The 68199-nt window shown below is 64.4% G+C and overlaps 2 protein-coding genes across 3 annotated transcripts; one reads left to right on the top strand and one right to left on the bottom strand.

Moving 5' to 3' along the window:
- Positions 1-13571: 13571 nt before the first annotated feature.
- Positions 13572-44688, top strand: SH3BP4 (SH3 domain binding protein 4). Of its 2 annotated transcripts, XR_008627251.1 has the most exons (6): positions 13572-13677; positions 36314-36502; positions 38110-40364; positions 43154-43342; positions 43690-44011; positions 44043-44688. XR_008627251.1 is itself a non-coding variant. In XM_055120539.1 (5 exons), the coding sequence occupies exons 2-5, from the start codon at positions 36385-36387 to the stop codon at positions 43912-43914; spliced, it is 2787 nt and encodes a 928-aa protein (XP_054976514.1). In that variant the 5' UTR covers positions 13572-13677; positions 36314-36384; the 3' UTR covers positions 43915-44688. The 2 variants fall into 2 exon arrangements, 1 of the variants encoding a protein (XP_054976514.1); XM_055120539.1 differs by having other exon boundaries at positions 43690-44688.
- Positions 13758-27314, bottom strand: LOC129399886 (uncharacterized). Its single transcript, XM_055121289.1, has 3 exons — positions 27150-27314; positions 27039-27065; positions 13758-14402 (listed from the first exon to the last, which is right to left on the bottom strand). The coding sequence occupies exons 1-3, from the start codon at positions 27312-27314 to the stop codon at positions 13758-13760; spliced, it is 837 nt and encodes a 278-aa protein (XP_054977264.1).
- Positions 44689-68199: the final 23511 nt, after the last annotated feature.

Below are 68199 nucleotides of genomic sequence, written 5' to 3' on the forward strand. Positions count from 1 at the left end.
GAGCCAGCTTGTCACAGGGCAGCTGTGGGCGGAGAGCCCACTCGCCTCTCAGGGCCCCTGTGGAAAGTTCGATTTCGGGTCCTTGGGCTCAGTCACTCCTGCTCTCTCCGGCCGACTCTGTAAACAGAACTTTGGAAGAGACTTCCACGAGTAAATATTTGGGAGACAGGCTCGCCGATGAAAATGCTCCCTCGCTAAATATTTAGGGAACCGGGAGTGTTTCTGTAAATGGTACCGGGCCGCGAACTTTCATGTCGAGAGCAGAAACACCTTCAGTGAGGAGCAAAGGGCGAGTCTGGTCCTGCTTGTTTATCTGGCGAGTCCAGGCGAACTCCAGCGAGTTCGAGAAAGACCAGGCCCTTGAGTTTGAAAATCCGTTGCCAAAGCGAAGTTTCTGGGGTGCGAAACAACCCCTTCCAGGTTATTCGAAGGCAGGGGGAGAGATTTGGAGAGATGGAGGTGTTCCCGAATGTTCATAGCTTGTGCCGTCGAACATGAAGCTTCACATTAATCTTATTTTATTTTAGGCCCCAGGAGGGCTTACGATTCTGTTGATGGCCAAGTTTCACGCGTACAACATTCCAGCAACGCCCCCTCCCCCAGAGCGTCCACTGCGTCCCCCTCGGCCCCCGCGTCCCCACCCCATCCCACCCCACTGCCATGTCCCCCACTGTGGTCAGTTTGGTCCGGTAGAGCAGTTCTCAGGTGCTGCTGCCTTTGCATGTTTGACGCCACACGTTGGTTTCTCTCCTGCCTCCGATAGACCGTCTGGTGTCTGTCTGTCCCTCGCGTCTTCCTGACGCCGGCATGAGACGCGCCAGACCCATCTGCACAGGCACACATGGCGTGACTGACTCCACCTCTCCTCTGATCTTGGACACTCAGATTGTCCCCAGAGTTTGGCTAGTGGGAGCAGGAGCCCGTTACTCCCCCCTGCTGCGTTTGGGACCATGGGAACATCGCGGGATGGGGGGGGGATATTTGACAGGGGGACTCCAGCTGTCACACCTGCTCCCGCAGCCTGTACTGCCCTGGGCTGGGTCATATCCCCATGGTCATCCACCAGCAGGAAGTGGGCAGAGCCTGCAGGGCAGTGGCGTGGCGGGTAGAGGGGCGGGGAGGAGGGGTGATGCTTCTCTTCTCTGAGAGAGGCGCCCCTTCCTTTTTATTTATTATTTCTTTGCTTGGGGGGGGGCGCATACCTGGCAGTTCTGGGCCTCCCTCCTGGCTCTGTGCTCAGGGATCACTCCTGGCAGGGCTCAGAGGACCACGTGGGGTCCCAGGGCTCAAACCTGGCTCAGCCCCCGCTGTCCTGTGGCTCCAGCCCTGCACCTCACCTTTCCCGGGGCGCCGTCAACACAGGCTTCCTCTTCCGGCCTCTCCCTGAGGTACCTGGAACCGCCTCCTCTCCCCTGGGCCTCGGGCCCTTCCGAAGGGGCGGCCTGGGAAGCTTCTCTTCTCCTTTCACCCAGGAAACTGACCTCTTGGGTCCCAAACTCCCCATTGTAGGAGCCTCAGCTCCTGTTGGCCTCTGGGCTTGCTGCTGGGTGTGGATGAGATTCTCCTTCCCGTTCCCTTCGCCTTTTCATATTGTTTCATCGGGTCTCACTCCGGTGCCCTCCCTCCCGCCTGCTCCCCTGCCAGGCCTCCGGCCTCCCCTGCCAGGCCTCCGGCCACCCCTGCCAGGCCTTCAGCCTCCCCTGCCAAGCCTCCAGCCTCCCCTGCCAGGCCTCCGGCCTCCCCTGCCAGGCCTCCGGCCTCCCCTGCTCTGCCTTTTGCTATAAAGGCCGCCGGGGCAGGTCAGGGCAAATAGCCATTTAGTTCTCTTCCTTGTGACTTCAAAGATCCCGGAAAAGCATCCTTAAGCTCACGAGCACTGAGACACCAGAGTCACAGGGGCGCAGACGCCCCCATGGGCTCGGGGCGAGACGGCGCAGCTATTTTTAAGGCGCTTGGTTCCATCTCACTCAGCCCGACGCTGCTCCAAGCCCGATCACGCCTTGGCTTGTTGCGGGCTGAGATGGGGAACCCCAGGCTCCTTGGCCCGCCTGGGGGCAGACAGCAGAGAGACAGAAGGGGGGTCTCCGTGCCTGACCGCCCCCCAGAGGCGGAGATTAAAGCTCAACGTGGAAACTTTCGGGGGGAGGCATCCGCCCACACCTGACTCCGAAGGACCAAGAGGGGGTCCCTCTGGCTCCGGCCCTCACCCAGTGCTCTAGCCCCTCCCTCAGTTTCCCCCTAGGGTCTGGAGGGGAAAGGGGAAGCCGAGGTGGCCCGAGCACTGCCCACGTCCGCACAGCGCGCCTCTGGGAAGGGGGCCGCCTCCTCCCTGCCTCCCCTGAGCCACTTCCTCACCCGCAGAGAGTGACCAGGGGGCCTCCTGGTCCTGATGCAGAGACAAGGCGCGAGAAACTCTGGGGTCTGCCAAGGTGGGGACGGTGTCAGCCTGCCACGAGAGGCCCCAGGGCCGACTCAGGCTGAGCACCTCCAGGCCGCAGTGGACGCCAGGAAATGGGCTCTCCGGGAGCCGCGGTCAGCGCTGGAGCAGTGACTGAGGGCTGGGTGCCACTCGAGAGCTTCTGAGCCAGGCCAGACCCAGACACGGAGGCGCGCCAGGACGTGGCACGGGTGCGTGGGTCCGGCTCACTCTGGGCTGCGGCATTCCTGTCACGGCACTAGAGAAGCGAAGGGTCCAACAGTGCCTCTCAGCTGCAGTCTCCTCTACACACATGCATGTGCTCACATGTGCATGTATGTACCCGTATCACTGTTTCACGGTATCACTGTCATCCCGTTGTTCGTCGATTTACTTGAGCGGGCACCAGTAATGTCTCTATTCCTCCCAGCTCTGAGACTTTAGCAGCCTCTCCTTACTCGTCTTTCCCAACGATTGGAGGCTCTTTCAGGGTCAGGGGAATGAGACCTATCGTTACTGTGTTTGGCATATCGAATACGCCACGGGGAGCTTGCCAGGCTCTGCCTGTGTGGGCGGGATATTCTCGGTAGCTTGCCAGGCTCTCCAAGAGGTATGTGTATATCTGTTACTGTATTTGGGATGTGAATACACCACGGGAGCTTGCGAGGCTCTCCCGTGTGGGCAATAAACTCTCGGTAGCTTGTCAGGTTCTCCAAGAGGGAGAACTAGACTATTAGATGTCGTATATACACCCATATACATACCCATATGCTCATATGCCCATATACATACATGCCCATATACACATGCCCATACACACATCCATATACACATACCCATATACAGACATGCTCGTGTACACATCCATATGCATACACACACATATACACATGCCCATATGCACACACACCCATCCATATCCATACATCTATGTATACATATACCATATACACATGAACATTTGTGTGTATACAACCCTTATTTATATACACCAATACACAGACACCCATATACAAATGCCCATACACACATTTCTATTTATACACTCACATAGCCATATACGTACATACTCATATAGTATGCATACATTTAGAACACAATACATCTATATATGCACATAGGCCTATATACACATACATATACACACATCCATATACATACACACCCATACACACACTGATATAAATGCATCCATTCACACACATGCCCATACATACACCCATATACATATGCCCATATACACACAAGCCCATGCACACATCCATATACACACTCATACATACATACCCATATACACACATATCCATATACACATGTCTATATCCATACACACACCTTCATATACATACATCATCCTATACACGCACACCAAATTTATACACACACCGCCATCCACACAGCCATGAACACACATGCCTGTCCACACAGCCCCACTCCCCGTGCAGCCTGGCCAACCTCCTGCTGTTTTAGACCCCAGACATGCTCGTACATCCGCCCGTGCCTCTGCTTGCAGTGCCCACAGCCTCTGGTGCCAGCTTGACTCTGCTTGAGCTGCCCACTGCCCACGTCTGCTGCCCAGTGGACACTCCTCAGTTCTGACGAAGGGTGAGACCTTTCTTTTGCAGCGTCACGGGAGGAACTGGAGGTGTAACACTGAGCTCACTCAGACTCTGACCGCAGCACTGAGGCCACCAGAGGTGACAGGAGGGGGCTGGCCACGGTGTGACAACACTTCCCTTAAAACATTTTGGTTGGGGGACATATCTGCCCCAGATCACGATTTCTTACACTTCATCTCTTCTTTGGCCACAGGCAGCCCTCCGGTTTGCTGGGCTGAGCACTCCCTGCATCCCTAATTCGATTTACAAGGCTCTTAAGCCCTGCTTTTCCGCCTAGCCTGCGCATTATTTACCCTAAGCTCTCCGCATTATTTATCCAACCTCTCCCAACCTCTGCAGACTGCCCGCAGGAGCTACCTGCCAGAAGGAAGACGTCCCTTCCCACCACCTTTTCCAGGTGTGCCCAGCTCCCTCGGGGACTCTATAGGAGAAGCCCTCTCTCCCCTGCCCTGTCCACCCCGGGGCAGCCAGCCCACAGCTCTCCCGTAAGAGACGGCCACAGAGAGCGAACGATGCCTGGGAAGGCAGAACAGAGCCAGGGGAAGCCCGGCATCAGCACGGAGCTATGTAGCACCTGCTTCCTTACGTGACCGAGACCCCAGAGCATGCCCCAGCACCCCCAGAGCTGTGACAACTCGGGGGAGGGGCGTTGCCAGCCTCTCTCTCCACCTGCAGACCCCACCGCAGGCCCTGCTTTCCTCAGCCCTGGAGACCGGAAGCACAGGACAAGGTGCGGGTGATCAGGTTCCCTCCCTGGCTTCTCCCTGGGCACTCACAGGACCTCCTGCTGTGTCACGAAGGTGGGGTCCCCTCCCCTTTCGATGCCCACCTGCCCTACTGGATTTGGGCCCCACCTTTATGCACCCCTGGGACCTCAGTGCCATCATTTGGGCCCCATCTCCAAACTCAGCCACTTTAGGTGATGATGGGGCTACAATCCGTGACCCCGGGGGAGACGCAGTCCATCGGTGGCTGCTCCCGGCTTCCGTTGAATAGGTAAACAGCTCCAGAACCTGAGGCTCCCGGGGGCTGCCGAGATGATGGAGCCCACCTGCTCCAGCTGAACTCGGGAGGAAAGCCACCTGAGGGGTCACCAGGGTGACTTGCCGGGCAGCAACAGCGCCCCGAGGGCCGCGTGAGCAGACGCAGGTGACAGGCGGTTGCTCACGAAGCCGTTGTCCTCGGTAGATCTGACTCCGCTTCCTGGGCTGCTTCCCCGGTAGGCCTGTGCGGGCTCCTAAGACAATCGTGTCCCCCTGCACCTGTGATGGACTTTCGGCAGTCGCCCAAGGAGCTAGACCCAAAGGACTTCGCAAAGTGCCCACGCCCAGGCTGGGTGCCACCCTGCAAGGCACGGGGGGTGGGGGGGGGGGGGAGAAAAAACGCTGCAGTTCCAAGGCGGGGCTCTGAGCAGGAGGGCGGGGCCCCGAGCAGGTGGGTGGGGCTCTGAGCAGGTGAGCGGGGGTTCTAAGCAGGTGGGCAGGGACCCTGATCTGGTGGGCGGGGCTCTGAGCAGATGGGCGGGGCTATGAGCAGATGGGCAGAGCTCTAAGCAGGCGGGTGGGGCCCTGAGTAGATGGGCGGGGTTCTGAGCAGGTGGGCGGGTTCTAAGCAGGTGGGCGGGGACCTGGCCTGGTGGGCGGAGCTCCGAGCAGATGGGCGGGGCTATGAGCAGATGGGCAGGGCTCTAAGCAGGTGGGCGGGGCTATGAGCAGATGGGGCGGTTCTAAGCAGATGGGCGGGGCTCTGACTAGGTAGGCAGGGTTCTGAGCAGATGGGCGGGGTTCTGAGCAGGGGGTTGGCAGAAAGCCAGTCATTTGGCACACGAGTCCTTCCAGGAGAGAGGCCGCTGATGTGGACCTGGCCACAGGGTCCTGGTGAGGATGAAGTGCCCCCTAACCGGCATCCTGCTGCTGAGATCCAGACCACGGTTCCCAAGATGTGATGGGGCTAGAAACTGGAGCCAGTATTAGGGGTCCCAATGCAACGGAGAGGGAGAACGACTTTGTATTGACCTCTCAAGTGGAGCTCAGGGGACCCGGGGACCCCACTCGGACACTCTTGGCCAGCAAGGCTGGTGGTTCAGTCCTAGGATGCAGCGTTACTTGGGCCCTTCCCCACAGTGCTCAGGCCTCGGTCCTGACTCTGCTCGGGGGACCTAGTGGTGTCCGGATGAAACCTGGGTCAGCTGTGCACAAGGCAAAGGTGGAAATTCACACCCACCGGCAGCCTAGAGGCTTCGTAAAGGAGAGTCAACACCTGCAGAAATAGAAACTCCAGCAGGAGCGACTGGCAAGGGTCAGTCGCCATTCTCCCCCAACAGCCAACAGCCTGGGGGGGCTTTGCAGACCACCCATAGGACCGGCATCCCACGGAGGGAGCCCGCCCAGCACCCATGCCCAGGGCCCCGCAGGGAATGGCAGGGATGCAGGATCCCCCACGGGGAGTGGGAGCAGCGCAGCCCCCGCACCCGGAAGTCGTGTCTGGGGCCAGGGAAGACGCAGCGTGGACGGCCAGTGTGGAGCCCAGCCTGGGAGGAGGGGCACGAGGGTCAGGCACTCCCTGGCCTTCTGGAAAGTAGAACCAATGGGCATGTGAGCCCCGACGTGTCCCCTCCCACTCGGGATGAGGAGCCCTCTTGTTGGCCACGCCTGGGCACTTGAAGCATTTCCGGCGGCCCTGCTGTCGGGGCCGTGTGGCGCTGGGGCAGGCCAGCCCTGCTGCCCTGCACTGGCCACTGGGCGGGGGACACCTGCCTCAGGCAGGACAGCTGGGGGTGCGGGGGGCATCACGCCCCAGACCGGACCGTGACCAGAGATGCTGTGGCCCCCTTGTCCTGACACACCGGGCAGCTGTGCTCCCAGGATGCGTGTCAGGGACAGTGCAGCTGGGGACCAGCGTGTCCTGATGTCTGGGGAAGCACTGGGGAAGGGGGAGCGTTGGGCAGGAGGGGCTGGGGGCCTTGTGCAGGGGGGCGGGGGCTTGTCTCACATGTGGCCGCCCAGGCTCAGCTCTCAGCACCGCATAGGCTCCCGAGTACCCCACGAGTGATTCCCTAAGCACCTAGAAGTGATTCTGAGCACAGAACCAGGAGCAAGCCCAGAACACTGCCAGGTGTGGCCCAGAAACCCCCCTGGGAGCCCCCCAATATTGCTGCTTATGCCTGCGGGGGTGCCGAGGGGGAGGCTCTGCATGGAGCCCAGTGCACATCTGCGGTGTCCCTGGTGTCACCGGGAAGGGTGTCGGGCACCCTCGGACTGAACATTTGATGCTGGCTGCTAGCTTCTGTCTAGACAGGCTGCGGCAGCCGACACCCGGCCTTGCTGTCCAAGCCTCCCTCCTGTGGGTGGGCGCTGGCTCCGAGGGTCCCGGTTCTCCTCCCAGCCACGTCGCCCGCAGGAACACGGACTGCTGGGCAGAAAGGGGGCAAACTGTGCTCATCCATGCAGCTTTCACAGCCTGCACAGCTTCTGGAACATTCTGTGTACAACTTAAACACGTATGGGGGTGCTCTCAAGCAGTGCTCAGGGGGCCTGGGGACCACTTCCAGCAAGACTCAGCCAAGCACTGTTCAATGCTCGGCTCCGTGACGCAGAGCTGGGGGCCACAGTGGTGGGACTGGAGCCTCCTCGGGCAGGCAGGGCTCCAGCCCTCTGAACCAGCTCCCCAGTCCCCAGGGAAGGCCTGCTCTGACCCTGGGCTGGCACGTTCCTCGGGGGTTGACTAAAGAAGGCAATGCTGGGGAGACGGAGCGGCCGGGCCCGTGCGTGTGTGGCAAACAGCACGGCTAGGAAAGTGCGCTCAGCCCGTCACTGTGGAAAGGGGGCGGGGGCGGGCACTGTGGGAACGGGCCTGGGGGTAGCGGCTGGCCGGCCCGCCCTGCAGTCTCAGGGCAGGATGCCGCTTCCAGACACTCCACAGCAAACCGGCTCCTCTCGGGGTGCTGAGATGCTCCCCACGGGGAGGGGTGTGTGTGTGTGTGTGTGTGTGAGTGTGAGTGTGAGTGTGTGTGTATGTGTGTGAGTATGTGTGAGTGTGTGTGTGTGTGTGTGTGTGTGTGTGTATGTGTAGGGCGTGTGTCTGGCCTTCCAGGGGGTTCAGTGCCAGCCTCCTGGCCCAGGCATGGGCACTGCCTGCCCCGCCCAGGCCTCAGCCTGCCGGGCACTTGCAGGTTCTGCTGGCCAGTGGCCTCCCCTTCCTGCTTCTCAGTCCAAATCAACCTACAGCCTCTGGGCCGGCCTGGCCCGGCATCGGCCCGCCTGGGTGCGGGGCGCTGGGTGCAGGCTGACCCCACTGGCTTCCCTCTGAGGAGGAACGACCTGTTCTCACCCGTGGCGCGTGGCCTGTGCTTCTTAGAAAAACCTCAACTGTTCTGATCTTCCTGCCCAGGCGGGCGGCGCTGGCTTCCAGCACACATTTGCTTCTGAATGAAGAAGTGAATATTCAAAGGAAATGAGCAAGGACATGAATATTTATCGAGTGTATTTCCAGAAGTTTCCTGGAAGCCTCAGTAGGGCTCTCAGCTGATTCTTAGGTGTGCCGGATGGAAGGGCATGTGCCCTGCACCTCCCCCCACCCCATCTGTGTGAATCACTGAGGGAGGGGCCCCAGATGGCACGTTCGGGGTCACACTGTGTGGGGGGCACGTTTTAAGAGGAGCCTTCCCATAACAGCCGACATCACTCCGCAGCTCCCAACAACCCCCCAGACTTCTTGCTGAATCCTTGGTAAAGCAGCTGCCTGGGAGATGTGCATGTGTGTCTGCGTGTGTGTCTGTGTGTGCCTGTGTCTGTGTGTCCATGTCTATGTGTGTGTATGTATGCATGCATGTCTGCCTATGTGTGTCTGTGTCTGCATGTGTTTACATGTGTCTGTGTCTGTGTGTCTGTGTGTGTATCTGTGTGTCTGTGTGTATGCATGTGTCTGCGCGTGCATGTGCATGTGTGTGTCTGCGTGTGTTTGTGTGTGTCTGCATGTGTGCATGTGTATGCATGTGTCTGCGTATGTGTCTGCATGTGTGTCTGTGTGTGTCTGCGTGTCTGCGTATGTGTCTGTGTATATACATGTGTTGTCTGTGTGTGTCTGCTCGTGTGTGTGCATATGTGTGTGTGCCTCCGTGTGTGCCTGTGTGTGCGTGTGTGTCTGTGTGTGTGTGGACGCTGTGACTGCGGCGTGGGGAGGGGGGTGTGAACACGCCCTGATTCTCTCTCTGCAAGCTCACCGGGCATGTGGGGCCCAGGACCCAGCTCTCTCCTGGCATCCTCCCCTTCTCTCCCTACTCCTGTTTAGCCCAGAACTGGACCAGGGATGTTCTGGCTAAATGGGGCCCGTTTCCACACCTGCTGTTGTTTGGGGGGAGGGGTCGTTGGGTCACACCCAGCGGTGCTCAGGGCTTACTCATGGCCCTGTGCTCGGGAATCACTTCTAGGCACTTGAGGGATCAAAGATCACTTTCTTGGACCATGTGGTCATCAGCCCCCTGGGGTCATGTGGTAAACCCTTGATCACTACTGCGGCTTGAAAAAAAAGATGCGCCTATGTACAGCTGATGGAAGACCAGGGCTGTTCTCTTGGGGTTTCTGTGTTCGCACTTGTGTGCACAGTGTAATGACAACATCTCTATGGATAATAATGTACAGCTGTGTGCCCAGTGCTTCCGCTGTGGGGATAGTGGCCCTGCATGATCCTGGTAATCCTGAAAGTAGTGCAGCCATTTGAGAAAGAACCCGGGCTGGGGTTGGGGGTCAGAGGGAGAATGCACCTGTCAGGTCCTGGAGTCCATTCTGGGCATGGAGGGAGCGAAGGAAAAGGAAGGAAGGAACCGAGGGAGGGAGGGAGGGAGGGAGAGAGGCAGGGAGGGAGAGAAGGAGGGAGGGGGAGAGGGAGGGAGGGAGAAGAGAAGGAAAGAAGGAAGGGAGGAAGGAAGGAAGGAAGGAAGGAAGGAAGGAAGGAAGGAAGGAAGGAAGGAAGGAAGGAAGGAAGGAAGGAAGGAAGGAAGGAGGGAAGGAAGGAGGGAAGGAAGGAGGGAAGGAAGGAGGGAAAGGAGGTAGGAAGGAACTGGGGGAGGGAGGTATGTATTTGCACGTGCAGCTATGTTATTGGGAAGAAAAGCGCAATCCCCCAGCCCAGAGACGCTTGAGCCAAGCCCACCGAAACCTCCCCCCACCTAACAGCACCTCCCGCCTCTGTGCACTGGCTGGCCAGGATGGAATTTTCTGGATAGCGCCTATGATATCATATCACCCCCTCCCCAAAGATGAGATAATCAGCCCCAGACCTCTTCCCTCCCCCAGGGGCACATTACCTAAGCCTGAAACTATTCCCGCTCCCCTCCTCTTGCCCCCTCCCTGCCGAGCACCCCGCATTCCATACCCCGCCAGACCGCTCCTTGAGGGTCCCTCTGCCTGCCAAACGCGCTCCCAGCAGATCCTCCACGGAGACACGCAGACGCTGAACACGAACCCATTTGGATGTTTGCTCTGTAACAACCCAGATGACGTGAAAACACACTCTTGCATCCCACACAGATGTCACGCACGTGCACGCTCTCACACGAAGATGCTGAGTGGTTTCTGGGAAAATCCCTAAGAACATGCTATGTACCCCGGAATCTTGGCAGCAGATATGGAATTGGGGGGTCTGATGCCTACCGGTCACTTTCCACATTTCCCTCATCCTCTGGGTTCTGGCCGACCAACGTGCATGCCTTGTGGATTGGCAAACAAGCCGTGGATGAGACAGCTGCTTTCCCCAGAGTCGATATCTGAGTTCTAAAGGACTCTAGTTATTAATTTCCCGTTGTTGTGTTTTTATTTTTGTCTCTGGAAGGTCTGGGGTTCCTAACTGGCCCCGGGAGAATGAATGCCACAGGAACAGGTTGATCAAACGGTCTGCACGCCCACTGCTTTGCTAGCCGCCTGGCTCTTGGGGTGAGAGCTAAGGAACATAGGCCTGGCTTTGGGGGACCCCCGCTCTACACAGCCTAGCTCCGTAAACTCTTCTCCCTGGAGACAGGTTGGTGGCCACCGCACGCCCAGGCGCAGGGTGGAGTCGCCGGGAACAAATCCTTCGTTTATTCTCGATGCAGTGTCCACGCCAGCCAGCTCTGAATCTGAGTGATTCATAGGGACTCTGCCTCTGGTGCTCACCGGCCCCTGCCTTCCCTGTCTGGATTCCAGCCTTCTGGTGGTGCCAAAAGCGGCTGGAGGCTGGAGAGCTTTCCATGTTTTGTGCCACTTGTGGGGTCCCGGGGGAGCACTTTCCCTTCCCCAGCTCCTCTGCCTGCTGGCACGTCCTCCTCCTCTTTGTTTTTTCCAGGTTTGGGCCACGCCCTGCTGCGCTCAGGGCTTCCTCCTGGCTCTGGGGACAGGATCCCCCCTGGCAGTGCCTGGGGGGTATCCTCTGTGGTCCCGGGCATCAAAGCCGAGGTGGCTGTGCAAAGCCAAGTGCCTTCCCAGCTGAGCCATCCCTCTGGCCCTGCAGTGGCTCTAGGGGCATTTAGAAAGAAACCCATTTAGGGGGGCTCGTCATTCGAGTCACGAGGACTTTAGAAGGCCGCTCAAGGCCAGGTCTACTCGCTGCTTTAAGGAGCGCGCTCATTTAAGAAACTGAGTCACAGAGAGCCAGGGGCACACGAGCCCTGCAGGCTGTCTCGGTCAGTGCCCCGAGCATGTCCCCAGTCCACGGGCACTCGGCATCCCAAGCTCGTCTCCGAGGCTCAGGTCTGACTCTAGGCGCGGAACCCGCCTCCTTTGCAGCACCTCGGGACTAATCCCTTCCCGGGAACACGATGTTCCGCACACAGGTGATCCCGGAACCCGAAAGCCAGTCCCTGCTTCCTTCTGAGCCCTAGATCTTTGACTTCCTGTCTCCTGACAATTCATCATGGGCTTCAAACCGAGGGTTAGGGAACCAGCTTAGGAAGCTTTTATTAGACAAACACATGGTCGGTTGGTGACAATGGTACAGAACAGACGCTCTCTAAGGTCACCTAGAAACTAAATGGGAGGTAGAGTCAGATCTGGGCTAGAGAGCACGGGGGGGGGGGGGGGGGGCCCCCGCGGGGGCTAGGCATTTGTCTTGCATGTGGCAGACCCCATTTCAATTCCCACCTAGGAACCCTCAACCTTGCAGGGAGTGATCCCTGAGTACAGAACCAGGAGTTTCCTTGAGCATCGCCAAGGGTGCCCCTCCCCCACCCCCACAAAAACAAAACAAAACAAAACAAACTAGTAACATCTGCCTGGCTAGGTAATAATCAGAGACCCAGGGAGTGGGTAACTGTTACTAATACAGCAAATGTAAAGTTGTCTCCCCTTAAACAATTGTGGTTTCTACCCGTGCTGCATCTCGGCTTTTGAATGCTCGGGTTCCCCAGTCTTGTAAGGAAGGGGTCTCCCACTGGGCAGGGGGCTCCTGGTCAGTACCCAGCAGGTCCTTCAGAGCTGCGTCTCCGCACTGGCCGTCCGTCCGTCTAATTCTGGTTCTACCACTTTCCGGTGCCCGGAGCAGGCGGGTTGCAAGTTTCCGTTTATTCTCCCCGTGAAATGCGCTAAAGAGAGCAGCCAGGCGTAGGATTATGAGGCTTAGGAGCCGGGTCCGCGGAGAGCGCGAGGCACGCAAGCGGGCGCCGCGGTCACTCCTGGTCATTTCCTCGGCGCGTGCGGGCGCTGGGACCCGGCGGGCCGGCTGGAGGCCCCTGACTCCGCAGCCGCGGGCGCCGCGCGGGCCCGGCGGGAAGTTCTCGCTCCGTCCCTGCAACTTTCTGCAGCGTCCAACGGGACGGCCCGTCCCCGCCCGGCGCACCCTACCCGGGAGCTGGCTCCGTGCAGCCCGGCGGGCTCCCGGGCACGCCCCGGTTACACAAAGGGGCCCCCAGGGGGCTCCCGGGCCGAGGCGGATCGAACCTCATCCCCGGGCCCCGCGAGGGAAGGGGCCGGCGGGCAAGGCGCGGGCGGAGGCAGGAACGACCGCGTCCAGGGCCGCGCGGCACCGGAAGCCACGCTCGGGGCGCCGCAGGGCGGCCCGCAGCCCCGACCCGGAGGACGCGCGCGAGCCGGAGACTCCGGGGCGGGATCCCCCGGGGGCGCCGCACCCCGCGCGCGCCGGCCCCGCCCCCGGAGGCCCGTCTCCCCTTGGCAACGCTCGGCCCCGCCCCCTGCGCGCTCGCAGGCCCCGCCCCCCGCCCGTCCGCAACTCCCTACTGGGCGGCCCTGCGGAGACCCCGCCCCCCGTTCTTCTAAACCCCGCCCCCACCCTCTCTTCTCCGCTTCGGCCTCGCCCCTTGCCTCTGAGAGGCCACGGATAGGTCCCGGGCCCGGGCAGGCCCCGCCCCTTCCGCCCCGCCTCTCGCCGCCGCTCGGTCCCGCCCCCTCCCCGTCCCGCTTTTTCCCCCTCGTCTCCGCCCCCGCGCCCCGCCCGCGGCCCCAGACCCCCGCGGCCCGGCCGCCAGCGCCCTCCCGCCGCCCCCCGCGCGCCCCCGCCCGTGGCCGGGACCCGCCCCGCCGCCCCGCCCCGCCCCCGCGCGGGGACCACCCTCCGCCCGCCGCCCGCCGAGGCGGGGGCCGCGCGCTGCTCCGGGCGCCGCCGCTCCGGGCCCCTGTGCGCGCCGCTGCCGCGGGACCGCGGGGCGATGCCGGCCAGGTAAGGGGCGCTCGGGGGGCGGGGGCCGCGGGGCCGGCCAGGTAAGGGGGCGCTCGGAGGCCGGGGGCGCCGGCCGTTGTCTACCAGATAAGGGGGCGATCGGGGAGTCGGGGGGCGCGGTGCCGGGCAGTTACGGGGGCGCGGGGCCGGCCAGGTACGGGGGTGCGGGGCGCGGGGCCGGCCACGTTAATGGGGCGCGGGGCTCGGTGCAGACCAGATGAGGTGGAGTTGGGGGGCTCCGGGGCGCGGCGCCGGCTAGGTGACGCGGAGTTGGGGGGCTCCGGGGCGATGCCGGCCGGGGAAGGCGAGTTGGGGGGCTCCGGGGCGCGGTCCCGGCCAGGTAAGGGGGCGCGGGGCGCGGTGCCGCCCGGGAGAGGCGGAGTTGGGGGGCTCCGGGCGGCGCCGGCCGGCAGAGGCGGCGCGGGGGGCTCCGGGGCGATGCCGGCCGGGGGAGGCGGAGTTGGGGGGCTCCGGGGCTGGGCGGGCGCCTCCTGCCCGGGCCCCGCGGGGCTCCCTCGGCCGCCGGCTCCGGCTGCGGGCAGCGCGCCCGTCGCTCGCGGCTGCTTAAACTTGTTGGTGACGGTGCATATTTCAACTTCTTGGGAGATCCTGCCTTTGTTCCGCGCGTCGGTGGGTCCTGTTTCCCCGAGAGCCCGGCTGGTGGCGGCGCGGCGCGGGGGGCTCCCGCGGGGGGTCCCGGGCCGGCCCGCGGGGCGCACCCGGGGCTGCGGGGCCTCCGGCGCGGGGCGCGCGGCGCGGCGCGAGCTCCGCCGTGTGCAAGTTGGTGCAGCGGGCAGGCGCCGGGTCGGGGACTAAGTTCGCCCAACTTTTGTCCTGACCACCCCCCAGCAGCGTGTGCAGCGGGCAAAAAGGTGGGAACAAAGAAACAGCCTGAGGCAGGCCCCAGCCAGCCCTGACCCCTGGGCCCCCCGCCCGCCTCGGGTGTTTACATTTTTGGGGCCACAGCTGGCCCGGTTCACCTCTAAGGTACAGCCAGAGCCAGCCCAGCCGCCCGCCCCGACCCCAGCGCCCTCCTGCACGCCTGTGAGCGACTTGCTCACTCGGGGACCCCGCCGTGACTCCCCTCCCCAGGGGGCGGCCCTGGGCCTGGCCCCTGCCTTGTGGTTTGGGGATCTTGGCCTCGTAAAAGCCAAGGTAATGGTTCCCAGTGCCGGGTCTGCATCCTCGGCTGCTGTAAAAATTAATGGGTGGTTTGCAGCGCGTTTGGGCTCCCCGTGCGGGCAGCGGCTGTACTTTAGGGGCTCCCCTGCTTTCTGCTCTCCACGTGGCTGCCCGCGGCGCCTCCTGACCAGGAAACAGGCTCCAGGAATGCTCTGTCCTTGCTTGTTGGCCTTTTTCCTTCTCCCCTTTCTCTGGTATGGGGGACTCGCACCCAGGGCCATGCCAGGGGCCAAGTGCTCTGGGGCGGAGTCCCCACGTGCAGACTTGGGGAAGTCTGCAGGACCCCCAAGGCCTCCCTGATCCCCAGCTCTGTGCCCCCCGACCCAGCCCAGGCCCTGTGGGTTTGGGGGTGCCTGCACTGACCCCCTGTGTGCACTGAGGTGGGCTCAGTCCCGGTAGCCGGCCTGCTGGCCGCCCGGCCCGGGGTGTCAGGGTGGCTGTCCTTCCTTCTGGGACAGCGACTGGGAGGAGTGCCAGGGCCTGAAGCCCACTCCCTCCGCCCCCCCTCCAAGTCCCCAGGCCAGCTGCGCGCTCAGGACCCCCACCAGGGGGCAGCCCCCCCTCCCCGTGCTCCTGGCTCCCTCTGTCCCTGGGTAGCCGTCCGCTTGGCCCTGCCTCCCACCCGCACTTTGATCTGCCCGGTCCTGGCAGCCGATCACAGCCTGAGCTGGGGGGGTGGGGGGGAGATGCGGAAGGACCCCCAACGTCAGCCGGACGGCGTTTGGGAGCTGAGGCCGGACCCGGTGGGCTCTGCCCTTTCCTGGCGAGGGGCCGAGGGGGCGGCGGGGGCTTCCCTCCCGCTCTCCAGCCCCCGGCCTGCTGCAGTTGGCCAAGACTTTGTTCTCATTCAGAAGCCGTTTCTGGTCTGGTGCCGAGATGGGCCGAGCCTGAATGCTGACCGGCCTTCGCACCTCAGGGCGGCCGCCCGCCGTGAACCCCCCCTGCCCCTTCAGTCTGGGCGCACAGGACCCCCCTTTCTGAGGAGGGGGCTTGTGACCCCACAGAGTGTCGGCGGGAGGAACGGGGGACCCGCCTGACTCCCCTCCCTGGTGTGGGTCCAGCCTGGGGCTGCGGCTGCCACGTGCCCTCCTTGTGCCCTCCTGGCTGCTCCCAACCCCGCCTGAGCTGTGCCAAGTTGGAGAGTTTTCCTGAGGGTAGGAGTCTGGGTCTGCAGGGGGAGGCCGGGCTGGGGGGGGGGGGCGCAGGTTGCCTGGCCCCCAGGCTTTGGCAGGCTCAGGGAGCAGTTCCCGGGCCTGGAGCCTTCCCAGAGAGCCGCTGGCCAGCAGGGCCACCACGGGCATCTCCCCCTTCCCGCCGTGCCTCTGAGGGTCCCCATAGTGGCCCGCCACCAGCCACATTCTCAGGGTCTTGGCTGCTCCCAGCCGCCCCAGAGGGTTTGTGCCCGGGGAGGGGTTTTGTCCAGGAGGGGGGTCTCTCCAGGGGAGGGGTCTCTGCCCCGAGGGGTCTGTGCCGGGTGTGGGTGCAGGGGTGCTCTCCAGGGGAGGGGCCTGTGCAGGGGGGGTTTGCTCTCCAGGGGAGGGGCTGTGCCGGGGGGGGGGGGGGGGGTTGTGCCCAGCAGGGGTCTCCCAGGGGAGGGGTCAGTGCCCAGCTGTGGGAGCCCAGCAGGAAGGCGTCCCTCCCCCAGTCAGGGAGTGTGGGGGTGTCGGAGGAGTTTCAGTTGAGGGTGAAGCTAGTCCAGGGGTCACAGGCAGGGATCTGTGCGGGGAGGGGGCCCGTGATCTCTCCCTGCACACGAACCCGCAAATCTCCGGAGCCCTGGGGGCGTGGGACCCTGTGTGGTGCTGGGCGTCGAACCCTCAGGTGCCTTCCCCTCTGCCCTGTGGCCACGGGTTCAGGTGACTCCTCCCTCGTGGCCTCCAGCAAATGCTCGAGCTGGGGTATGCGGGGGCTCAAGTTTGGAGACAGCCCCTGACCCCACCGGGCCTCTGGGAGCATTGGGGCAGGATGGATGCGGGGTTGCGGTCTCTGGTCCCTTGCACGAACAGAACAGCTGCCCCGTGAGGCCCGGGGCCTCCCCCTGCCTGCAGGGAAAGCTTCTTTTCTTTTCATTGGGGGGGAGGCGGGGGGAGAGCTGAGACCGGGAGGTGGGGGGCGTGGGGGGGGCTTGTGCTAAGTGCGAGGGACAGCGCCAGCTGGTGAGGTCCTGAGCACAGAGCCAGGAGGGAGTGAGTCCCGAGCACTGCAGGTGTGGCCCCCAAACTGGGGGCCGGGAGCAGAAGAAGAGAAGCTGTCGCTGGTGAGGTCAGCGGAGGCGCGAGCGGCCCTCGCTAATGAGCTCACTCTTATCTGCCGGCTTATCTCCGGGGCTGCAGCCTGCTGGGCCGCCCCGGCAGGAAACGTCCCATAAAGGGACTGAGCCTCCAGGTCCCTCCTCGCCCCGCCCCCCCTTGGAATGTGGAAGCGGGATGCCGAGCTCTCTCCCTCTCCTGGTGTCCGGCTCCGGGTTCCTGGGTGGCCTGTCCACCCACTCGCCGAGGAAAACCAGAAGTTCCGATGGCCAGTGGCCGTCACTGCCCTCGACCCGCTCCCCGTCCTTCCGCACCCAGGGGCAGTGCCAGGTGTCCGCTGTTTGACTTTCCCCGCTACCTTGGTTTTCTTTTCTTTTCTTTCCCGTTTGGGTGTGGGGTGGGTGCCAGCGGCCTGACCCTGCGGCCCCTGTCCCCCCCCCCCGTCCCCCCTCCCCCCCAGCCCAGAGCCGGCTCCACCCTCACAGCTGCTTTCAGAATCCTCTTTACATCTTCAGCACCCCAGAGCTTTGAGTCAAAGACAGTTAAAACCGGGTGCCTTGCCCACCTCAAGCCAGATCCTCAGGGGTGTATGAGAAGGGAGTTGCTGGGTGTGTGTGTGTGTGTGTGTGTGTGTGTGTGTGTGTGTGTGTGTGTGTGTACATGCTGGGGAGGTGTTGGGCTGGATCCTTGCTCTGGGGGAAAGTACACGCGCGCGTGCGCGTGTGTGTGTGCGTGTGTGTGTGCGTGTGTGTGTGTGTGTTTGTGTAGGCAGGTGTCTGGGGCTGGGGGAAAGTGTGCGCGCGTGTGTGTGTGTGTGTGTGTGTGTGTGTAGATGTCTGGGGCAGGAGAGAACAGGGTAGGGGGATGGGATCCAGGCCTCTGCCACCCCGAGGGCTGTGTCCATCATTCCCCAAATGGCCCTTTTGCTCTCCCGGCCTAGGTGGCCGCTGGGTGGTGGCTGATCCGGGCTGTCAGAGCAGAGGGCCGGGCGGGGCGGGGCGGCCTCCCGGGACCACCCAGCTGAGAGCAGTGAAGGTCCCGGGGTCTCGGGCTAGTCCTGTCCCCTGCTTGTAATGGGCTTTGACTTTGTGAAACGGTGGGGGGCTCTTTCCGGTGGCGGGTCCGGGGGTCTCCAGCAGCACCCAGGCCAGCTGGGCGCAGGGGCCTGGGGGTGCAGCGGAAGGGGCCCCATGTCGATGACCCGGGGTCGAGCAAGGGCCCTGTGAGTGCGGCGGCGGGGACATTCCTAGAGGCAGAGTAGAGGGAGCACTCGGAGGGCCTGGCAGAGGAAGGGCCGAGCACTGGGGGCCACCAAGGAGGAGCCCGGGGTGGTCGGATGGGTCGGGCAGGGGGACCCGGGGCGAGGGAAGCAGGTGGGGGGGGGGACAGGGAGCAGGTGGCCCAGAGGCGCGGGGGCCTGGGGCGTTGGCCCACCCGCGGCAGCCCGCTCCCCCTGCGTGTCCAGGAGGGGTGCCGGGTGGGCTCGGGAGAGCGCGGCGACTTCCTGGGTGTGACCATGGCCGTGCAGGCCAGGCGTGGTGCCCACGCACGCCCCTCAGTGACGCCTGTCCGTCCCTGGCACACGTACCTTGCGAGCTGGAGAAGTTCAAGTTTCAGGTCTTGTGGCTTCTTTGAAAAAATCAGGACCAGCCCCGGTGTGGCCGGGGTGACTCCCGGCCCTGTGCTCAGAGGCTGCGCGGTGTCCCGGGCTGGAGGAGGGTCCACGGCCTCCTGCCCGGAGTGTGCGCGGCCCACCGAGATCTCCCAGCCCAGCGTTGGCATCTGGGCGCCGGCGCCTCAGCGTGGTGCTGTGAGGGGACACGCGGGAGCCTCACGCGGAACCTCTCGGGTCACTCGGAAGGCTCTCGGGTTGGGGGGCCACACCCGGTGGTGCTCCTGCCTCTGCACCCCAGGGTCGCTCCAGGTGATGTTGGAAGACACCGGGGGGCACCGGGGACAGGACCAGCGTCTGCAGCGTGCAAGGCCCGCCCGAGCTTTACCCACTGTGCTTTCTCTCCGGCCCCCGCGTCCTTTTCCATTTTCCCCGAGTGCGGTGCTCTCTTTCCAGTCCCGTGTGTACCGTGGAACTTCTGAAGTGCCGCCAAAATTGTGGGCGTGGTCTGTGGCCACCTGGGCACCTGTGTCTCGAGGACCGGCCCTGAGGAGGTTGTGCAGACAGGCCCCGGCCTCAGTGCCTCGGACCCTGGCCTCACCTTTCCGGGCACTGAAGGGCACGTGTAGAGCCTGCGGTTGTCCCAAACTGGGGAGTCCTGGGCCGCTGCTGGCGGGGGGTCTGTGCCTCAAGCCGCCCTCCCTGGCTCCTTCGGGCTCCGGGCCTGTGCCCGTGGCTGCCCCAGGAGCAGCTTTCTGGGACTCGACCGTGCCCCTCAGAGGGGCTGACATCGGGCGGCCCCACCTGGACCCCTGAGCACGCTGGGGCATCTGGGGTGTTGCTGCACGGAGCAGCGGGGTGGCGGGGGTCTCCGCCCTGAGGGCCGGGAGGGGGTGGGGAGGGCTCAGGCCAGGCCCAGCCCTGAGGAGAAGCCGCTCCTGGCTGGGTGCTCCCAGCAGCAGTGCTGGGACTCGAACCCTGGGCCTCGCTCAGGCCAGACAGGGGCCCACTGGCTCTGGGCCGAGTTCCCGGGGTCCCTGCGCCCGGTGCCCAGTCTTCAGGTTGCCCTGATGCCCTGGTGGAGCCCGGGAAGGCGGGGGTGGGAGGGGCCCGGCCAGGTCTGCTGATCCCGGGGGACAGTCCCGGGGCCCCTGCAGGTGTCCAGGTGCCCGAGGAGGGACGGGCCCCGCGCAGCCCTGGGGGGGCGCCCACCACTGAGTGGGCCAGCAGCCGGGGGCTCCCGGGGCCGGGCGGACAGTGTGCGGGCGAGCCCAGGGGCCCGGCACCCTCGGGCGTCCTGCCCACGGCAGGAGGCCGCGGGTCCTGCACTGCAACCCGAGCCGGGATCTCGGGCGCAGAAGTCCTGGGAAGGGGCTTCCAGAACATTCCCCCGGAAAGCCAGCTCGTGTGGAGCGAAATCCCTTTTCTGTGCAGGAAGGAAGGGGGTGCGGGGTGGGAGGCGGCAGGGGAGACCCCCCCCCAGCCAGGGGGTCCCAGAGCGACCTTCTGGGTCACTGAGCGACCTCGCCGTCCTTGGAGGTGTCCAGCCGTCCGGGCCAGGGGGGCTCCTGGGGGTTGCGGGCTTGGTTGGATTTCCGTGTGACCTGCACCGACCCCACTAATCCCACTGCTTGGGGGGGGGAGGGGAGGCGTCTGGAGAGGCACCTGGCAGGGACGCCCAGCTGTCCGCCCTGGTTCAAGGTCGAAGGGACCGAGAGGCCTGAGCGGCGCCGCCCACACCGCCTCACCTGGAGGTGTCCGGCGCCCTGCTGGCCCCAGGGAGCCCGGCCCGGCACTGCAGGCAGGCCTGGGCGTGGGGCCCGTGCCAGCAGCTGCCCGAGTTGGTCTGTTGCCTGCCCGTGGCGCGGTGTGGAGGGCACTGGGGGCGGGGGCGGGGCGGGGCACGGGGTGTCGGTGGTTTGCCGTGGGGATGAATCCCCAGCGTGGGGTGGTCACCTGCTGCCCCCCTCCCCACCGTCCTTCACCTGAACTCAGCAAAGGGCATTTCAGTGTCCAGAGGGAGGGGAGGGGAGGGGAGGGAAGTGGGGGCAGTGTGCATTTGCTGGTGCCCACGTGAAGCCCCAGCACCGGGGTCCGCGAGGCTCCAGCCGCTGCCCCACCGGGACTCGGGGGCCACTGAGCGGCTGTACCCCCGGGGTGCGCGGGGCACGCTGGCCGGGTGGTGCGTGTCCTGCAGCGCTGCTGATTCCCGCTCTCCTGACCTCCCGCTTGGTGCAAGCTCAGCGCCCGGCTGTGCTCCCAGCTGTGCCAGAGTGCTCGGGTGTGCCAGAGTGCTCCAGGTGTGCCAGAGTGCTCCGGGTGTGTTGTGAGTGCTCCAGGAGTGCTGGGAGTGCTCCAGGTGTGCCCATGTGCTCCAGGAGTCCTGGGAGTACTCCAGGTGTGCCCAAGTGCTCCAGGTGTGTTGTGAGTGCTCCAGCTGTGCCGCCTGCCCTGGGGCTGTGTGGGCCCCTCCTGCCGGCTCCCAGCTGGGCAGCCCAGGGTTCCGGCAGGGCACGAGTCCCAGGGTGCTCGCAGCACCTCCTCCTGGGCCCGCTTTCTCTGCTCCATTTCCTGTGCGCCCCCGGGCCTCCCTGGGGTGCCTCCTGCGCCCCAGCCCTCCCCGAGACAGTCCCCGTGTCCCATGGCGGCTCCGTGCCGGGCGGGGTGCACTCTGCCTTTGCGAGGCCCGCCCCTCCCGCCTCCTCGCGCCTGCCCTGGGCCTTCCTGGGGATGTGCTGCCCGTAGCCCCCTTTCTCCCTGCCCCGGTTCCGGCACCTTTGGCACCTGGCAGTGGCCTGGCCTCATCCTGGCTTCCCGGTGTGGCTTCCCGGTGTCGCTCACATCAGAATCACACGTGAGAGCCGGAGGGAGAGCACCGTGGGGAGAGCACTGGCCTCGCATGTGCCCCGCGAGGAGGGAGCCCTGAGCACTGCCAGGAACGGCCACCTGCCCAAAACAACAAAAACTCAGTGAAAACAAGACTCCCATGTGGGGCCACACCTCCCCCTCCCACGAAATAAAGCGCTGGGGGTGGCCGGGCACGGCGAGTGTCTGCGCTTGCTCCAGCCCCCCCATCCTCGCCCGGTGCTCAGGGTCGCAGGGTCGCGGCTCCGGCCTGCCCCTCCCCGGGACTCTCCTCTCCCTGGGCGGCTCCTCCCTCCCGACAGCTCACCTGAGGCTGAGAGAAAGTGCTTTTGTTGGGCCCAGCTGGCTGGGCTGGCCGAGGAGCCAAACAGGATGTGGGCTGGGCCCCTCCCCGCAGCCCGGGGCCCCGCGTGTCGCCCAGAGGGACAGAGCCCCCAGCCCCCAGTGCCCGTGACCTCATAGTCCTCCAGCACCCGAGGCCTCAGGCCCCTGCCCCCCTGCCCCCTGGCCCACAGCCCCCGCCCTGTTGGTCACCAGGGCACATCTGAGCACCCGAGTCCGTCTATCCGTCCGTCCGTCCGGGAGGAGCCCCCGGCTGGGCTGAGACACAGACCGGGCTCCGCCTGCCTGGGAGCTGGTGTTTGTCTGCTGGGGGAGGCCCGTGGCCCCCGGGGGACAAGCCCGAGCTCCTAACCCCTGCCTGGGCTCGGGTGATGAGCGGCTTTGGGGACAGCCCGCTCTCGTCCCTGCCGAGGAATAGAAGGGCCCCACTGGCCTTCCTGGGGCCCGTCCCTCTCGCCGTGTGTTTGGCCCAGCAGACGCGGCCTTGCACTCGGGGGACCCCACGCCTGCGTGTCCTCTGGCTGCTGGGGCGCCCGCGAGTCTCGGGTCCCGAGACCCTGAACCGGTCACTGCCCCGGCAGACCCCGTCTCTGTGGAAATGGGGCCGTGCACGTGCCCCGTGCATGACCCCCAGCCCCCCGGGACCCTGTGCCAACCCCCCCACGTGGCCGCCTGCTCCCAGGCCTCCCGAGGGCAGCGCCCAGCCAGGCCTGCTTCCCTGGCATCGGGGCTTTCGAGGCAGCCCGGGATGAATGTGGGGGGAGGGGCCCTCAGTCCCCGCGGTGCCACCCGAGGTGCCACCCGGCATAGTAGCACACGCCCCCCGCCTGCCGGTGGCTCCCGTCTGCTTTCCCGCGGGTGGGGCCGGGGTAGCCGGGGGCCGGCGAGGGGCCCCGCCTGCAGGCAGCTCTATCTGGGTCAGCCTGCTGTCCTCGCGTCTGGCCGGGCACTGTCCGAGGAGGTCCGGGCTCCCGCGGCCCCTCTCAGCCCGGAGGGTCAGTTCCTGGGGGAGGGGTGTGTGCGTACAGCCTGGCCGTGCCACGCCCGCTCCGTCCCCGATTCCCCGGCAGTCGGGGGCTCTCCTGGGGGCCTGGCGGGGGCAGCGGTCACTGCTGCCCTTTCCTGCCGTCCACCCCCGCCTCCTGCTGGCCTTCGCACGGGAGCCCCTGATTGTGGCCGCTGCCCATTTTCCGGCTGGTCAAATTATAGGCGTACTTGGGATTTCTTTGAAAAAAAAAAAAAGAAATTGGGCTGGTGTGGTAGGGGCAGAGGCGGGAGGATCGTACAGGGCCTGAGCCCCGGGTTCGAGTCCCCCAGCACGGCCAGGGCCGTGACCCTGAGAAGCGTGTGCATAGTCTGGGAGCGCCACCGGGTATGGCCCAGGTGCCAGGGGAAAGCGAATAAATAAATGCCCATTCCTGGCCCAGCGCTGGGCCGGGCGTGTTCTGGGCCCGCCTGAGCCGTCCCGGGGTGGGGGTCCCTGCCACGAGCCCCCCTTTCCTGTTGGTCTCAGCACAGTTCGGAGAACGGGGCGGGTGCTCTGGGAGGGTCCCACCGCCCTGTCCCCCGCCCCCGCTGACCGCGTGGAAGGAACCCGGGTCCGGGTCGGGCGGGCCGGCCGGCGCATTCCTGGAGAGAGTTAAAATTAGACCTCGGCCGGTTTCCTGCCATTCAGCGGAGCCGGGCTCGTGTTTGTTTGCACAAGGATTCTTCTGGAACTCTGGGGCTCGGACGTGGGGTCTGGCCGCCAGGGGGCCCACCTGTGTCCATGCCAGCCTTGTCCCAGCCTTGTCCGGGCGCGCCAGCCCCCGGGAGGGCACGTGGGCATGCGTGAGGGACGCAGACAGACCCTGCTCTGTCCCCCTGGGGGCCCCTGGCCCCGCCTGGCTCGTGTTCCCCCCACCCCGCCCCCGTGCCCGAGGCTGGGACTTCCCGACGCAGGTGCAGCTGTGGCCAGAGGTCACTCACCTCTCGGCCAGGGCTGTGAGTGGCCCTGGGGTGTCGGGTGGGCCTGGCCCCTGGTCTGGCCCCTGCCTGGGGGTACATGTGGCCACACCTGGGGGCCACTGCCTGGGTGACCCCTTGGCCCCAGGGTCAGGGGCCGAGCTGGAAGCGAGTCCTCTGCGCGTTCCCGCCCCCTCCGAGCCCCGGGGTGACCTCACTGTCCCAAGGCCTCCCTTCCGTGGGGGCGGGGGTCCCCAGCCTCCGAGCTTTGGGGCGGGACTGAAGGAGGCCGGAGGAGGGGGGAGCACAGTGAGCTGGGGGCGCATTCTGAGTGGGGCACAGCCCCCGTGGGGACCCCTGAGGGGAGGCAGCAAGGTGCTGGCCCTCCTGCTCCCTGCCTGGACAGCGGGTTTCCGGGGCTCCTCAGAGACGCGCCCAGCCCCCCAGAACAGCCGGGAGCCCCCTGGGAACCTGCTCCGTCTCCTCCGGGCCGGCTGCTCAGGGGCGGGTGCTGAGGGCGGTGCTGGCAGGGGCCCCCAGGGGCCTCCAGGGAGGCCCTGTGGCTGTGAGCTGTGGCCGGCTACATCCGCCGTCACTGTCCCCTACAGAGCCCGACGGCAGAGGAGGGAGGGCCGCCAGCGGGGGCGGAGCAGGGCCCGGATCCTGGGGGTCTCAGGGGCCACAGTGGGAGCCTCCGCCGGCCCCAGGAGCTCCCGGACAGGCCCCAGGTTGGCAGCAGTTCTGAATGCACAGTGGGGGGGTGTCGGCATATGCCCTGGGGCATGGGGGTTGTCAGCACAGGCCCTGGGGTATGGCGGGGGCGGGGGGGGGGGGGTCAGCACAGGCCCTGGGGCATGGGGGGTGGGGGGGTGTCAGCACAGGCCCTGGGGCATGGGGGGTGGGGGGGGTGTCAGCACAGGCCCTGGGGCATGGGGGGTGGGGGGGTGTCAGCACAGGCCCTGGGACATGGGGGGTTGGGGGGTGTCAGCACAGGCCCTGGGGCATGGGGCATGGGGGGGTGTCAGCACAGGCCCTGGGAGCGGGCGCCTGGCCCTGGCACCGCGGGTCCGGGCTGCAGACAGTGGCAGCTCGCGCCCGCCTGGCCGGGCGCCAGGAGATGGTCTATTTTTAAGGAGCAAATGCCATGGCCGTCGGGGGGCCCTTTGCCGGGCCTGGATTTAGCAGAGGCTGAACGTGTCTGGTGAGTGGAACCGAGTCGCTTCCAGGCCTTGCTCCAGGGCTCGCTCCCCCGGCGGCCCCCCACGCCTTCCCGCACGCAGCCTTCAGCTCAGTGGGCCCCACCTGAGGCCACGGCGCAGTCTGGGCAGGGGGTGGGCCCAGAGCAGGAGCGGGGGTGGGGGTGCAGCGGAATGGTGAGCCGCAGCTATGTGTGCGCACCTGTGTGTGTACACGTGTGCTCACGGTCTCTGTGATGAGGATGTCCGTACATGTCTGTGTACACGCATGCTCATGGTCACTGTGGTGGGGATGTGTGTGCATGCCTGTGTGTACACGTGTGCTCATGGTCTCTGATGAGGACATGTGTGTGTGCCTGTGTGTATTCACGTGTGCTCATGGTCACTGGTGGGACGTATGTGCACGCCTGTGTGATGAGGGCATGTACATCCCTGTGTGTACACGTGTGCTCATGGTCACTGTGTGCATGCACATATTCTCCTGGTCACTGTGCCAGGAGATGTGTGTGATGTGTGCCTGTGTGTTGGTGTGTGTACATCTGTGTGAACAGGCCTGTTCACATTACCTATGTGCATGCATACATCTGTGTGTACATGTATGTACCTGTGTCTTCATGTGTGCATGTGTGTGTGAGTGCCGGGGCTGTCACCCCAGGGTGTCCCCATGGGAGGAGCAGGGCCTGGCTGAGGAATTGGGGTCCTATGGGGGGCTGCTGACTGGTGTGAGGGGACTTGCTGCGGCGCCCTTGCAGCCCCCGTCCTGACTGCACGCAGAGGTGAGGGCAGGGCCGCCCAATCTCGAGGCCTGGGGCCCGGGGAGGGGGCGGGGGCTGGCGCCGCTGCTGGGCCTGGTGCCCTGCGGGCATCCGTGCTGCCCACCACCACGGCGCCCAGGGGGGCCCCTTGGGGCTCTTTGCTCCGTGCTGCGTGTGTCTGGGGCCTGGAGGACACCGGCCGTCATGCACCCGCACGTCGTGCTGACCGTGGCGGGGCTGGGGTGGCGTGATCCCAGGGTGGCCGTGATCCGGGGACAGCTGTGATCGCAGGGTGGGGACCACGGTCTGGAGGGACTGTGATCTCAGTGGCCGTGATCACCAGGGCGGCTGTGTGTGGTCTCAGGACCGGCGAGGGTCTGTGGAACTGCTGGTGGTGAGTCTCAGCGCGGCCCCCTGCGGGCTGAGCTCGGGGGTCAGAAGCTCTGGCCCACCTTCCTCCTGCTTCCAGTGTCCAGGGGCTGCAGGCCACTGGGCTTCCCGGGCGGTTCCTCCCCCCCGAGGGCCCTCCCAGTGTCGGCGGGATGACGCCAGGCCCCGGCAGGCCTCCAGGCGAGCTCACCCCGGGGGAGACCAGCGCCCACCGTGGGGCGCCCCCATTCCTGTGCAGTCCAGTGTGGCGCCTGGCTGGCCGGCCCAGCCCGGGGACGGGCGTGAGGACCCTGTCCTGGGTGAAGGTCCTTGCTGGCACCATGGCTCCAGGCCACTTCCTGAGTGACCAGCTGGCAGAGGTGGGGTGGGGGGCACCTCGCTGCCCCCTCCCTCCCGTGATGGGCGTGACACGTCCAGACCCCAGGGTCGGGTCCTCTAAAGCACCCCTGACCCGGCCCTGTGCAGACTGCTGAGGGTGCTGGGGGTGGGGAAGGGCCCGAGGGGCGGGATGGAGGGTCCAGGCCCCCTGTGCCCTGCGGGCGGGCACGGCCGTGGGAGGCCTCAGGGAAGCAGGGCCCGTGCTGAGTCGCAGCCTCTGCCCGGCTCCCTGTGGGGACACGCGGCCCGGGCTCTGCCGAGGCCGGCAGCTGGTGGCCGCGGTGGGCGAGCCTGAGGCCGGGCCTGGGACACGACCTTGGCCCTGCCGAGCTGCTTCCAGAAGCTTCCTGATGTTTCCCAGACAGCAGCGGCTTCCCTGGGCCTGGGGTCTGCTCCCTCCTCCTGGGCGCCCCTCCCAGCCCGGCCCGCCCACCCAGGCCCCGCCCACCTGGGCCTGAGCCTGCACCCCGGCCACCTGCGGAGACGTCCCGAAACCAGCCAGGCAGCGGCTGTCCCTGGCCGGGGCGGACCCGCCTCCCCACAAAGGGGTGATTCTTACCTGCCAACAAAGGCGCCGGGAGGAGCTGGTGCCGGCCCTCTGGGCAGCCTCGTCTGTGGGCTGCCTGGCCCCGGCAGGAGGCACGTCCCCTGTGTCCCCTCCGGCGAGGCCGCGGGTGGCGTCCACGCCGTCCTCCTGTGCAGCCGGCGTGAGTGCAGGGGCCATGCGCTGGCCAGAGTGGGGCTGGCCCTGGAGAGGGACATGGGCCCTAGGGCTCTGGAGCTGCGGCATGGACACAGGCAGGCGGGGAGGAGGGTCCCGGGGAGGGGGCAGCATGCTAGGGGGGGTGGGGGGGGCGCTGACCTCGCTCACCTGGGGCCCAGAGGGGAAGAGCTGCACAGTTCCAGCGCACGGAAAGGGAGAAAGACAGCCAGGGACTGCCCCGGCCACACACGGGCCCGATACACTGACCACACACACACACACACACACACACACGCACGCGCGCGCGCGTGCACACATGGGTGTGACATGCTGACCAGCCACACACGGGCCCGATACACTGGCCACACACACACACGGGTGTGACATGCTGACCGGCTACACACGGGCCCGACACGCTAATCACACACATGAGTGTGATACGCTGACCACACACATGAGTGTGATACGCTGACCACACACACACAGGTGTGACACGCTGACCGGCCACACACACGAGGCCCACATGCTGACCACACACACGGGGCCCGATGCGCTGACCGCACACACAGGTTGAGACGCAGGCCGACCAGTGTCCAGTCACCCTCCCTCCCTCCCTCCCTGCCCGGCGCCCTGGGCGGGGGCTCGGGCGTGTGCTCCCCGTCTCCCGCCCGGCCGGCGCTACAGAGCACCCACATTCCTCACATGCCGGGGCCGGCCCAGCCCCTTAGTAGCGGACCCCACGGTGGGGCCCGTCCAGCACGGGCCCGAGTGGCCCTGAGTGGCGTGGGCCGGGTGGGAGCCCGGAGCTCCTGGGCCTGGCACAGGGGCGCCCTCGGGGGAGTCCCTGCTGAAGGCCGCGGGGGGGCCGGCTCTGACCCAGAAACAGTTCGCTCAGGCCCGAGTGCGGGCCAGGTGGACACGCACACCTGCCGCACCTGGCACCCGGGAGGCACGTGAGCCTGGTCTGTGCCCCCCCCCCGCCGCACTGGCCGCCAAGGACAGGCTCGCGCCCCGGCAGGGGCCACGTGGCGGCTGGACGAGCCTCTGGGGCCCTCTGAGCCCACCGCGGGGCCAGCTGCAGGGCCCCGCCCCCACCCACCCCGCAGGGCTCCGCCCACCGGCCGCTGCCTCCCGGGTCAGCAGCCAGCAGTGGACCCCAGACCCCAGCTGGCCCCCAGCTGTCAGGGGGCCAGAGGCCGGTGGGCGCCGGGAGAAATAGTTCACATACTTGTGCAGAGATGAAAGGACGGGCGGGGCCGGAGACTCCTCCTCTGTCCCGCAGAGCGCCCCCTGCCGGACACACCTCAGAACCCTCTGGCCCCTCCGGCCCCGCCCTCCCTCCCTCCCTCCCGTCCCGAGGCCCTGGGGTGCCCTGACCCGCTCCCCTCTCCCCTGCAGCCCCACAAGCTCACCTCTGCAGCCTGTCAGCAGCTTCTCAGATGAGACGAGTCACTGGTGCACCCCAACGGGGCGAAAAACGGGGGCTCCTCTGGGAGCACCGCAGGGTGGGGCGTGCCGGCACTGGGGGGCTGCGGCGTCTCTGCCCCCTCCGCTCCGCCCTCCCTCTGGCCGGGGTCCTCCCCTTCCCTGCGTCTCTGTTGAGGCCCCCACTGATGCTGCACCTCGGGGTCCCCAAGGCACACATGGGACCCCCCAGCCTCTGCTTCCCTTCCTGCCCCCAGACCTGAGCGGTGCTGACCGGGGCCGGGGGACCCACCCCTGCCACCCCCACCGCAGCCCCCCCTCCAGCCCAGGACTTTGCCCGGTCAATGGCCTGGCTGACCAGGCCTGACGCGTGTGCCAGAGGCCGGGAGGGTGGGGCTCCGGGGAATTAATCACCGGGCTCCCCGTTATCACCCGAGCATTCCAGGGGGCTCAGTCTGGGCCCGGACGCGGACAGAGGAGCACAGGAAGGACACAGGTGGGAAGGGGCGGGGGTCCTCGGGAGCAGGGCCCCCCAGGGGCCTTGCACACCTGGCCGCCCCTGCCCGAGAGAAACGGCCGCAGCGGGTTCCCGGGGTTTCCGTGCCCTGGACACGGAGCCCTGGCTGGCGGGAATGGCGAGAGCCCCCCAGGATAAGATAATCGGGGTGGGGTCTCCCCGACATGGCCCAGTTGGAGCGTGGAGAGCCAGAATGAACCGCGTGTGTGTGCGCTTGCGTGCGTGTGTGTGTGTGTGTACATGTACATGTGAGCATCTGACTTTGGGGCTTTCGTGACTCCGTGGTGCAGGTGATGGGGCTCGAGGGCCGTGCTCAGCGCTTACATGGCCCCGGGGAGGGCCTGGAGGGTGGGGGGTCCCCTCATTAGCACCCTGGTCGCAGAGACCCCGGACCCGGGAGGGGTGAGGGGAGGCAGGTGATGGGCGGCCTGTCTGCTGGCTGGGAGCAGCCCCGGGAAGTCACCTGCCCCAGGGCCGTGCCCCAGGGCCCCTGTGTCCCGCGGGGCTGGGCTGCTCTCCTGGGCCAGGGGCCTCATCCCCCGCGTGCTGCCCTTGGGGCTGAGATGGGGGCGCCTTCACGGACAGGGTCCCTGCCCCAGGTGGGGGGCCGGGCAAGCCCCGCCCACTTGCCGCCTTCCCCTTCGCCTCCTGCTGGCCGTGCAAAACTTGTTGTTTTTAATGGATCGTGGCCTGCAGCTCGCAGCACTGCCAGTTAACGGTGGTTGCCTGTGTCTGGAATTCTGACATCACCCCAACGTGCCCCTCAGGACCCCAGCAACCCTGCCCCTCCACCCCAAAACCTCCCCTCCCCCCACACCAGCACCTCTCCTCCCCCCCAGAACCCCAGCACCTCCCCTTCCTCCCAGGACCCCAGCACCTCCCCTTCCCCCCACCCTAGCACCTCCCCTCCCCCAGAACCCGCTGTTGCCGCCTGGCCCTCGGTGTAGCCTCTCGGGCGCCTTCAGGTCACAGATGAGATGGTTCTGTCCCTTCCTCCAGCGGGTGAGGGGCGGCGCTGGCTCCCTGTGGGGTCCCAGCGTGTCTCAGGGTCGTCCTGCATCAGCCCTGGGGAGCTCATGGTTTTAGTTTGGGGGACAGGGGCTGAGACGGGGTCACTGGGTGGGGCCCTGTTCCTATTCGGGGGGGGGGGGATCAGAGAGGCTGAAGCAGTGGGGGGGGGGCTGGTCTCTCGCCCCCACCCCCCGCTGGCTCCGGGCTGTGGACGGAGTAGAAGGAGCTCTCCTGGTGCTCGATGGTATCTCACTGCTGTGATTTGCATTTCCCTGAGCTCACCTCCCCCTCCTCCTCCTCTTCCTCCTGGGACCTTCCGGACCTTCCCCTCCCGCTGCTGGGGGTGGGGCAGGTGCCAAACCTCCTGGGTCTCAGGAGAACTGGGGGAGGGGGGCATCAAGCCGGTGTCTGTCTGTCTGTCTGTCTGTCTCTCTCTCTCTCTCTCTCTCTCTCTCTCTCTCTCTCTCTCTCTCTCTCTCGGGTTCGTTGTGTTGTGCCTCCCTCCCGGGGGTGCTGGGGGACCCTGGGGTGCGGGCTGGGGGCCGGGGCGTTGTGTGCGGAGCTGCCCCTGCCGTCTCCCCAGAGGGCAGCCCTGGGTGAGGGGGGACCCCCAGGGTTCTCAGAGTTGGCGGGCCTGGGGGCGCCTGCACACTCACAGGCGTGTGTGCAGGGGGAGGCGGGGGGGGGGCAGAGCTGACCCTCCTGCTGGCCTCCTGGTGGAACTTCCAGTGGGCCGGGCAGAGCCCCGCGTTCTCGAACCCTCCATGAGTCCTGGCCGGAGGCCTCCCCTCCCCCCCTCGCGTCAGCCCTCAGGCACAGGCACTCGGGCCACCAAGGCTCCGCCGGGCCCAGACCGTTGGACCAGACGGGAAACAGTCCTCGAGAAAGGAAACGCCGTGGGCCTGGGTTCTAGAACCTTCTGCGAGCACCTTCCCTGGGCTCGGGACCAATCATAATCACAGCGTGCTGCTGGGCCTGGCGTTGGGGCATCAGTGGGCCTCCAGCTCGGGGCCGGGCGGTGATGGCCCCTGGCCTCGGAGTGGCCTTGAGTGACTGCCCCATTCGCCTGGTGCCCACCCACGGGGGCACACGGAGAACAGGGGCGGGGGGTTCGGCCACTGTCCCCACGAGGTGGGACCAGTGCCCCGACCAGGCGCCGAGGCGCGGGGTGACCCGGCAGGAATCTACACACTACACACACACACACACACACACACACACACACACACCCTCATTCCCGCTGAGGTGCCGCCACACGCCACGGCCTGCACACACACACACACACACACACACACACACACACACACACACACACCCCCACACCCACACCCACACACCCTCATTCCCGCTGAGGTGCCGCCCCGCGCCACGGCCTGCTCACGGCCCAGGAATGCGGCCTCCGAGGGTCCCGGGAAGGAATGTCTCAGAAGCGGGGAGGGGGGGCAAGAATGCATCTGGAGATAGCGGCCATGCGTGACCGCCCGGGTGGGGAGCCGGCGGGCAGGGGAGGACGAGCCCTGGACAGCCCGGCCCCAGGCACTGCCCCCCCCCTGAGGCCGGGCCGGGGACCCCAGGTATCCGCCCTCCGGTTCTGGAGAAGGGGGGCCCGCGTCGTGTCCCATGTGTGCCACCGTGTCCCCCCTTGACCCTGCGGGCGCCCCGGCCCCTGGCAAGGCAGCAGGTGACAGCCAACGGGGGCGGGGCTTGGGGGTGATTTGTGGCCAGAGAGGCTGACGCCGCCCGCGCAGAAAGACCGTTAGCAGCGTCCCCGCAGCCCGAGTGGGCGCCCAGGCCGGGGAGGCAGAAGGGTGCATGCCCGGGTTCCGGGCGTGGGCACCGGCCAGGCTCCCGCCCTGCCCCTGTGTCCACACACGGGCCCCACAGCCCAGGTCCTTTCCTGGGCCAGGGGCACCGCATGGGGGTGGCTGCTCCGAACCCCGGGCCCAGGCACCGGTGCCGGCCAGGTGGAGCCAGGTGGGGGTGTCTCCCCATGCAGGGCCCAGGGTGGGGGCCCGAGGGTGCAGGAGAGGCGGCCTCCGTGTCCCCAGGCCCCGAGGCCCCCGGGGAATGGCCTAGAGCGTTCTGGGGGGTGTCCAGGAGCCCTGGGAGAAGCCGCCTGCCCTTCCGAGGGCTGGTGACAAACGCCCTGGGACCTCTGCGTCACCCCCACCCCAGACCGGGCCGGAACCCACATGAGAGCAGAGCGTGGGGCCTGAGGGGTCTCAGGGCTGGTGCCCCCTGCCCGGAGGTCCAGCCCGATCTGGGACAGTCGAGTAAAGGAGCGTTAGTGGGGGGTCTCGCCCCCCGGCGCTGCTGTCTTCTCTGCCGCCCTGGGGCAGGTGTGACTGAGCGGGTGGCTCTGTCGTGGGCTGGGCTGTGGTTGGGGGGTGTGTGCGTGGTGGGGGCCCCATTGCTGTGTGACAGGCCGTGTGCGTCCTGTATGGACATTCACGCAGGCTTGTCGTGCAGCCGGTGTGTGATGTGATCGCTTCATGTGTCATTGGGGTGTGATGGGTGTGTTGGTGGTGTGTGGTTGATGTGTGACTCGTGTGTGAGTGGGTGAGTGACGGGCGTGTGGCGGGTATGTGGTTGGTGGGTGTGGGTATGGTTGTGATTTGTGGGCGCCTAGTGTGGTGTGTGTTGTTGCTCTGTGGTTCGGGTGGGTGTGCGGGGGGGGGGTTGTGTGGGTGTGTGGTTGGTGTGTGGCTGGCGGGGTGTGCGGGGGTGTGGGTGTGTGGTTGGTGTGTGGCTGATGGGGTGTGGGGGTGGGGTGGGGTGTGGTTGATGGTGGGGGAGGACGGTGGTTGTGTGGTCGGTGTGTGATTCTGTGTCTTCATCAACGCTTCCTGGACACAGTGACCCCTGGGGGTCCGGGCAAGCCCTGGGCTCTGTCTCACCGGGGAAACAGCCCCTGGGACAGTCCACATGGCATCAAGCCCTGCAGCTGCTGCCCTTGCGTGTCTACATCCCACATTAGGTGGTTTCTTGGTGTTGGGGCCGCACGGGCGGTGTCAGGGCTTTCCCGGCTGTGCTCGGGACCGCTCCTGGCGGTGCCGGGGTTGGAGCCTGCGTCGTCCACGTGCAGACGAGCACCTCGCCCCGTCCCAGCCCTGGACGCGGCTCCCCCCCGCCCCCTGACCCTCTCGGGGCGCCCGGCCTCAGTCTGCCGGGCGGGAATGTGCCTCCCTGACAGGGTCCAGAGCACTGTCCACCCATCTGTCAGTCCTTCCCTGCATCAGGGCACAGGCGACCCCTGTGAGCGCAGAGGCCACCCCAGCTGGGGAGGGGGCTGCCCACGCAGAATTCCAGAACCTTCCATGTTTGGGCTAAGGGGGGCGGGAATTCTGGCCCTCGGGCCCCGCTGCAGGTTTAGGGCCACACCTGCATCTCGCCCGGCCCCCCAGGCCCCCGCCCGGCTGTCCTGGTGGTCGAGGGCCATCGGGTCTGAGTCCAGGGAACGGACCTCGGCCCGGGAATCACAGGGAAGCCGCGTCGGCGGAGGGTCCTCCCGGCAGTCCCAAGACCCGTGTCCACCAGCCGCTCCGTGTGGCCCCGGCCCTGGGCAGCAGTGAGGCCCCCCCAGGACCCGCCTGTTCCCACACGGACACCCCAGGGAGTGAGTGTCCGGGGGAGCGGGGAGGAGGGCGCGCACGCCCACTTGGCGGGCCCCTCTCGCAGCACTGTCTGGGGAGCATCGGCACCGCCAGCTGTCCTCGCGCAGCCGCCCCGCTCTGTCGGGCTCCCAGGAAAGTGCTCAGGAACGGCCAGGTGCCCCCCCTGCACAAGAGCTGCCTCGGCCGGGGGTCCCAGTACTGCGTGGCCGAGCGTGAGGCAGCCGGAAGCTGGCTCAGACGTAGCGGGGTCACTGGCGTGTCCGGACCGGGGCCCGGGAGACTCCGCCTGCGGGGACGGGCGCGGTGGGACGGGCACTGCTGGCCGGGGCGGGGACTGGGCTCCCCGCCTTGCCTCTCGCTGACCGGGGCAGCCCCCTCCGCGGCCCTGTCCGTGGCACAGGGAGGCCGACACGCGAGCACGGCGGGTCCCCACAGCCCCGGGAGCCCCTGGGGGCCACGTGGGGGTCGCCGGCTTTGGACCGGGAAGGGGCCCGATGAGCCGGTTCCGCCGGGGGCTGCGCTGGCATCTCCACCCTCCACTCTCCGCCCCCTCCTGGGGTCCCGGCCCCCAGGTCTCCCGTGGCCGCCCCCAGACAGGAGGGACACGGGCCCGGCGGGGAGGGCCTGGCACTGCTGCCCCCCATGGTCCCGCGAAGGGCCCTGTCCCTGGCGGGTCTCCCCGGCCCCTCAGCTGGTGGTGCCCACAGGAAGCCCCTGAGGCTCAGAGACTGAGGGGCCGTGTCAGCCTGTGAGGGTGTGTGCATGTATGAGGTCACGGGAGTGTGTGTGCATTGCACAGACATGCATGTGAGGGTGTTGTATATATGAGGTCACAGAAGTGTGTGTGCATTGCATGGACATGCGTGTGAGGGTGTGTGCATGTATGAGGTCACAGGAGTGTGTGTACACTGCACGGACATGTGTGTGAGGGTGTGTGCATGTATGAGTTCACGGGAGTGTGTGTGTCCATATGCATGAACATGCGTATGAGGGTGTGTGCGTGTATGAGTTCACGGGAGTGTGTGTGCATTGCACGAACATGCGTGTGAGGGTGTGTGCATGTATGAGATGCCTGGGGGTGTGCTCCCGGCTCGGAGACAGAGGGAAGAGGCAGGGGTGTGTGAGGGGGGCACGGGCGAGGGCTGGGGGGACCTGCCTGTCCAGTCTGCCCAGCACACGGCCACAGTCTCTGGTCGGGCAAGGAGGTGGCTCCCCCCGGCAGCGCTGGGTAGGGGGTCCTGCTCCTTACTCGGGGTCACTTCTGCGGTGCCCGAGGGCCATGCCTGGGGCAGGGCTGGACGTCCCGCGTGTAAAGCCCGTGCGCTGTGCCCTTGTTGCTCCGTGCCGCCTCCCCTGTCCAGGTCTGGGGGGCGGGAGACGTTTGCTGAAAAGTAAACAACACAGAAGGTCCCGACAGAGCAAAGGGCTTCTGTAAAACCAGAGAGACGGAGCGTCTCCGTGGGAACCATTTGTCTCCTGACTTCCTGTGCCCACATCGGAGAGAAGGTGTGCGTGCACGTGTATGGTTCATGGGAGTGTGTGTATGCATATGTATGAACACGTGTGAGGGTGTGTGCGTGCATGTATGGTTCATGGAAGTGTGCATGCTTGTACATGAACACATGGGAGGGTGTGCATGTCTGAGTTCATGGAGTGTGTGCGTGCATATGCATAAACGTGTGTGGGGATGTGTGCGTGTGTATGGTTCATGGGAGTATGTTCGTGCATAAGCATGTGTGCATGCATGGTTCATGGGAACATGTGTGTGCATATGCGTGAACACGTGTGTGAGGGTGTATGTGTGCATGCATGGTTCATGGAAGTGGACATGCTTATGCATGAGCACATGTGTGGGGGATGTGTGTATGGCTCATGGGAGTATGTGTGCTTATGCGTGAACACGTTTGTGGGGTGTGTGCATGTGTGTATGGTTCATGGAATTGTGTGCGTGAGTGTATGAGTTCATGGGAGTATGTGTGCGTGTATGAGTTCACAGGAATGTGTGCGTTGCGTGTGTGCATATGCATGAACATGTGTGTGAGTGTGTGTGTGTGTGTGTGTGTGTGCGTGCAGGTGAGCATGGGTAGAGGACATGGGCAGGCTGTCAGCTCGCAGGAGGCCCCTGAGAGGTGCCGGGCGCCGGGTGGGCGGGATCTGTAGGGAACGTCGCTGGGTGAGCGAGTGGCAGGTGTCGGGGGCTGGGGTGGCCCCTGCTGTCTTGCTGCGGCCCCCGCCCAGAGTGAAGGTTGTGGGTGAGGAGCCTCCAGCCCGTGGTTCCCGGGGCGGGAGGTGGGGGCACAGGCCAGGGTGGCAGCTGGGGCCTGGCTTCCGCAGGAAGGAGGCGGCCTGGGTTCGAGGCCCAGGCCCGAGGACAGCAGCGAGACGCCCCGGCCTGTGTGGACAGGGGCGCGTCGGGCTCCGTCGCCTGTGCTCACTGTGTCCCCGCCCCACAGGAGGGAGCCGCGGGCGCTGCGTGGCCTCGGGACAGACATGCAGGCCTAGTGTGGCCGGCAGAGCCGCCGAGATGGCCGCCCAGCGCATCCGCGCGGCCACCGCCAACGGGCTCCCCCGCTGCAAGTCCGAGGGGACCCTGATCGACGTGAGCGAAGGGCTCTCGGAGAGCAGCTTCGAGGATGTCAAAGGTGAGTGGGGGCCCTGGCGGGGCCGCCCTGCCCGTCCGGACTGTCACCTGCTGTCACCGGCATCCCCGTCGCTGTCACTGTGACCCTTTGCCACCCCCTCACACTCACTGTCACCGGCACATCACCACCACCATTACTCCCGGTACCACCCGCACCGTCACCGCTGTCACCGTCACCACTGTCGCCTTCACCGTCATCACTGCCTCACCAGCTGCCACCATCACCGCCATCACCGTCACTAGCGAGTCACCCCACCACCATTACCATAACCACCATCCCTACCATCACCACCGCCATCACTGTCACCACCACCCCGTCTCCATCCCTGTCCCGGTCGCCCTCTCACCCGCCTTATGGGCGCCCCACCCCGTCCCGGCCCTGCCCACGGCCCGCCCCAGCTGGCCGTCAGTGCTGGGGGCCCGGGGGAGCCCCGCGAGTCCGGCAGAGGCCCCAGGTGCTGTGAGCAGCCCGGGGTGGCACGTGCAGGGGCGTTGCTCCTCACTGCACCCCAGTCGAAGGACTGAGTCAGGCCCTGCCCTCCTGTCACGCCGTGGGCTGTGATTTGGGTGGGTCCCGCGCAGCCCCGGGGGTGCTGAGCCCCCAACCCCAACTCTGAAGTGAGACGGGAGTCCCCAGCCCCCGGGGATGCCGGGGACCGTGGGCTCTGGAAGGGGCTCTGCCCCCGTCCACGCCCAGGGTGCACCCCTGAGCAAGCGCCCTCCCCACCCTCCTAAGCGAGACCCTTGAGTGGAAAGTCCTGGAATCTGGGGAAAGCCAGAGTGACAGTCGGTGTCACCGGAACGTCCCTTGGGCTGTGAGAGTTGCTTTAGGAACCGTCCCGGCGGGGGCTCTGAGGGGGCGTCCTGGGCCCGGCAGCTCCCCGCTGCCGTGACGCCTGGTGACATTGAGGACGGGCCTGGCCGAGGGGAGCTGGGGACCCAGAAGCCACATGAGGGACTCTGCCCTGACCCCCACTGACCCCTGACCCCAGCCTGCCCTGCGGTCAGCGATCCCTGGAGCAGGGTCAGCAGGGAGGGCACCCAGGTCCCCACGCGGCTCACCCACTCCCGAGACACCAAAGCCCGCCCGGAGTGCTCGGCACAGCCCTGCAGGGGTCAGCGTCGAGGACACAGGGTGTTGGCCAGGCGCATCCCAGTGGTCGTGCCACCCTCCCTTGAGTCTCCCGTGCCTTCCCAGCCCTCACCCCCACACCCCTCCCTTCCCCCAGTGCCTTCCCAGCCCTCACCCCTGCACCCCTCCCTGAGTCCCCCAGTGCCTTCCCAGTCCTCATCCCCGCACCCCTCCCTTCCCCCAGTGCCTTCCCAACCCTCATCCCCACACCCCTCCCTTCCCTCAGTGCCTTCCCAGTCCTCACCCCTGCACCCCTCCCTGAGTCCCCTAGTGCCTTCCCAGCCCTCACCCCCACACCCCTCCTTCCCCCATGCCTTCCCAGCCCTCACCCCGCACCCCTCCCTTCCCCCCGTGCCTTCCCAGCCCTCACCGCTCACCTTCCGTGTCCCCCCGTGCCTTCCCAACCCTCACCCCCACACCCCTCCCTTCCCCCAGTGCCTTCCCAGCCCTCACCGCTCACCTTCTGTGTCCTCCAGTGCCTTCCCCCAGTGCCTTGCTCGCCGACAGCCCCACGCCCTTCGGCAACGCCAAGGAGGTGGTGGCCATCCGCGACTACTGCCCCACCAACTTCACCACGCTCAAGTTCTCCAAGGGCGACCACCTGTACGTGCTGGATGCGTCAGGCGGAGAGTGGTGGTACGCGCACAACACCACCGAGATGGGCTACATCCCCGCGGCCTACGTGCAGCCCCTGGACCCCCGCCTCTCCACGCTGAGCGACAGCGGCGTCATCGACCCCGCAGCCGACAGCCCCGACGAGGCGGCGCGGGAGCTGGAGCCGCCGGGGGGCTGGCCCGAGGAGCGGGGCCGCAGCCGGCCCGCCAGCAACAACCCCTTCTGGCCCGGGCTGCAGACCAACCCCTTCCTCAACGGCCACGGCCCGGCCGCGCCCGCCAGCGCGGGGGACCTGCTGCTCTTCGAGCCGGGCGAGGCGGCGGGCCGGCCCGACAACCCCTTCTTCCGCAGCAAGCGCTCGTACAGCCTGTCGGAGCTCTCGGTGCTGCAGGCGCGCGCCGACGCGCCCGCCGCTGCGGGGGGCCTGTCCGCGGGGCTGCAGTCGCCCGCGCCCGAGCAGTTCCAGAGCCGCGAGGACTTCCGCGCCGCCTGGCTGAGCCACCGCAAGCTGGCGCGCTCCTGTCACGACCTGGACCTGCTGGGCCAGAGCCCGGGCTGGGGGCAGACGCAGGCGGTGGACACGGGCGTGGTGTGCAGGCTGGGCAGCGGCGGCGGCGCTGTGCGGCTGCCCGACACGGGCATCAGCCTGCACGTGCCCGAGGGCCACGTGGGCCCCGGCGAGACGCAGCAGGTGTCCCTGCGGGTGCTGCCCGACCCCCCGCTCGAGCTCAACAGCGACCGCTGCAGCAGCGTCAGCCCCGTGGTGGAGCTGCGGCTGGGCACGCTGGCCGTGCGCACGGGGCTGGTGCTGGAGCTGCGCGGCTCGGCCGAGGTTAAGGCCGACGCCTTCAGCCAGAGCGCCGTGGGCCTGCGCTGCCTGCGCAGCGCCGCCAAGGACGGGCCCTACGCGCCCGCGCCCCTCAGCTGCAGCCGCGGCGACACGGTACAGGTGCAGCTGGACCAGCTGGAGCCCTGCATGTACCTGGCGTTGGTGGCCCACGGCCCCGACATCCTCTACCCGGCCACCGTGTGGGACTTCATCCACAAGAAGGTGACGGTGGGCGTGTACGGGCCCAAGCACATCCACCCGTCCTTCAAGACCGTGGTGACGCTCTTCGGGCACGACTGCGCCCCCAAGACGCTGCTGGTGGGCGAGGCGGCGCGCCCGGCGCCCGGCCCCGCGCCCGTGGCCCTGCAGCTCTGGGGCAAGCACCAGTTCGCGCTGGCGCGGCCGCAGGACCTGCAGGTGTGCGTCTTCCCCAGCGTGAGCAGCTATGAGGTGCAGGCGGCGGCGGGCGCGCCAGCGCGCGTGGTGCGCGGCTTCCAGCTGAAGCTGGGCAAGGCCAGCCGGCTGCTCTTCCCCATCGCCTGCCGTGGCGCGGCCGAGCCCGCCGACTTCACGCTGTGCGTGCAGATCAAGGACGAGCGCGAGGCCGTGCTGGCGCAGTTCTGCGTGCGGACGCCGCCGCCCCCGCCCAAGAGCGCCGTGCGGCCCGCCGGCCCGCGCCGCTTCCTCAAGAAGAACGAGGTGGGCAAGCTGGTGCTGTCGCCCCTGGCCGCCGCCGCCCGCTACCCCACCTTCCAGGACCGGCCCGTGGGCAGCCTCAAGCTGGGCAAGCTGCTGAAGACGGTGACGCGGCAGAGCAAGAGCCACTACCTGCTGGAGTACCGGCGCGGCGAGGTGGTGGCCCTGCTGAGCGAGGAGCGCGTGCGCCTGCGCGGGCAGCTGTGGACCAAGGAGTGGTACATCGCGTACCACCAGGGCCGCGTGGGGCTGGTGCACGCCAAGAACGTGCTGCTGCTGGGCCGCGCGCGCCCCGCGCTGCTGCCGGGCCCCGAGCTGCGCACGGCGCTGCTGCTCGAGCAGCTGCTGCGGCCCTGCAAGTTCCTCACCTACATCTACGCGTCGGTGCGCACGCGCCTCATGGAGAGCGTGGGCAGCTGGCGCGCCTTCGCCGACGCGCTGGGCTACGCGCACCTGCCGCTCACCGCCTTCTGCCGCGCCGAGCTGGACAGCGAGCCCGAGCGCGTGGCCTCCGTGCTCGAGAAGCTCAAGGAGGACTGCAACAGCGCCGAGAACCGCGAGCGCAAGTCCTTCCAGAAGGAGCTCATCATGGTGAGTGCCCGCCCGCGCCCCCGGGAGACGGCCCCGCCTCCCACCCCCCCAGACGACCCCGCCCCACCCCCCCGGAGACGACCCTGCACGGGGAGCCGAGCCGGGTCCTGGGGACCGCGCCCTCCCGGGAGTGAGAGGGTGGCGGGGACCAGTACAGCTGGGGGAGGGGGCGCCGCGGCCCCTCCTCTTCCCCCGTCCTCGGCCTTCCTGGCCCCCTGCACCTCGGGGTGTTCCGCAGAGACCGGGTACGCGCAGGGCAGGCCCCCCAAAGTGGGCAGTGCCGCCTGGTGGGGAGCGGGGTGCTCGTGGCCCAGGGTGGGAGGTAGGTGGGTGGGCTTCTTGTGAGGTGCACGGGCACCAGATTGCAGGGAGGCAGCCCCCCTCCTCGCGGCTCACGCAGGTGACCCCGGCCACCAAGGGGCGCTCCCTCCACCGGGGTCTAAGCGGGACCCCCGGAGCAACCTTGCCCTATGAGGTTCCCTGGGCGCACCGTGGGGGCGGCAGGGTCGGGGTGAGGGGGCTGCGGGCATGGGGGGGCCCTTTCCTGCCCACCCTGTGTTCCCAGCCTCCAGGAGCAGGTGGGAACGGAGTTTGACCTTGGGGACCAGCTGGGGTCCCTGAACACGGGGAACAGGCTCTGCAGCGCGTCCTCCCCGCGCTGTGCTCCCCGCGGCAGCCCCAGGTGTTGTGTTTCCCTGAATCGGGTGTCACCGGGCCGATCCGGTTTCTGCAGCCTCGGCCTGGCCACTGCCCGCCCCGCCCCACCCCCAATGCTGGCGCTCCCTGAGCGGGTTGTGATTTTTCACAGTTGCTCAGTCCTGCTGCTTCACCCCTGCAGTGCGCTCCATGGAGCCCACCCCCACGCCAGGACCCACCCACAGCGCCTGCAGGGTCACGGGGGCTGCTCCCACACCCCAGTGACATCAGCTGGTGTTTGTCCTTCGCGCGCTTCCCGTACCGTGACCCCCCCCCCCCGCCCCCGCCCCCGCCAAGGCAGAGGGCCCCTCCCTCTCTGCTCATGGCTGACCGCTGAGCCCTGGCCCCTTGTGGCCGGGGACCACGGTCCTGCCCCCGCTCCTGTCCCCGGCCGCTGGGTGGTCTCCGGGTCGTGGCTGCTGTGACTCTGCCCTTTCTGGGAGTGCCTGTGCGTGGGGGGTCCCCAGGAAACTCCGTCCCCCCAGCAGGCAGAGCCGGGCTGGGCGGAGCTCCCACTACTGCCTCCGTGGCTCTCAGGGGGAAGGGTGCGCAGGACGCCTGCAGGGAAAGGACGGAGGGGGACCGAGTGCCCGCCTCATCACCGCCAGTACCGGGGTCCAGGCCCCTGCACTGCCCACACCCAGGGGTCCCCCCCACGCCCACGTTCTCTCGGAATCCCCCCACTCAAAGCTGACCTGCTCAGGGTCCAGGGTTGCTCCTCTGCCTGGACCCAGCCCCCCCCCCCCGATTCCGTGCAGCTGGCGTGATCCCATGGCCAGCTCAGATGTCACCTTGCCCGAGACACCTTCCCCGTGTCCTCGGTCACTGGGCCTTGTCACCCTGGTTTGATCCTTCCAGCGCTTTCTCGAGTCAGAAATGGTCACATTCACGTGCTTCCTTGGTTCTCACCTGCTTGGACGTCAGCTCCCCGGGAGAAAGGCTCTGAGCCCGACGCTCAGGGCTGAGGGCGGGAGGAAGGGGGGACACGGGAGGGAGAGCTAGTGACCAGCGTGTCAGCGGCCGGGTGGGTGATGAGCCATGGGTAGGGGTGTGGGTGGGTGCATGGATGGTCAGTGGGTGAGTGGACAGATGGTGTATGGATGGGTGGAGAGGTGGGTGGGTAGTTGGAGCACTGTAGCACTGTCCTCCCCTTGCTCGTCGATTTGCTCCAGTGGACACCAGTCACGTCTCCATTGTGAGACTTGTTGTTACTGTTTTTGGCATATCGAATATGCCACGGGTAGCTTGCCAGGCTCTGCCGTGCGGGCGGGATACTCTCGGTAGCTTGCCGGGCTCTCTCAGAGGGGCGGAGGAATCGAACCCTAGTCGGCCTCGTGCAAGGCAAACGCCCTACCTGCTGTGCTATCGCTAGTTGGATGGGAGAATAAATGATGGGTGTGTGGATGGATGAATTTATGAAATGGGTGGGTGGAGGGGTGGGGGACGGGTGGGTAGTGGTGCGGGTGGATAGGTGGTGGGTGGATGAAGGGCGGACAGGTGGGTGGGTGGGGAGACGGGGTGTGGGTGATGAGGCACGAGCACAGGCCGTCGGGCCTGAGATCTGCGCGGGGCGGCCTCTCTCCGCTCTTGGCTTTCGTCCCCTGGGCCCCTCATGACAGCGTGAGCCGCCCGCGCAGCTGTGCTGTGTTGAAGCTGCAAACAGGAGTGGGGCCAGCAGGGGCCTGCGAGCACTTGGGTGGCCCGTGGGTGCCTGGCCAAGGGCCCCTCCCAGAGCGTGGCTCAGCCCGCGGGGGCCCCAGGGCTTCTGGGGAGGGGCCAGGGTGTCCTTTTTCCCATGCAGCAAAGCGTCCCTGTCCCCTGCTCCCCGACCCAGGGCCGGATCCTGCCACTGCCCGTCTGGTCGGTGGGCCTGTCTTCCCTCCACCCGCCTGGGGCAGCAGGAAGGACTCCGCACCCAGCACCCAGGCTCGTCTCTGCCTGACACCCTTTCCCCACAAGGCTGCTTCCATCTCAGGGGGCCTCCATGGAGTCCCTGCTTCCCAGGGCCCAGGGGGACGAGTTGGGGTGCGGGGGGCATAGACCCCGGCTGTCCCGTGGAGCCTGCATGCTCTGCTGACGCCCCCCTCCCACAGGCCCTGCTGAAGATGGACTGCCAGGGCCTGGTGGTCAGGCTCATCCAGGATTTCGTGCTGCTGACCACGGCCGTGGAGGTGGCGCAGCGCTGGAGGGAGCTGGCCGAGAAGCTGGCCAAGGTGTCCAAGCAGCAGATGGATGCCTACGAGTCCCCGCACCGGGACCGGAACGGGGTGGTGGACAGTGAGGTGAGAGCCACGTCCACGGGCCAGAGCTGGGGGTGGGCAGTGGGCCGAGGCTGGGCTCTTGTCCAGGGGGCCGAGGGGCAGGACTGGGCAGCTCCTTGCCTGGGGCTCTGAACCTGGCGACCTTGTGAGGGTGCGAGCAGGACGGGGCTGGGTTACCTCCCGGCGCCTGGAGGTTTCTCCCTCCGAGATTCTCTGCCCTTGCTTTGGAGCCCGGGAGCTCCCGGAGAGACAGGTCTGGGCGCGGGGGCGAGCCCACCAGGAAGGGCGGGTCCCAGGACAGGGGGCTGGGGAGCGTGCAGATCCGTGCCCACCAGCGCCCCTCTCACGGCGCCCTCCCCCTGCCACAGGCCATGTGGAAGCCCGCCTACGACTTTCTCCTCACCTGGAGCCACCAGATTGGGGACAGCTACCGGGATGTCATCCAGGAGTTGCACCTGGGCCTGGACAAGATGAAAAACCCCATCACCAAGCGCTGGAAGCACCTCACGGGAACACTGATCCTGGTGAACTCCCTGGACGTGCTGCGCGCGGCCGCCTTCAGCCCGGCTGACCAGGACGACTTCGTCATCTGAAAGGCCACGCCTCCTGGTCGGCCACGCCGGCCGGGCCACGGCTCCGTTGGGTTAAGCCCACCCAGGCCCTGCCTCCTGGTTGGCCATGCCCGCCCAGGCCACGCCTCTGTTGGGTTGTGTCCCCCCAGGCCACGCCTCCTGGTCAGCCTTGCCCACCCAGGCCACACCTGCTGTCAGGCCCCGCCTACTCAGGCCCCATCTCCTTTGGGCCACGCCCATCCAGGCGCCGCCCGTCTAGGCCACACCTCCGGGTTGGGTCACGCCCAACCAGGCCTTCCTCCTGGTGGTTGGCCATGCCTATCAAGGCCACGCCTACTCAGGCCCATCTCCTTCAGGCCGTGCCCATCCAGGTCCTGCCCCTGGTTGGCCCCGCCTCCCGGGCCCTGCCCACTCGGGCCCCGCCTTCGTGCTGTCTCCGCGGGGAGGCTCTGCTGCAGATACTGGGTGTTGTGGGCTATGGACCCGGAGGGTGGGCTGCCCAGGCAGAGTCGGGGTTCCCCCAGCTTGGGCCAACCCTGGGGACCAAGCACACCCTTGCTCCCCACCTTCTCTCCAGGGAGACCAGAAGGGACCCTCTCCCACAGGGCGGTGCCAATCCGAATAGCTTTCTGTTTGTTAATTGCAGTCCCTTTTTTTAAGTATGGGGCGGCGACCTATCAGATTGGTACCTAATTTTTTAATGGACCGTAGAAGTTGGGAGGGAAAAAAACACACCCCACTTCAGAGGGGCGGAGGCTGTTGAGGTTTTTATGTTATATAAAAAGCCTTTTTAAATTATGTTGCAGATGTACATATGTATGTAGAGGTCGGGGGGCGTTTCTGGTTCTCGCCGGACGTTGCATTCCAGCCTAGGAGGACCCGCCTGTCCAGTGCGGGACCTCCTCACGCCTGTTCCGAAAGAAGCCCGTAGGCAAGGGCTTTTCCATCGCCCAGCACAGCCCGCAGGGAGGCGGCGGGTGGCCAGAGGCAGGGCACTGGCCTTGTGCCCAAGGAGAAGGGGGCTCGTGGGGGAGGGAGCCCCGCAGCCTCAGACACCTCCCGAGCGGCCTGTGCGGCTCGGAGGAAACGTCCCTAAGAGGTGCAGAAATCTGGCTGCCAAGTGCCAAACTGTCCGCCTCGTGTCCTCTGCAAAGTGCCCGGCCCCGTCCCGGCATGAGCACGTGGCCTAGGAAACAGACGGCACTGGGGAATCCATAGTTTGGTGCAACCTCTATAAAGGTCGGTGAGTGGGACAAAGCTCTTCCGAAAGTGAAGGTGCCTCCCCTACAGTTCAGGGACCTGGCAGGGCGGCACGGCCCAGCGCCACCCTGGAACCCTTCCCGGCCACCCTGCACCGTGGCCGTGGGCGGGGTCTCAGAAGGTGGGGCGGTGCCGGGCACTGGCTGCGCCAATCCCAGGAGACAGGGGCGGAGCCGGTGCTTGCTGCGCCAATCCCATGAGATGGGGCGGGGCCTGGCGCTCCCTGCGCCAATCCCATGAGATGGGGCGGGACCAATCCCGTGAGCGCATTGCCACCCTGGCCCTAGGTCCACTTTCCCAAAACTGCCCATGACTCGGTGGGCTTTGTGGCACGGTCTCCTGTACCTGTCGTCTCCGGCGCCAGCTAGACAACAACAGCACTATTTTATGCTGCAGAAACCCGGGCCCATGGCTCCCTGACCTCCCGCTCCCGCCCCCACGCCCACCTTCCAGCCAGGGACCATCTCTCACCTTCCCCCCCAAAGAAGAAACCAAACCAATCGCACCTTAAACCATGGAGATGTTTTTCCTCAGGGGCTTGAAATCGTTTCCTATGCAACCTGTCTTGTAGCACAAATTAAATTCTACGAAAGTTGCAGTAAATTTTATGTGGCTATTTTAACCTGTCGCTGCGTGCGCCTGCGCGCCTCTGTACCGCCACCCCACACGAGCCGGGAAGACAACCGAAATAACAGCATCCGCCTCGAACAGTGACCGCTGGCCGGCAGTGTGGGTAGCGTGGGCCTTGTGTGGCCCTCACTGTTCGTGGGAAGGAGATACGCCCTGACTCGTGGGCTTGAGCGGGGCTGTCCCGAGCTCAGGCCATTCCAGACCCAGGATGTCCACTTGGCCCAGGATGTCCCTTTGCCCCCCGGGCTGCCCCAGTGCCAGCCAGTAGAACTCGTTCGTCCCACCCTACGCCCACGCAAGCTGGATAGGAGGTGAGGGAGACCAGCTCCTCCTGTGGGTAAGAGGGGTTCCTGTAGGATCCCCTGGGGACAGTGACCTCACCTGGAAGGTCTTGGGAGCAGGACCCCCCCCAACAGGCCCCGCCCTACCTGCCCGGCCCCTCCCACCCATAATGCACTCGGGGAAACGGTTCCCGAGTTCACAGATTCACAGGAGTGGGGGTCTCCAGGCAGCACTGTCCTCACAAAAGGGCCAAGCCTGGAGTCACTGAAAATTGGTCCATCCCACCATGCTGGGCAGTGAAAGGCCAAGCGCAGGTGCCGGGCGTGGGTCCCCTGACCACTGGGCCGTCTCTCAGCCCCAGGAAGTCACTCATAAGCAGCCACGGCTGCCCGACCCCAGCTGCCTGAGCTCTGGCGAGCCTGGCCTGTAGAACCTTCTGGGCCCACAGGTTCATGAGCAGGGCAGACTCCATCCGGGGAGGAAGCCAGGCCGCAGGAACCGGGGGCCTGTCCAGTGCTGTCTGCACGGTGTCCAGGTGACGACTGGCGGGCCGCCCAGCCTGGGGGCCCTGTAGTCCCACTCTCCTCATGAGAGGGCAGAGGGGCTTTCTGTGAAGGGAACCCCACCCCGGGTCCTCCTCGGCCTGTACACCCAGATGGTGCTTACATTTCGCCGTCTTTCCTCTGGTCCCACCCACAGACTCAGGGCAGACGCCCGTCCGTGGTCACTGTGGGTTTTGTGACGTTAACAAGACTGTCACAGTGTTAGGACCCGACCTTCCCAGGGCTGGGGGAAAGGGCCCTTCGTCAGCTCCTGCAACAGCTTCCACAGAGCCTCCCGGGCTGGCGGGAGCAGGGAGAAGGGAAACTTCAAACCACAAGCCCGGCCACGGCCAGCACTGCCTCTGCTTCTGGTCTCCAAGTTCCTCTTTTGGGGGTCCCCCTAAGAACTGGTCCAAACTGGTTAGCAGTGGGGGTTCCCTGGGGTCTCTCCTGACTCCAGGGACATGCCGGACTCATTATAGGGTCATTAGAATAAATTTGCATCTCATTCCCGATGTGGTTTTCGGCCCCCCCCCACGTGCAGTCCGAGGGAATTGTGGGGACGAGCAGGCCCAGAAACAAGGTGCGAAGTTGTGCAAAACTTCACTTTTCCCCAGACACATTGCCCAGCGGCAGGGTGGGGGAGGGGCCGCTACCAAGCTGAATAGTATATAAAAGGGGAGACAGATGGGCCGGAGTGGGGGTGGGGGGGCAGGCTCCGGCCCCAGCTGCCTGCCCCAGAGGCCTGGCAGGCCCCCCAGCACCCAGGCCTGAGAAGGAAGGAAACTCCCGCCAGAGGGACGTGATTGGGGACTTTAGGGCAGCAGGGAGGGCACTGGCCTTCCGTGTGACCCATCTGGGTTCAGTCCCCAGCACCCGTAGGCTCCTCCAGAGGGATCCCCGAGCACTGCTGGGGCGGCCCAGAATCAAACACAAAACTCACCAGTTTCCCAAGAAAAGGCCTGATCCATCCTCGAGGGCTCCCTGCTTCCGTCGTCACCCGGACAACAGCCACTATCTCAACTGTGCCACATGTGACTTGCCCTGCCCACCCAGAGCCGCTGAAGCCCAGCAGGATCCTGGAACCGAGTGCACCCCTCCCCCAACACACACATACCCACACACACACACAATCGGACCCACTGCCCAGAACACTGGTCTTGCCGTCTCCATTCATCCAACACCTCCCCAAACCCACCACCCTCCCCGGGGTCCCTTGGTCTAATCCCCAGGACGTGGGTGAGGCTTAGAGACCCTCCTGCGTCCTGCCTAACCCCCAAGTCAGCAGCAGCATAGCCTGTTTCCCACGAGCCCCCCGCTTGCCCCGCAGCTCTGCGCCCCGGGCGTCCAGTGCAGTGAGTGTACTGGAGACAGAGACCGACGTGGCCCAGCCAGTGCGATCAGCAGGCAGGGGCCAGTCCAGCGTGGAGTAAGTCGTGACCAGTCGTCCTCATCAGCCCTGTCCAAAAGGAGGTCCCAGCAGGGGGGGGACCCAGCGCCATGCTCCCCTAAAGCCATTCCATTGCTTAATGATGCGTTTCCTGGCGCGGGAGAGTGTCCGCCTGGCCGTGATTCAGTGCCGAAATAAAACTGGTGTTTACGTGACAGTCAGAGGGAGTGCCCCTAGACAGAAGTGGACGGAGGTGCAGCGTGGGTGGGGGGATGTGCCCAGCCCTCGTGCAGCACCTGGAGGGGTCTCCGGGAGAATTGTCCTGTTTGACCTTCAGGATGACTAGGTTTCTGAGATGAGGAAGCAGGGACCCAAGTGTCAATACAACGGGCAGGCGCTGGCCTTGCACGTGGCCGGCCTGGGTTTGATCTCTGACATCTCCCGTGGTCCCCTGAGCCCTGCCAGGAGAGATCCCAGGACACAGAGCCAGAAGTGGGTCCTGAGCATCACCGGGTGTGGCCCCCCCAAATAAAATCAAAGGTATGAAACTGAGGGTCTGGTTTCATACCTTTGATTTTGATGAAATCAGATGGCCAGGGAAGCCGAGGGCCCAGACACCAGTGCTGTGGCTAGCCCCCGTCTCTGAAACGTGGGTGCCTATTTTCCTACCATCCTAGGGATTTTTTCTTTTTGGCACACCCAGCGGTGCTCGGGCTGACTCCTGGCTCTGCACCCAGGAGTCACTTCTCCGTGATACATGGAGGACCGTATGGGATGCTGGAGATTGAACTCAGGTCGGCTGTGTGCAGACCCTCCAACTTACTCTCTGTGAGTTCTTGGATGCTGGTTGATGGCATGAGCAACCCCAGGCCTGGCTGCTGGGGTGTCCGGGCAGGGGACAGCTAGGAATGCCGTGGCAGCTGCTTATATCATTACAATGACAGGGATTCGGGGTGGAGGCAGGGAAGATCCCTTTCTTTGCTGCTGAACCTTTTTTGATTTTCTAGAAAGTTCTCTCTGGTTTCAGTCCACTGCCCTTTTCCTGCTCTCACGAGCCTTCGCGGGGGCCGGGAGCTCACACCTGGGAGCCGGGGCGCTGGGTTAATTTTTCCCAGAGTCTCATGTTGTTCCTCACTCCAGGTGCAAAGTCAGTTCTCGCTGGGTGTTGATGATGACATCTAGGTGGGAGCCTGGGGCCGGCTCACTGCAGCTCGGGGGAGGGGGCCCCCTCAACAGTGACCCTGACCCCTGAGCATATCCAGGACCCCTGAGCATACCCTGCAGCGCCAGAATGTTCAGGGAGGAAGAGGAAGGAGCTGGAGGATGGAGTCACTTGTTTGCACCCGTGAGAATCAAGAGGCATTTATGGCAAACGCACCTGGAAGCCCCCCCCACACCCCCCAGGGTGCAGAAATGCATCGGGGGGTTGAATTCCTGAGAACACAGTGCCAGGTCCGGAATCTCGGCTCAGCAGCGCCCAGCTCTCGGGGGCATTCCGCGGCACACCTCTCTCGGTTCCTAATTATCACATCTTCCATGTGATAGATGAGAAATGAAAGGCAGGGAGGCGGCGAGTGTGCGCCGAGGGACGCGGGGCGCCTGACCCACTTAGACATCGCCGGAACAGACCCTGGAGATGGGCGGCTTCTCCCCAGGGACGAAACCCTCATTTCTCAAAATACCAGGTTTGGGCGAAACGGGGGCTGGTGTCGCAGGGGCCAGCCGGGAGGGCCGAGGCGTCAGAACGAGAATGATCCTGTCTTCACCGAGAGCTTCAGCCCCCAAACCAAGCCGCTCCGTTCTCCGCGGGTGACCTGTGGGAGTCTAAGCCCCGGGGCCAGCGACAGCGAGCGGCTGTGCCAGCTGGTGCCTCTCCCCAGGGAGCGGCGGTCGCTACTAACAGGCAATTGTTTCTCACGCCCCGGCTCAGCCCGGGAATCATGACTCTCAGAGTCTTCCAAACTGCATTTTGCATTACTCAGACGTCACAGTCCCATGCTGGGGGCTCAGCCTGACCGTTACTCGGGTCCTGTGCAGCTCTGGGGGGACGTCCGTGAAAGGGGTACAGCCTCGACATCTGGAGGAAAGGAAAGTATTCCATGACTTCGGGCCTTTTTTATTTCTGCAACCAAACAGCAGGGACCATGTGCCTGATTAGAGACACCCCGCGCAGGAGCCCGCGTGGACCAGGGTCCCCCTGACGCTCAGGCGCCCTGACCCACGGCCCGAGAAGAGGGCCCTGCCCGGGCTGTGGGTGGGGTGCGCGTGCGCAGACAAGCTCACCTGCTGGGCAGCCGAAACCCCAGCGACGCCTCCAGGGCCCCAGGTGCGCCGGGAGGAGGATGCGGGTGCCTAGCAACGGCGCCCTCCCGCCCCCGCTCCGCTCCTGGCCTTCCTATTGGCCAGCAGCAGAGATGGACAGCGCGCCTCAGCCCCCGGCCAGTCTGGGCTGGGGCCCCCGGGGGGGGGGGACAGGAGGGCTGCGTGCAGCAGAGACAGCGTCCCCCGCCACGGAACGTGCTAGTCCCTCCCGCACCCTGGGCAGGCTGCGTAGGCGAGGGCGTCCCCTCCACCCTAGAGTCACTCGGCGTTGGAGAGGCTCCCTCCTGGGGCCACGCACCGCCACAGAAGCTTCAGCCCAAGCCTCTCGGCCTGGCCCTTCTTAGCAGCCCGGTGCCTGTCGCCCTTCCAGGAACTGCTCCTCCCTCCAGTTCCACGCCTCTCCAGGGCGCACTTCCAGAGACGCAGAGAAGTTTGGTCACGAGCCCGAGGTCACACAGCCAGGAAGTGTGGTGCTGAGATTGACACGCAGACAGCCTCGCTCCACCGCAGACCTGGGGACAATCCCTTTCTGCCCACCCCGGGCGAGGCTCTGCGGCGACACAGGGTTTTCTGGCGTTGGAGCACTGTGGGTGGAGGTACCGTTAAGGGGTGGAGCAGGTAGGATGGGTCTGCGTCCTTCCCACCCTCCCACAGGGGCCCAGCCCCATCCCGCTGCCCCTCTAGGCTGCTCCCCACCACCTCCAGCAGGGAACAAATCAGTGACATGAAATTGACTGCAGCCTCAGTGCCCGACAGGCGGCGGGCACCAGGGCTCCGCCCGGCCGGCACAGTGGGTGTGAAAACCATAAGGAAAAACCTGTGCGGGAAAGTAACAGTGGGCCTGAGAGAGGGGGTGCAGCGAGGAGGGCGTTCGCCTTGCAGGAGACCAACCTGGGTGCATGTCTGGACCGTGCCAGGCACGATCCTGGGCACAGACCTGGGAGTCAGCCCTGAGGAGTGCCAGGCTGGCACCGGGAGCTCGGTAAGGAAATAGGGAACCAGCGGGGCGAAACGTTCCCTTTGTATTGAGGGGAACATGTACAGGGCACCACGGAACGTGTCTCTGGGGGATCCCCGGGCTCTGAGCTGCGGGGGTCCGCGGCGCCGGCTGGGGGTCGGGGTGCCTTCACCTGCGCCCCTCTCTTCCCCGGCGGCTTGATTGCTTCCTCCGTCCCCGCGATATTTTCATCATGCTGTATATTTTTATTACAGATAATGATTTGTGAGATGAGAGCAATTTAGAATTGGCAGCAAGTACCCAGGGAACAGAACACACACGCCAATTTGCAAAATTAAAAACCAAACAAGGCCCTCGTTTCCATCCCGCTCATCAGCCAAGTGGGCGGTGTACGCAGACCCTCAGGGGGAAGTGGGGGAGGGGCACACGGGCCCAGGGGCGGGGCTGTGAGCTGAGCTGGGTGGGGGACCGGCAGGAGAATGGAGCCAGACTTTTGGTTTGGGGACAACACAGCGGAGCTCGGGGTTTACTCCGGGTAGGCTCGGGGGACCGTGTGTGGTGCTGGAATCCAACCCGGGTGGGCTGCGCACAGGGCGAGCCCCTTGCCGCTGGCCTGTGGCGTCTGCCCTCTCTCCGGAGCACGCTCGGTTGGGGGGTCCCTCCCGCACGGGGGGCTGCAGCCGGGTTCTCGCAGGCAAAGCATCCACCCCCGCCCCGGTGTTGGGACAGCTCAGACTCTCACCCAGCCTGGTGACCCGCGCGCGTGCCACAACTCCAAGTGTCGAATTGAGGAAAAAAAAAAAAACAAAAGATGTAGTCGGCCTCAGGGGCCAGACTCGGGAGCACAAAGGGGGGCTCGGAGCAGAGGACTGAGAGAGAGCAGCAAAGGCGCGGGAGGAGCCGGCGCTCAGCTGAGCGCGCCACGCACCTGCGCACAGCACCCGCGCACAGCACCCGCGCACGCACCCGCGCACGCACTCACGCACCCGTCCACAGCCCCGCGCACCTGCACACGCGCACCTGCACACACACCCGCGCACCTGCACACACACCCGAGCGCGCCCACGCCACCGCACACGCCCCCGCCCACCCACGGCCCCGCGCCCGCCCCCGCGCACCTGCACCACGCATGCACGGCACCCGGTCCACTCACCCGCACACGCACCGACCCCCACACTGGTGCAGGCGCGCCCACGCCCCCGCCCCCGGGCTGTCGCGGTAAGCCCACTGAGCCACCCTGCCCTGCTGCCCGCAGGGACTGCGTTTGGCTGAAGGCAGGAGACTGGACAGCTGCTCCCTGCCGCGCTCTGACCCAGGGACCGGCCTCCGGCAGCTGGACACCGCTGAGTCCGGGTCCACTGTCCAGGGAGCAGGAAGGGAAGAGGACAGAGCCTGTGTGCCACACGCCCGCTGGCAGCCCCCCTGCGTCTCACGGGCCTGGACACGGGCTCCCCCACATTGCCGGCCTGAAGGGGCCTGAGCGGCCAGCGGGGAGTCCACTGGCTGCAGCCAGCTAAAGACCTTGTCTGACGGAGGAATTGGGGGTGTTGGGGGAGGCCCTGTAAGTGGGAGTGGGCTGGGCAGGTGGGGTCCCGGGGCTCCCCGACAGTGCTCAGGGAACCAGCTGGGGATGAAACCCGCGTCGGCCACCTGCAGACAGGCACCGAGGCCTCAGCCCCGGGACTGGCTTCTGGTCCTCCCCGTGCTCCTGGACCTGAACCCGAGTTGTTTCCCCGGCCAGCACCCGCCCCCACGCCATGTGCCAGCCCACAGCCCGCACCCACCACACTGCCAGCAAATTCCTGGCTGCGGCCCTTGGCTTGCCACAGTTCTGACGCTGTTGGCTTAGAAATTTCGGCCAGGTGGTGTTTCTCCCACGGGGAATGTTTCTGGTTGCCAGAACGCGTGCTTCTAACCTGGGCGTGGCTTTGACCCTAGAAGTGTCCACTCCCTTGGAACGCTTCCTTCTTTACACAACCGCCCGAAGCCTCTGTTCGGAAACCCTATATTTGCATGAGCTGCCACTGAGGTGGCCGTAAAAGCCCCCTCCGGCTTCTCACGACACTGCTGGTCCTGGTAGCGGTAGATGGGTCGGAGCGAGGTAGCATGTGCAGGAAAGACAGACAGCTGCATCCCTGCAGGAATACCCACCCCTCGAGAGAGAAAGATGAACATGGCCGGGCCTGCAGCAATAGCACAGCGGGGAGGGCGTTTACCTTGCATGTGGCCGATCCGGGTTCGATTCCCAGCATCCCATAGGGTCCCCCGAGCACTGACAGGAGTGATTCCTGAGTGCATGAGCCAGGAGTGACTTCGGTGCATCGCTGGGTACGGCCCAAAAAGCAAAAAAAAAAAAAAAAGAGATGGTCTTAGTTTTCAAAAGAGAAACCTCGGGGCGAGTGAGTGAGCGCCAACACGGCTTCGAAGGGTGTTTCTGGGGAGGGAATGTGCCTCGCCTTCGTGGGTACACAGGCGGAGTGTCTACAACCACCCAGAGTTCCTGGCTTAGGAGTGCCCCAGGGGAATAACTGTCGGGTGGGGGCAGGGCTGTCACGGGGCCAACCCCAGCGCTTGCTTCCCGAGTCTCAGGGCCCACGCCCGCCGTGCTCCTTCCACGGCGTCTGTGTATCTCGGCTCCGAGCTGCTCTTCAAAGCTCTGTTTTAGCCCCCGGAGCCCTCGGAGTGCTTGAGAGGCTCCGTGACGGACGGCAGACCTGAGCACCGTTCCCCGAGGAGCTGCTTTCAGAAGGGCACATGGGCCCAGCAGCGGGAGTGGAGAGGGGCCCTGTGGGCGCTGGCCCTGGGCTTCAGGGGTGAAGCAGGCAGGGCCACCCCCAGGCACCGCCCCCAGAGGAGAGTCCCCATTAGCGGAGAGCCTGGGGGAGAGGCGGGGGGGGGGGGGGGGCGGTCGGTGACTAATGAAATGATCCGTATCTGGGGTTTGTTTTATTTGCTTTTGTTTGGATTTTATTCCCAGGTCACACTCGGGTGCTCGGGGATCACTCTGATACTCTGATGGTTCTGGGGGGACCCTACAGGGTTCGAGGAGCCACCAGTGCCCTACCCTCTGCCCTATCCTTCCCACCCTGGGGTTTATTTGAAATGTTTCAGAAAAAAAGAAAAATCATTGGTGGCAGCTGGGGTCGGAGGAACGTAACTAGTCAAGATGTGGCCCGGGGCCCGTGCCGCTCACCTGGGGCACATTTGCCACGTCTCATGCAGACGACGGGCGCCCCTCCCTCCAGCACGGGCCAGGTGGGCTGCCCAGAGCTGCGCATGGGGGACACGGTGGGAGTGAAGGCGGCACAGGGGGGTCCCTGCCAGACCCCCGGGCTCATGAGACATGACACTGCAGCAGCCGGGGGGCCCAGCGGGTCTCGGGTCCCGAGTCCTCCTCAGCAAACCCCGCCGGAGGTTAGAGCTGGGGTGGGGGTCAGAAGGGCGCTTGGGGTCTCCATCAGCATCTCGACCCCAGCCCCCCGGCAGCGTTTCCCGGGGTTTGTTCTCGGGCGCTGTGTCCCCGCCCTCGGCCGGGTGGGCTCTGGGGCGCCCGTGGGGGCTCCTGACTGCCCAGCTGGGCCTGGGGCTCAGGCTGGAGGGTCTCGGCTGGGGCGTGGCCGGGAGCCGGGCCAGGGGAGGCCAGTGTGGGGGCCACGGCCGGCTGGTCAGCAGGCGTGTTCCCGGGGTGGCCTCCGGGGAGGGCCGCTCTCACACCACTCGAGGTGCCCCGCCCCGTGCGGCCCCGCTCACGTCAGGAGCCCTGTGGAAACAGCCACGCGCAGCTCCTGGAACGCGACCCCGAGGGACCCCCGGGGACCCACTCACGGGTCAAGCCGTTGACCCCCAGCGTGATTTTAGGCATCTGATGGGAACGGGCAGGGGTGAGTGTGAGCGGGGGGGAAACTGAGGCTGGGGAGTTCCTGCAGGTGTTGGCTGGGCCTTGGGCACAGCCAGGGCCCCTGAAGGGCATGAAGGCACAGGAGTGGTGGCCTGTGTTACCCACTCCCGGAAAAGCAGGGGTGTCTGTGTGTGCGCATCATGTGTATGAATGTGTGTGCATGTGTGCATGTGTGTGTGCATGTGTATGTATGTGCATGTGTGTGAATGCATGTGCATGTGTGCATGTGTGTGGGCGCATGTGTGTACGTGTGTGCATGTGCATGTTGCGTGAGCATGCTGTGTGTGTGCATGTGTCGTGTATGTGCATGTGTGTGCACAACTGTATATGTACTTGTGTGTGCATGTGTGTATGTGTGCGTGTGCTCGTGTGTGCATATGCGTGTTGCGTGAGCATGCTGTGTGTGTGCATGTGTCGTGTATATGCATGTGTGTGCACAACTGTATATGTACTTGTGTGTCCATGTGTGTATGTGTGCGTGTGCTCGTGTGTGCATATGCGTGTATGTGTGTGCACGCTCGTGTGTGTGTGTGTGTGTGTGTGTGCTGAATCATCTGTGTGTGTGGAAGAGAGAGACAGACGGGGCCGAGAGCTGGCCCCTCGGGAAGCTCACGGCCGCCTGCAGGCCTGGGCCCTCATGAATCAGCCCTCGGGCTCTGCCGCAATGAGGGGCCGTCATAGACCAGGACAGGGAGGTCACAGCCGGCAGGGCCCGATGGCACCCGCCCTGGGGGACAGGTCAGTGTCAGCCTTTGTCTGGGGGTCTTGGCCACGAGACTGCCGGACACGGGAAGCCAATGTGGGTGGCAGCGGGGGAGGGAGGGAGGGCAGCCTGGGCACGGCCGGGAGGCTGCGGGGTCCCCAGGACCCAGGACAGAGTGAGACCGGGGGTCACCGCTGTGCCTCCCCACTCGCTTTCCTGGGACTCTGGCCTCGGATGCTGAGTCCGCCCGGCCCCCGCCTTGGTCTCCTTACAGCCCCCGACGTGCTCCCTTGCCCCATCCCCAGTACCCTGAAGTCCTGCATTGTGACCAGGCCAGGGCAAGAGGTCGCTCTGGGGGACGCTGCTCTTTCTGCTCCTGGCTCAGTGGGGCCAGAGCTGGACAGAAAGGAACCACAGTCCAGCGCGCACCCTGTGCAGACCTACCAGCTGCCGCCGCCTCTGAGCTGCCCTCCTGGATTCTTTCCCACAGCAGGAGCAGAGGGTGGGCCCAGCTGTGGCACTTGCTTCCCCTTGGCTAGCAGCTGCAGCAGGAAGCCAGGAAGAGGGACCCCCCCCCCCCAGGATGTGCCTGCACATTTCCAGAAGCTTCCATTTCCAGTGGTGCCCATGGAGTGAGAGTCGGCGGGGGGGGGGGGGGGGCGGGTTGCAGACAGTGTCCCTGCTCCGCTCTGGGGGGTCACAGATGCGCAGGGTGGGGCTGGGAGCAGCGGGGAGCCCCTCGCGCAGGGCTTCACGCCTGGCCTGGGAAAGCCGTCCCTGCCTTCCACTGGGGGCCCAAATAAAAGCCCGTTTCCAGGGCAACCAGGAAGCCTCGCCAGAGCCAGCGTATTGTTTGGAAGCGGTTTGAAATCTTATCAATGGTTGCCAGGGAAACCGGGACGGACCCAGGCCTCGAGGTGACTTGGAGAAGAGGCAGCCGGAGCAGATTTGAATTCCGGGAATGCGCGGGAGCAGAAAAGGGCGTTGCTTCCTCTCGCACCGCTGGGCCCCGTCCCAGGCACGGCCCCCTGGCTGGTGGCGTCAGAACATGCACCCGGAAAGCCTCGAGGCTCGGAGACGCCACCAGAGACCAGGTTGCTTGTTCCTCTAGGCTGTACTCAGGGCTTCCTCCTGGCGGGGCTCAGGCGACCTTATGGGACTCAAACCCAGCCGCGAGCAAGGCAAGCGCCCTACCCACTGGACCATCTCTCCGGCCCCTATACTATCTATCGCTCTGGCCCCAGGAGCCAAATTTGTAATGACTATGTTGTATTCCATGTTGGGAAAAAAGATTTGAAGGGGTAGCTGAGCCCCCAGATCAGGCCTGCGGTGACCACAGGGGAAATGGTGACATGGCAGATCAGCTGGGTGAAGAGTGACTCAAACGCCTGACGTCTCACCAGCCCGAGGGCCGAGCACCTCCAGGGTACTCTGAGCCCCCAGGGAGTGTGCTCCGGAGACAACTTACCCCCCAAAATATGAATCTCAAGTGGCCAGGCACGCGGCGGAACCAACCTTTCAAAGTGACTTTAATTAGTGATCCCTTTTCTATGTGGTTTTCTATGTGAGCATCATTCTTTTCTGTGTGGATACCTTTGTGTCTGTGGGATATTATTTTTTTCTGTGAGGATACCACCCGTTTCTGTGGGACATTAATATTTTCTGTGAGGATACCACCTGTTTCTGTGGGACATTATTATTTTCTGTGAGGATACCACCCGTTCTGTGGGACATTATTATTTTCTGTGAGGATAACACCCGTTTCTGTGGGATATTATTTTTTTCTGTGATGATATCATCCGTTTCTGTGGGATATTATTATTTTCTATGTGGGTATCATTATCCCTGGGTTCATCTGTTTCTACCTCACAAATTGTGTCTGACTCCAAATACGAAAGCCAGGGGAAGCGCAAGACGGTCTCCTTCTAGACCCGCGTGAAAGCAGCCTTTAGCACAGGGACAATGAACAGACCTACCCAGGAAATTAAAAATGCAAATCGCGGCTTCACGGACCCCCACGGCACAGCTGTCCCTTTATTTCTTATTTATGGGTCTGTCTGGGCCTCCCTGCCTCGCTCTGGAGCCCGGGGCTCCCTGGGGCCCATCAAGGGAACCTGGGGTGGGGGCCCAGTGGTACTGGGGTTCTAATGGGCCGGGCGTGAGCAAGTGCACACCTGAATCCTATGTGCTGTCTCTCTGGCACCTAATGCCAGGGCTTGATGCCCAGGCACACACCTCCATGCCAGGCAGCCGTGTGGGAGCCCAGTGTCAGGCTGCCTCCCCCGGGAAGGCCTCCTGGGTTTGCAGGTCCTGGCTGGTTTCCATAAAGGCTCTCTCGGGACTGGCTAAGGCTCTCCTTTCCCCTCCGTGGGCCTCCTTCCATGCTTTCTGCTCTGCTTCCTGTTTGGTTTGGGGCTGGGCGTATGCTCTGGGCACTTCCCGTGCACAGCTCCAAGCTTGCGCCCTCAGTGCAGGGGCCTGGACCTGGGGAGGCCGCAGTCCAGCCCAGAGCTTCTGCCCAGGCCACTCCTCATCCTTCAGACCCCAGGCCCTGTGGCGAGAGTCCACCAGGGGGCGCCACGCTGGCCGGCTGGAAGCCGACCCAGGCCCTTCCGGCCCCTCCCCTGGGGGCTTGTGTGGTGCCTGGTGACAGCCCCGCTTCTTCCCAGCCTGCTGACCTCCCCGCGGCCACGCCACCCCCACAGGGCCCGTCAGCCCGGCACGGCTTCCAGGGGAGGGTTGCTGGGGGCAAGGGAGTGTCCGGCCTGGCCAGCGTGACGGCCCATGCCAGGGTGGACACACAGAGCACATCTGGGCACACGTGTGCACGTGCTTCACGTGCGAGGTCACTTCGTACACAGACACATGTGTGCTACACATCACATACACGGACACACATCAGCACAACATGCATACGTGGATGTGCATACAGAACACAAAAATAGTATGCACCCATGTACATGCAGGTACACGTACACACATCTACATGCATGTGTGCGCACACCCAGAGCACACAGATGCTCTGTAGCAGGATGTGATGTGGGCACACACGGACGCGTACACACACACACACACACACACACACACACACACACACACACGAGGCTCCCCAGGCTCCCCGTGGACTCTCCTCTAGGTCCCTGTAAACCTGACGTCAGTCTAGAGCTCCAGGGAGAGCGGGAGCTCGGTCTTAGTTTGGGGCACCCCTGGGGTGTGGGGGTTTGGGGGCGCTCTCTGTGGCCTGGACATGGGTTGAGAGGGGAGACCCAGAGGGGAGGGGGCTTCCAGATGGCCCAGGGTCTCCGGGCCCCTGCTGGGCGCGGGGTCTCCGGGTCCCTCCTGGGCGCGGGGTCTTCCCGCCCCTGCTGGGCGCGGGGTCTCGGGCCCCTGCTGGGCGCGGGGTCTCCGGGCCCCCCTGGAGATGCGTGCAGCTGACCTCTGAGGGCTGCGGTCGGAAGTGTCCAGCCTAGTGGGCGGGGTCCAGTCAGGCAGGGAGACGGCACAGACCACCCAGCCCCGAGCCACTGCCGTGCTGTCTGGCCCTGGGGACACGGACAGTGACCTGCGCCCTGCCGGGGCCAGGGGCATGCGGGGTCCCGCGGAGGGGCGTGATGGGGCCGTCCGGGGAGGCCTCGGGCAGGCGTTGCGTGGATGTTGCTCCCTCGGGGCACAAACGCCGTTTCCGGGTGATTAGGAACTGCGGGTGATCCGGCCCGTTGGGAGCCAGAGAGGGACCCACCCAGAGGGGCTGTCTGCGAGCTGCGGGACCCCGGGCCACCCCCCCCCCGGGATGCACAGACAGCCTGGCCCCGCAGCCCACCACACGCCCACCACGGCTGTCCTGTCCCCGGACTTGCGATTCCAGGCAATGTGACTGCGTCCACTGCTATTTCAAACTGAGGCAGAGGCTGCAGGACACCAAAGAAGGAAAGAAAGCAGAAAGAGGGGCCGGGGAGGGCCCAGAAGTGCAGCACATGCCTTTCATGCGTGAGGCCCTGGGTTTGATCCCCAGCACCACAGAAAAGTTGGTGGGGGGGAGAAGGAAATTAGTAGTATAAAAAAATGAAATGCAGGGGCCAGAAAGATAGCCCAGTGGTTAGGGATGTGTGTGTATTCTCAGTGTGGTCCAGCATCATATCCCCCCTTCCCGGGCACGCCTGGGGTATCCTTGGTGGCCACAGCTCCCCTAGGTGCCAGTAGCACCACCTGATGACTCCAGGGTCTGGGAGCCAGTGTCCCTTTAGGACACTGTGACCACAGCCTGCTGGAGGCAGCTTACCCTGAAGGCCGGGAGGAGACGCCCCGTGCTGAGGGCAGAGGCCGTGGGGTCTCAGAGAGGCTGAGCTGTCCAGGAGTTGGGGGCACCTACTCTAGGGGGTGTCACCTTGATCTTTAGCTTTTCACTTGAGCTTTTCTGGGCACACACTGCCCTTTCACTTGGGGTACAGGAGGGGGTGAATCTGCCGGGTTCCGGGGTACAGCTGCAGACAGGAGGCAGACCTCTCGCCTGCCCGGACACTGAAGTGCCCTTCAGGCCTCCTGGGCCAGTGCGGGGCGGTGGCAGGGCCACTTTGAGCTGGGCGACACCTCGAAATGCCCGGACCCCCCAGTTTCCGGCCCCCCCAGCCCAGTGAGCGCTCTGGAGAAAGCCACGTGACCTCCTCACCTTAAGCAAAAGAGTCGGGGTGGGGGTGGGCCTCTCTGGGTTTCAACTGCTGACTTACAAAAATAGTCTTAATAACAGGAGCGGAAACCTGAGGAGCTTCGTGCAACCAGAAAACTACATTAACCCGAGCCTGAAAGCTCCCGGCCTGCCGAGCACCGGGGCTCAGGCTGTTATAGACGCAGACGGAGACAGGCCCGGGGCAGGGGGTTCATGTGGCCTTCCTGCCCCCAAACCAGCTCAGACTGTCACTTACAATCCCGCCAACAGAACCCTGTGGAGCCGTCACGGGTCGAATAACCCGCCCCCTCACCCACGCCAAGTCACTGCCACTGTCATCCCGTTGATCTTTGATTTGCTCGAGCGGGCACCAGTAACATCTCCATGGTGAGACTTGCTGTGACTGTTTTTGGCATATTGAATATGCCATGGGGAGCTTGCCAGGCTCTACCGTGCGGGTGGGATACTCTCGGTAGCTTGCCGGGCTCCCCGAGAGGGGCGGAGGAATCAAACCGGGTCGTCCGAGTGCAAGGCAAACGCCATCCCCTCTGTGCTATTGCTCCAGCCCCCGCACCGAGTCTGCTCCTATATTCCAAGCCCACAGGGGGCAAATCTGACCTATTTCTCCGTCACGGAGAAATTCACATTTGAAGAATAAAGTGTTTTGTGGGGTGAGGGGGGGATTCCCAAGCTGCTCCGGACCTGGGGCCCCGCCTGTGATTCTCAGCCCGCCGGGTTGGGGTTCAACGCAAGGACCCCGCAGAGCCGGGGTTACCCGCCTCTCCCAGGGAAGCTGCGGTCAGCGTGGGGAGACAGCCGGAGAGGGCGAGCCTGGGCAGCAGGGGCCCGGGGACCCACATCTGTCTGGCCCTGTGCGGGTCTGGTTGCCTCCACCTCATTGGACGGGGCAGACAGGGACTGCGGGCTCAGCTGGCAGTGCTCAGGGGCTTCCAGAACTACAACCTAAATCCCCAGTGACCCCCCCCCCAGGGCGAGGCATCTGCTGGGTGCCCCCAGCCCTGCATCGTTTCCCGCCAGCATCGGGCCCCTGATGCCATCAGGTTCCCAGCGTCCCGGCTGGATGGAAGTGGCTGCAGATGCACCCCCAGGAGAGATCAGGGCCCCGCCCCGGGTGGGGCTGCACCCCGGTTTCCAGAGCTTGCCGCCTCCCTAGTGCTCTCGGGCAGGGGCTGGGATGTGGGATGTGGGAGGCCACGGGTGAGAATCGCATCAAGGAGACACAGGTCTGGACTCGGGGCCAGCTGCGGAGGGGTGTCGGGTGGGGACTTGGGGGACATGCTCAGGGAGCACCAGCTCGGGCCCGAGGGGTCTCCGGGAGGCACACTCTCCCCGGTCACGCGCCCACCCCCCCACGCCGCTCAGTCCTGCTGCAGCGTGAGCGGCTGGACCCACCCGATGCGGCAGAGATGGACGTCAAGTATCCGCCGTGGCGCCAATGGCCACCTGTCCCTTGGCGCCGACACTCGGAGGCACCGTCGGTGCCCGCGAGTTTCTGTGCCTTAAGGACTGTGTAACGCTTCTTCAGACGTGCTTCTTTTTTTCTTACTGGGTCACACCTGGCGATGCTCAGGGGTGACTCCGGCTCTGTGCTCAGGAATTACTCCTGGCGGTGCTCGGGGGTACCCTATGGGATGCTGGGAATCGAACCCGGGTCGGCCGCGGACAAGGCAGACGCCCTCCCCACGGTGCTGTGGCTCCAGCCCTAGACGTGATTCTTTCAAAGGAAACAGCCAGGAAGCCGCAGAGAGCCGGGACCGCGGTGCTGGTCGGGGTTGTACTACGGGCTGCGAATCACAGGAAACCGTCCGCGGCACCCAGCCAGGGTCTCTCTGAAAGGGCCCTAAGGTGGTAACAAGGGGGGGGCTGAGCTGTGGGTCACACTCAGCGTCACCCCCCAGGGACACTTGGGCACCACAGGGACAAGCCGGCGTCTGATATTGGAGCAACTTCCAGCTTTTCCCAACCCCCCACATGGCCTGTTTCCCAGGACGGAGGGGATGTGGCCTGGCCTCGGTCCCTGACCGGCCACCTTGCGGGGGCAGCCCAGGCAAGTGGGTGTCCCGGGGCGTCCCTGGGAACCAGAGTTCTCAAGCTTTCTCCTTTTTGTTTTGAGTTTTTGGGGGTCACGTTTGGTGCTGCTCAGGGCTTCCTCCTGATGGGCCTGGGGCCGTCTGGGGTCAAATCTGGGTTGACTACCTCAAGGCAAACGCACTGCCCACTGAGCCATCTCTCTGGCCCTCTTCTCTGGGCAGAAACGTGATGGCCTGAGCCATCACAGACGTGCTCGGGCTCTCGGGGGCCAAAGGTGGGGTTTCGTCCCTGCCCCCAACAGCCCCGGGGGCTGGCTTTGTGGAGAAACATCCCTCCTAGGTATGAGTTTGGAGCCACTGACGCTAAGAGAACCGAGACCCATTCATTGACTCCACACCTCAGACGGAGGTCACTCCCCCTCAGACGGAGAGCGGGTGGGGCCACCCGGGCCGAGGTCACTGCATATTGTTGCCAGCAGCTGGGCGGCTGGAGGAGCCCACGCACCCTCCACAGAGAATGGGCCTGGCCACACCGTGGACTGTCCCTCAGCCCCACGAGGGAGGGGGCCTCTGACAGGGCCACCGAGCTGGGCCCCGAGGTCATGGGAAGTGAAAGAGTGGGTTCTCCCTCTCCTGGACTAGTCCGGCTTCTAGCAGAGAAGGGGGGGGGGTGGTGGCTGGGTGCCAGGGCCAGGCCGGGCAGCTTTGCAGAGTCCCGGGCTGGTGATGGAAACGGCCATTCAGGGACAGGAGCACACTTAGTGCCCTGGCCGCCCCCTGGACCCACTGCCTCCGGAAGCTTTCCTGTTCTGGGCATTTTCTCACCATTGACACCACTGACGTCATCTGTCCAGGGGGCCGGAGGGACAGTAAGTGACTTAGGCCCTGGTCTCGCATGCAGACAGCCGGGGTTCAATTCCCAGGACCACTGTGGTCTCCTGAGCCCCACCCAGGAGTCAGCCCTGAGCACAGAGCCGGGAGCCAGTCCTGAGCACAGAGCCAGGAGTCAGCCCTGAGCACAGAGCCAGGAGTCAGCCCTGAGCACAGAGCTGGGAGTCAGCCCTGAGCACAGAGCCGGGAGTCAGCCCTGAGCATGGCCGGGTGTGGCTCCCAAACTACAAACAAACAAAACCAAATGAAAGCCCCGCCTCTGTTTGGGGGCCGGGTGGCCAGCTTGGTGGCGCATTTGCCTTGTATGTGTCCTGAGTCCCGTCACTGCCAGGGCAAAAAGAAAATCTGCCGGCGACTAACTCACAGGCTGAGTCTCTCGCACCTCCGAGCTGCTTTTGCGGGACGTGCGGAGGGCCTGGGGTCGGGCCCTCACACTGACCCTTCGCTGTCTTGACGTTTGCCTTCCCCAGAACGTCACCCGCCGGGATCAGCGCTCGGTGACCTTTTCCGATGAGCTTCTTCCTCCCGGTCACGTGCCCCTTCCCGGCGGCTGCGCCCCTGTCAGCACGGGACTGCACGGCACTGCCAGGCGGGCACTGACTACCCGGTCATCAGCTCAGGGAGCACTGCTGGCCGGGCTCAGGGAGCACTGCTAGCCGGGTTCGGGGCCAGCTGGGAGCCTGCAGGGCAAGCGCCTTCCCCTCTGTCCTGGTGCGGGGGCCAGCGGGGCCCTGGGGGCTGTTGCGTGACGGCACGTGTCCTTCCCACGTCCTGTCTTTCTAGCGCCAACATGTTTCCTCTTTTACAAAATCAGTGTGGCTTTTTGAACAGAAGGAAGACAACGTTTTAAATTTAAATTTAATTATTATTTTTTTTTTGCTTTTTGGGTCCCACCCAGCGATGCACAGGGGTTACTCCTGGCTCATGTGCTCAGGAATTACTGGTGTTACTTGGGGGACCCCGTATGGGATGCTGGGAATCGAACCCGTGTCGGCTGTGTGGAAGGCAAACGCCCTCCCTGCTGGGCTATCGCTCCAGCCCCCATTTTTTTTTTTAATTAGGTCACAACTGGCGATGCTCGATGTTCAGGGATTACTCCTGGTTCTGTGCTCAGGAATTACTCCTGGCGGTGCTAAGGGGTCAGATGGGATGCCAGGGATCGAACCCAGGTCGACCACGTGCAAGGTAAATGCCCTCCTACCCTCTGTGCTACCACTCTGGCCCCAGGAAGACAAGTTTCACTGACCCTCCAGGCCTTATCACCTGGCCCGGGAATTTCAGGGTCCAGCATAGAATTAGTTTTTCCTTCTCAAAGAAACCAGCCAGACCCACTCCTTCAGGTAAGAAACGGTTGCGTTTGATTTGTGGTGCTATGCTGCCCCCTGGTGGCAGCCCTGGGACGGTCACCACTGCAGGCTCGTTTCTTGGCTCGGGGGCTCCCTTCTCTTGCTCTTCAATGTTCCCGTCCCTTGCAGCCCTGCGTACGCCTGCAACTCCACCGCTCTCACGGCGTCACGCCAGGGCAACGCCAGCTTTGGAAAGTCCTTCCTCTCCCCACGTATCATCTATCGATGACTCATGTTTGCTCCCAGGGCCAAGCCCACGTCCCCAGCCACCTGCTCGGCCTCCGAGGACAGAGGCCTCGCCCGCCCGCGTGAATCCAGGTTCGTGCGTCGCAATATCCTCCCTGAGAAGACAGAACGAGCAAACACCGCGGCGGGACCCCGTTTCCGGCCGCCCGCTGCTGTGGGTGAATGTCATGCCCCTTTGATTTTTTTTTTTTTTTTTGAGTCACACCTGGCGATGCACAGGGGTTACTCCTGGCTCTGCACTCAGGAATCACTCCTGGTGGTGCTCAGGGGACCATATGGGATGCTGGGAATCGAAGCCGGGTCGGCCGCGTGCAAGGCAAACGCCCTACCCGCTGTGCTATTGCTGCAGCCCCCGTGCCCGTTTGATTTGTTTCACGGGAGGGAAAGTCTCAGCTAAGAGGCGTCGGTGCCGACGTTCTTGGCCCGTGATGAAGACGAGTGACTTGACTGAGATGTGGGGAGCAGTTCCGCCATGGGTCCCCCAGAGTGAAAGGTAACTAGGACCAGGGAACACATGGATGAGGCGGCTTGCAGGTTAAGATGCGCAATCAACCATGGTTTCCCGGCTTCCTGGGTCACTCCTGGCGGGGCTCAGGCGACCGTGGGGTGCCCGGGATCGAACCCCGTTAGCCTCAAGCAAAGCCGGCGCCTTCCCAGCCGTGCTATCACCCCAGCCCCACAGTGACTTCTCTGAAAGGCTGGGGATCCGCTGGCGTAAGTTTTGTGCCCATTGAACGTACCCTTCAAAAACAAAGGTCACCAGTGAAGTAGCTGAAGAATGAATTAGGGCCAGGAATTGGCTCAAGGGTGAGGATTAAGGGGAGGGGGAGGAGTTAATCCCATGCCCCTGCCCGCATCCGGACCACCAGGTGTGGTCCCAAAACTAACGAAAGGAAAGAGAAACTAAGATTACTGCTCAAAAGCATAAAAACCCGGTGGTGTCCCGTGCAAGTTTCATGAAAACAGAGGCCCTCACTCTCGATAGAAGCAGGCTCAAAGAGAACTTTCCATCCATCCAAGCGAGAAGTTTCTAGATGGTGCTGGGAAATGTGCACTGGTGGAGGGATGGGTGTCTAATCATCGTGTGACTGAAAATCAAACACGAAAGTTTTGTGACCGTATCTCACAGTGATTCAATTAAAAACAAACAAATAAATAAGACGTTTCTAGAATGGAGAACGTACCACAGGGGTGAAGGAAGCAGCAGAGACGGTCTCAGGTGGCTAGAAATAGTTGGTCCCATTTTCTCCTGTACAACAGAAGGATGGAGAGGGCCAATAAATTATACAGGAGCAATGGCTAAATTATTACTGGAAGCGAAACGGACATTTAGATGTAGAGGCATTGCTGTCCCTTGAAAATATGCAAAAATGCCAAAACTGAAAAAACAAAGAGAATGACACAGCTGTGGGGACACATATGTGAGCTCTGATGCTATGAAAATGCCCCCCAAGGCCTCTGTGAGTTATCTGCTATTCGAGATTATCCACCGAGGGCAATTAGTTATCCGGGTCCGAGTCGGATGGGGCATCTAACTAGACGGGACGAATTCTCATGGCAGAAAAAGGAGCAGCTCTGGGAACAAAATACCAGTTGGAGGCTGAGGATGAGAGCAGGGCAGGCCGTCCTGAAGACCCACTGCAGGATCCAGACACCCCCCTGCACCCCCCCCCGCCCCGCTTTCCAGGCCAGCAGTCTGGGGAGTTCTCCCCAAGGCAATCTGCCGAGACCCTCGGGTCCATTTAGAGATTGTCTTTTGGGGAGCGGGGTGTTATGCCTTTTTTGCCCCATCCGGCGGTGCTCAGGGCTTACTCCCAGCTCTGCACGCAAGGAGCACTCCTAGAGGTGCTTGGAGGACCGTTTGGGTGCTGGGAATCCTGGTCGCCACGTGGAACGCAAGTGCTCTACCCACTGTGCTATTCAGCTGTCCCCAAAAGACATTTAAAAATATTTTAAAACCATCTATGCATTGGGGTATATAACTTCCTTTTTTTTTCCTTTTTGTCTTTTTGGGTGACAACCAGCTGGAGCCATAGCACAGCGGTTAGGCGTTCGCCTTTCACGCGGCCTACCCGAGTTCGATTCCTCCGCCCCTCTCGGAGAGCCCGGCAAGCTACCGAGAGTATCGAGCCCGAGCGGCAGAGCCTGGCAAGTTACCCGTGCATATTGGATATGCCAAAGACAGTAACAATAAATCTCTCAATGAGAGACGTTACTGGTGCCCGCTCAAACAAATCAATGAGCACCGGGATGACAGTGACAGTGACAGTGACCCAGCTATGCTTAGGGCTGACTCCTGGCTCTGCACTCAGGAATTATTCCTGGCAGTGCTCGGGAGACCTACGTGATGCTGGGGGTCGAATCCGGCCGGGCTGCTGACAGGCCCTCTCGCCCCGGCCCTGGGGCGTGTGACCTGTAAAGGAACGAGAACCCAGTGTGATGCTGGTTACTGCGTGGGTCTCAGAGGCAAGGGCGGCGGCTTCTTTGTCTCTTTCCTCTAGTCTCTTTGGCTCTTGACAGTTCGGTTCCAGGTGCGATGAGGCTGTGCACGAGGCTCCCTCGTCCCCCCCTGCACCTCACCCCCCGCCACGCCCGTGAACCCTGGTCAGTCCCTGACATCGTCAGAGAACCTTCGTTACGGAATAGATGGTCTCAACCTCGCCAGCTGCTGCGTTTTCCTGATTTCTGTAAGTGCAATGGTTATATGATTCGTTAGTAACTATCCTACAGTCCAGATAAATCCTCATTAGAGAATTACCTCTGACATTATCATTATAACACTATTATAATTACCATTGTAATACAATATAACGTGTATTATAATTATACACATCTATCACATACACATTTATATATTGCATATGCTTATGTGCGCATACACATATCAAAGATTAGATAAATATGTATATGTAGAAATATAAATAAAATAGTAATAAAAGCCTCAAATAGCAAATATATAACAATTAAACAAAAAGTTATTATTTATACCTATAACTAATTTACCTTTGATATTTATTTTATTTTTAACAATGGCGTCTTTGGTTTTTTTGGTTGGTTGGTTTTGGGGCCACACCAGTGGTGCTCGGGGCTCAGCCCTCACTGCCCTGAGGGAGCACTCCCGGCG

This window comes from Sorex araneus, chromosome X (assembly GCF_027595985.1).
Source record: "Sorex araneus isolate mSorAra2 chromosome X, mSorAra2.pri, whole genome shotgun sequence".
NCBI classification, from domain to species: domain Eukaryota; kingdom Metazoa; phylum Chordata; class Mammalia; order Eulipotyphla; family Soricidae; genus Sorex; species Sorex araneus.

What these genes read in the sequence shown, in the direction of transcription:
- LOC129399886 (XM_055121289.1), bottom strand. Translation starts at nt 27,314, where the DNA reads ATGGCCCCTGCACTCACGCCGGCTGCACAGGAGGACGGCGTGGACGCC. An exon ending in CCCGGCGCCTTTGTTGGCAG is followed by an intron (nt 27,066 to 27,149) that starts GTAAGAATCACC and finishes ACGTCTCCGCAG; the next exon opens with GTGGCCGGGGTGCAGGCTCA. An exon ending in GGGTGCAGGCTCAGGCCCAG is followed by an intron (nt 14,403 to 27,038) that starts GTGGGCGGGGCC and finishes GAGGCCCCGCAG; the next exon opens with CCCCGGGTGCGCCCCGCGGG.
- SH3BP4 (XM_055120539.1), top strand. Translation starts at nt 36,385, where the DNA reads ATGGCCGCCCAGCGCATCCGCGCGGCCACCGCCAACGGGCTCCCCCGC. An exon ending in TCCAGAAGGAGCTCATCATG is followed by an intron (nt 40,365 to 43,153) that starts GTGAGTGCCCGC and finishes CCCCTCCCACAG; the next exon opens with GCCCTGCTGAAGATGGACTG. An exon ending in ACGGGGTGGTGGACAGTGAG is followed by an intron (nt 43,343 to 43,689) that starts GTGAGAGCCACG and finishes CCCCTGCCACAG; the next exon opens with GCCATGTGGAAGCCCGCCTA.